Raw genomic sequence first — 60,948 nt, forward strand, 5'->3', positions numbered from 1 at the left:
GGGGTGATAAGAATAGGACCTCAGCCCTCTAGGCAAGCTTGTCGTAAAAGTCGACTAACCTAGAGCTCTCCTGTGTGAGCCCGGTGATTATAATAGGCTCACATCTTCTCGGTTGTGTGAGAGGCAACCGGGAAGCGACCTGTTTGCCGTGGGTTGCGACCCGTAATCTACGAGGACGGGATCCTGGTGGCTGAGGGTGGGTTGGTCTTGCGAGATCCTCACGCCCAACACGCCACTTTGGCCCTTACTTGGAGAGAGACGGGAGGTCGGATGGGCCCTGTCCGATCAATCGGCTTGGTCATGTCTTGCCTCTGCGTTGTCCCAGAATTTCTCCATAACACCACTCAATAAAGAATAAATGTTATTTCTGAAATTTCGTTTGCGGGACTACGTTTTGAGCCGGTGGCTCATGGGTCAATCGAGTAGATTGAATTTAACCTTTGGAATAAATCAATCTGTTCGAGTATACCTCATATGGAATCCTTGATGTCTTTCCTGCCGGGTATTCCCAGGTTCAGGCATCGCCCTTGTTGGCACTCCGTGGTGGGTGGGGAACATATGGGGTGAATTTTTAATACATATATAATGAGTTCCATAAACAACTCTTCTAATGGTTCAAATATATCTATCCGAACTTCCTCCCAGCCCATTTCAGGTGCTGATAAAAAGAGGAAGTTGGAAGTTTTATCTGATTCCCTTGATAATAGACAGGACAATTGGCCGGCCTTTATCGTTCTCTCCACTAGGAGTGAACAGAAGCCGGCCTCAAAAATTCATCCTTTTCTTTTAAAAAGGGCTTTAAAAGGCGCAGCAGGCACTTTAAAAACTGTGAAAAAACTACGATCCGGGGACATTCTCATCGAATGTTTCCGGAAACAACAATCCAAAAATTTGTTATCTCTGAAGAAAATCTCTGATATATCTGTTTTATACATCCCCTCACAATTCCCTGAACAGCTGTCAGGGAATAATACGTGATAGGGATGGTGATATCATTGATTTATCCGAAGAAGAAATTTGTTCTGAATTGAAACCACAGGGTGTTGCCAGAGTGAAGCGTTTCACAACAAAAAAAGCTGGCAACATCATCAAATTAAATACATACCTTTTGACCTTCAACAGTACGTCTCTGCCATCCTATATCTACATTGGCCCGTATAGGGTTAATGTCGATTTATATATCCCTAACCCTACACGGTGTTTTACTTGCCAGTGGGGTTTCCGGGGTGATAAGAACAGGACCTCAGCCCTCTAGGTAAGCTTGTCGTAAAAGTCGACTAACCTAGAGCTCTCCTGTGTGAGCCCGGTGAATATAATAGGCTCACATCTTCCCGGTTGTGTGAGAGGCAACCGGGGAGCGACCTGTTTGCCGTGGGTTGCGACCCGTAATCTCCGAGGACGGGATCCTGGTGGCTGAGGGCGGGTTGGTCTTGCGAGATCCTCACGCCCAACACGCCACTTTGGCCCTTACTTGGAGAGAGACGGGAGGTCGGATGGACCCGGTCCGATCAATCGGCTGGTCACGTCAAGCACTACACTTGATCCCGTTTGTTATTCTTTGTCTTACTGAGATGTCAAGTGTGCTCTTCTTCAGATGCACTTCCTTTGGGGTCAGTGCAGAAGGCGGTGGCTAAAGGGTCAATCGAGTAGATTGAATTTAACCTTTTGGTATAACTCAATCTGTTCGAGTATACCTTGCGTGGATTCCCTGTTTCTAATTTCTGCTGGACATCCGCAGAGGTAGATTCGCCCTTGTTGGCACTCCGTGGCGGGTGGGGGACACGTAAGGTGAATTCTTACTATATCAATTATGTCTTCCTCAAAAACCATTTCAAATGCTCCAGTAAACATCGCAAAAAACGTAAAAATGAGGAATTTCTGGAAATAGGCAATGGAGCGGACAGTTGGCCGGCTTTCATTGTTTTATCAACGAAAAACGACCAACGTCCTGCGTCTAAACTTGATCCATTCGCTCTAAAAAAAACAATAGAAGGTTCAGCTGGTACAGTTAAAAATGTTAAAAAATTAAGATCTGGCGATATCCTTATTGAATGTTTCCGAAAACAGCAGGCATTCAATTTATCATCATTGAATTCCGTTTTGGACGTGCCTGTTTTTGTATCGCCACATAAATCCCTAAGTAGCTGCAAGGGCATCATACGGGACAGGGATCGGGATCTGATTGACCTGTCTGAAGAACAAATTTGTGCTGAATTAAAGTCTGAGGGTGTTACCAATGTTAAACGTTTCGTTACGAAAAACTCTGGCAACATCATTAAACTCAGCACTTACGTATTAACATTCAACAGCACATCACTTCCGTCATCCATTTACATTGGCCCGTATAGGGTTCGCGTTGACCTGTACATTCCCAACCCGACAAGGTGTTTTACGTGCCAAAAATTTGGTCACGGCAAGGGCCAATGTATAAATAAATTGATTTGTTTCCGATGCGGGAAGGAAGGTCATGAGGGTTTCGACTGCAGTGACAGATTTAAATGTTGTAATTGTAGTGGAGATCATATGGCCTCCTCTAAAGACTGTCCATTATTCCTAAAAGAAAAACAGATAGTTACTTTAAAATTTAAAAATAACATCCCGTACCAGGAAGCACGCAAATTAGTGTGCAATATATCACAGGCTTTGTTTTCAAATGTGGTCAAGCGAGCTACAACATCTGTTGCTACTCAGACATCACTCACTTGGCCAATTGGAAACGATCAGCCCCAAACCATATCCGCTCAAACTTCTGTTAAACCTGCAGCCCAGCCTAAATATAGCTCTTGTTCTACACAAACTATATCAACAAGTTCCGAAACTCCCAAAAATATAGAACAACGTAAAACAGCTGAATCTAATAAATTCCCAGACAAAAAGCCAAGCAAAGGAACGAATAATATGAACAATAATAATAAACCTAGTGGTCCTGTGGAACGTTCTTCCAAGGCCACCAGGGACCCTATCCAAACTTTTAATAGGTTTGGATCGTTGGAGGATGTCGACCCTTCAACATCAGACGCGGAGGTGATGGATACATCACCCGCACCAGGGAGATCTTGCAGCCGATCTCCAAGGAAGGGTCGACCTCGGTCCAAGCATAAATCTCCTATACGCCTACCTCCATAATGTCTTCCTTAGATAAAATTATACAGTGGAATTGTCGAGGTCTTAACGCAAATTTTATTGAAATAACACAGCTAGTTCAATCTTTCAATCCAGTTGCCCTGTGTCTTCAGGAAACTCACCTGAAGACATCTGACAAAGATAAAATAACTCTTAAAAATTATTCCCTTTATAGCACATATTGTACTGAAGAAGAGCGAGCTGCAGGCGGCTTCTCGATCTTCATAAATAACAATATTATCCACAGCCCTGTAGCTCTGGATACAGAGCTTCAAGCTGTGGCCGTTCGTGTTTCATTATATGAAACAGTCACATTATGTTCGGTGTATATACCTCCGAACACCTCTTTGTCAGCTTTTCAGTTACACAATTTAAAAGAACAGTTACCTAAACCGTTTATAATACTGGGAGATTTTGATTCCCATAACCCCCTATGGGGCAGTAACAACATAAATAATAAGGGCAAGATAGTCGAAGACTTCTTATCGAATGATGAACTGTGTTATTTCAATGATGGCTCTAATGACGGCACTTATTCTGCTATCGATCTCACTATCACGGATCCATCACTTCTCCTTGATTTTTCTTGGAAGGTGCATGACGATCTTTGTGGTAGTGACCATTTTCCTATTATCCTAGAGCATATCACTTCTAATTCTTTAGAACGTGTAGCTAGGCGGAACTTCGATAAAGCAGATTGGATCGCATTTGAGATGTTCTGTGAGGCCGATATCACCCCAGAGACTCTCAATGCAGCAGATGATCCAATATTAAAATTTAACGAGCTTGTTTTACGAGCTGCCGATAGAACTATCCCTAAAACCTCGACAAATCCCAAATCCAAAAGTAAACCCTGGTATGATCAGGACTGTCGCAAAGCTATTAAGGACCGCAAAAAGGCCGAGCGAAATTTTAATATTTGTCCTACTGATAATAACTTAAACCAGGTTCGTATTTTTCGAGCTAAGGCTCGTCGATTACTCAAGTCCAAGAGACGATCTTGTTGGCGGAACTTTGTTTCGGGCATTACGTCAAAAACACCCATGCGTAAGGTCTGGAACATGGTTCAGAAACTTAAGGGCAAAAATAATAAAGCAAAAGTTCAGCATTTAAAAGATGGCGATACCCTATTAACATCGCCATCTGATATAGCCAATAAATTAGCTGAAACAATTTCCAACAAATCTTCTTCTGAGAATTACTCTAAAGAATTCCAACATATTAAAAACCAGAAGGAGAAAATTAAATTGCCCTTTTCTTCTAAGAATTTAGAAGATTATAATCATCCGTTTAATATCGAGGAACTTAGAACTGCATTAAAAAAGGCCCACGATACTGCTTGTGGTCCTGATAATGTATATTATAAGTTTACCACAAGCAACCATTTACCACCTGAGCCACTGGAGAATCTCTTGGACTTGATTAATGATATTTGGATAACTGGTAATTTTCCACCATCATGGAGGGAGGCGTGTATTATTCCGGTTCCCAAACCGGGTAAGGATCATACTGATCCAAATAATTACCGTCCCATAGCTCTTACCAGTTGTGTCTGTAAGACTATGGAACGGATGATTAATGATAGACTTGTTTGGTTTCTTGAAACCAACAAGCTTTTATCTAACATTCAATGTGGTTTTCGTCAAGGTCGATCTACTTTAGATCACCTTGTTCGATTTGAAACTTTTATATGTAATGGTTTTGTTAATAATGAACATGTGGTGTCCATATTTTTTGACCTTGAAAAGGCCTACGACACCACATGGAAATATGGTATTTTAAAAGACCTCACGGATATGGGTCTTAAAGGTCGCTTACCTATATTTATATCACAATTTTTATCCGATCGTCAGTTTAAGGTACGGGTTGGGTCCACTCTTTCTGACTCTTATGAGCAGGAAATGGGTGTACCCCAGGGCAGCATTCTATCACCAACTCTGTTCAGCATAAAAATAAATAGCCTAGCAAAAACATTAACATCTGGCACAGAGGGTTCTTTATACGTCGATGATTTCCTTATATGCTACCGAGCTAGGAATATGAATAATATCGAACGTCAGTTGCAGCTTTGTCTCAATAAGATCGAGAAATGGGCAACTGAAAACGGTTTTAGATTTTCAACGTCTAAAACCGTCGGTATGCATTTTTGTAACAAACGGAAATTTCATCTTGATCCCGAGCTTAATTTTTGTGGTTAACAGGTTAAAATTGTTGGAGAAACTAAATTTTTAGGTAGAATATTTGATAGTAAGCTATCTTTTATACCTCACATAAAAATGCTTAAAGCTAAATGTACAAAGGCTCTCGATATAATTAAGGTCGTGTCTAGTACCGATTGGGGTGCTGACCAATCAGTTTTACTTAATTTATATCGTTCTCTGGTGAGGTCTAAATTGGACTATGGATCCATCATTTACGGTTCCGCTAGGAAGTCGTATATTAAAATGTTGGATCCAGTTCATCACCAAGGTTTGAGGCTCAGCCTTGGTGCTTTTAGAACCTCACCAGTAGAAAGTTTATACGTGGAGGCTAATGAACCTTCTTTATATAACCGACGTATTAAACTTAGTCTTTAATATGCCACAAAGCTTAAAGCACATCCAACAAACCCTGCCTACGACTGTGTTTTCAATCCATTGTATGTAGACAAATATACTAAATGTCCTAACAAGATCCCTTCGTTCGGTCTTCGTATACGGGACCATATTGTGGGAGCTAACATCAAGCTGGAGGATATAGCTCCGGTGTCTTTTCCGGAGTCTCCTCCATGGCTTCTCCCACAACCTAAACTAATATTTGATCTACGTAAATATAATAAATCCAATATAAATCCTCTTATAATTCAGCAAGGTTAAAAATCCATCCTCTTCTTCAATATTCTCTGCCGAGGCCAGAGGTATACTCCTGGCCTTATCATATGTTTCTTCTGGGCATTCCCAGAGGGCAATGATATGCACTGACTCGTTGTCTTGCTTATTGGCAATACAGAATAATAAATTTAAAAATCCCTTGATCCTTTAAATTTTAGCTATACATAGGAAATTAATTAGAAGAGGTAAAGATATTATATTCTGCTGGATACCAAGTCATATTGGTATCCATGGAAACACAGTCGCAGACAGGGAGGCGAAAGCTGCCCTAAATAAACCCATATCTAAGATAAAAATCCCTTATACTGACTGGAAGTCCAATATTCTTAAATATATTCGTGGCCTTTGGCAGGGTGAATGGAACTTGCAGGCCCATAATAAACTGCATGCTATTCATCCGGTCATTGGCTATAATTCATATACACTTAATATGTCTCGTAGAGACCAAGTCGTTTTAACCAGATGCCGTATTGGACATTCTCATCTGACACACAATTTCATCTTGGATGGGAGCAGTGCTCCCGAGTGTGTTGGATGTGATGCTCAATATGGTCAACTCTATATATGATTTATTTGACAGCATCGCTGGCGATGTTGTCATAAATTATTTGAAGGCCATTGGCCTATATCATAAAATATAAATTTTAATTGTCATAAATATCTATATATAAACAGTTATATATATTTATAAATGTACTATAACCCTGGTTTTCGAGTTTTAAATCTTATTTTTCTTTTATTCGATTTTAATCACGTCTGTACTTTTTGTTTTACTTTTGGTGTTCATATTATCATATCGAAAACCTTAACCGTCTCTTGCTTTCACCTTGTTCTCGCCACGGTATGGCTGAAATATTGCCGATGTGGTGTTAAGCCATAATCATTCATTCATTCATTCATTCATTTGCTCCAAAACTGAACGTCAGCTTGCGAAGTTGGGTTAAGTAGCTCCATGTCGAGAGAAAACTGACCAATGGGTGAGCTCCATTCGCGCCAAAACTGACCAAGGAGGTGAACGTGCGGTTTTGGCGGCTGAATTTCGTTGACGTTCGCGCTGACGGGGTAAAAAAGAAGGTGTGTGAAGAGATATTAGTATTATACAGTATTATATTTTTGGGTAGGCTTGTGAAAAAAACAACATCACATCGGTCGCTGACATCGATTTGATAACAGGCATTTTCCTATGTAATATATTTTTTTGGCGGGACGAATTTCTTCACCCACCCTGTTTGCAGCCAGGGAAATCATGTGGTCTTTAGCTTCTGGATTTTTCTTAAAGAATAGCTTGTCACGTCACGCAATTATCTGTTGGTATCGGCAGTCATACCTTTTCATGTATGTGCAGAAGCGAATAGCGGCGGGCCATGACCTAGTATGTAGCGTTGTGCCGTCCAATGAGCAAGGAGTGGTGTCATTGAGTGCGCACTGACCCTGAGCGGGAAGAGAGCAAAACCATAGACCCGGACTTCCCGCCCAAGCGTGTCGTTCTCGACGCGAAGGATTGGGCTGTTGAAGGGACTGGCTGCGGATCTCTCCGAGGCGGCCTTGACGGTGCGTCAGCCGTTATCCGACGGTTGGTGTCTTTCCACTCTGACCATCCCTGACGGCGCCATGTTCGTCCACGTGAGAAAATGGAGAGCATATCTACCGGATGATCCGCTCTATCCCACGAAAGAAGGTGTCACTCTCAAATACCTAACCCAAAGCAAAAGCTGGTAGAAGCCATCCCCGACATCAACATGTTGCTGTTGGTAGCCGAGGAAGAAAAAGTCTGCCGGCCCCGGCTCTGGCTGTAATACCGACGGCGACCGCGGGGACGGTGAAGACAACGTGAATGCGGAACAGCCCGTGTCATTCAGTCTGGAGCAGCTGAACCCAGAGCTTGAGAACGCGCTGACTAGCTTGCTTTGGAATGCTTACGACGTGGCTCTCCAACCCCACCTCTTAAAGTTGCAGCGCAAAGCGAACGCTGCTACTAAACACCCGGCCTTGATCGACCCAACGACTTACCTTCCCTTCTTGGTGCAAGATCGAAAGCTGGCCTTGAGCATCGTGGACGAGGCCCCTACTCGTTACCTGAAAGAGGGAGTCGTGCTGGTCAATTTCATGCGGCAAGCTCGCAAGGCAGCATCACTATCGTGGGAGGCAGGGAAGGACGTGAAGCAGCAACTGCGTCAGTTTTTGAACAAGACGCCTATCAAGAAGTCTAACCCCGAATTTGCCCGGATGTACGTGGAGCGTATAACAGTTCCAGCACAAACTGACGATAGCATCACCAGTCCACTCGACTTTGATACACGTACGCTGGGGCTCTTAGTGGTCGGGTCGAGGTAACCATTTGTCCCGCTCCGCCTCGTATACCGCCTGCAACTCAGGTTTAACCCAGTCTGGATCAGACCAAGCCATGTACACGGAGGTGTAACGAATGGTCCTCTTGCTGCTCACCACTTCGAAGGTGTCGTCATAGATTTGGTCGACGGTACGGCACCGTACACTCTCCAGTAACTTGCGCGTCTTCGTCAGGTCACAGATTTTCACATCCACATGCCGGTCTGTCACCGTTTTGCCATAGCCGGAATTTCCCAACAACTTCATAGTTTCCCCGATAAGAGCCTTGGCAGGGTCGGAGTCCCCCTCTCGCAGGGCTTGGGTGACGGCGTCCGCGAATACTTGGAAGGCTCGCTCGGTCGTGTACGCCATTACTTGGTAGACGCGGGTCACTACCAGCCCGTGAGCGAGATACCACTGGAGCAAGGGTGTAGCCAACAGAATTTTAGTACCGAATATACTTCCGATCAGCATACGCCTGGAACCAGGCATGATGTCATTTACCTCCGCGAACTCCGAGGACATGGTGGGGCCAATGTCCTCCCGGCTCACATCGATGTTTTTAAATATGGGTGGACATTCCGCAAAGTTTGCTTTAAGATGGTCCGGCACGTGGGTGTCGCATTTAACGAAGCCAAACAACCCGCCTTGGACAACAGCCTCCACCAGCTGAGCCTGTGTCTTGGGCTGTCGCTGCGACGGGGGTAAGCCGTACCGCTGCAGGAAGGCGCGGGTGATTCCCATGGCAGCCGTGGTATTGGTAATAGCAACCGTGGAACTGGAAGACGGTGGGACGTCTGTGGATGTGGGCGAACCCGTCTACGGGGAGTTGCCGATCACCGACCCGCTTCTCGATGTGGTTCAGCCGGTGGCAGATGTGTAACCCCAGCTGGTGCGACTGCCAGTTCAGCCATTTTTCAGCCGGACGACTGGCGATGCCGGAGGGGACGAACGTCTCCCTATCACGTCGCCATCGGATGTTGTGACCCGCTGGCATGGGTGAAGCAAGGCAGGCCAATTCATTGGGATCGAGGTGCTCGTCTAACTCGTCTAGGATATAGGCATAACGCTCGTTGCGCTACTGGTCTTGCTGATGATATTGAGGTAAGCCGTCATCCGCTTGACGAGCAAGTGGGGATCGCCGGTAGAGATGAAGCACACGGGCTGTTCGTAGTCAGGTACATTGGAGTTCACGCTGACACTCATGAGGATGTGTTAGGACGTCCATGCCGTCATCGCTTCCTTCACAGGGGCCAAGTAAGCTTCGAAGTCGTAACATGCTCGGTAAGGGAATATTAAGGCCAAACAGCTAAATAAACATAAATAGTCGCTGTAAGGTCCATTATCCCCTCCCACCAACGTTTGCAGCCTCTTGTTCCCCGCCAGGTAAGGCGGTAACGTTATCCCGCCCTCACCGATCGATTGATGGGGAAGTTTGTGCACAAAAAATTTCGTTGAGGTCCGCGCTGCCGTCTTCCAATGAGCGAGGAGGTTGAGGGAGTCATGCTGAAGAAGGGAGCAAAATAACATTGTATAGTATATGTATAGCATTGTATAGTACAACATTATACAGTATAACATTGTATACGATAACCTTGGGATTGGGGAGGGGGTGGGGGAGGGATTGGCGTTGGTGGAATTGGATGTGGTGTCGTTGATTGCGCTTTGACCCTGAGTGCGTTGTATAGCATTTTATAGTATAACATTGTATAATATAACATTGTAACAGTGTGTTTAGTATTACATTACAGTATTATATCTTTGGGTAGGCTTGTAAAAAGAAAATCCCATGAGTCGCTGACATTGATTTGACAACAGGCATTTTCCTGTGTAATATTTTTTTTTCGGGACGAATTTCTGCACCCACCTTTTTTGCAACCAGGGAAATCACGTGGTCTCTAGCTTCTGGATTGTCTTATAGAATAGCTTGTCACGTCACATAATTTTCTGTTGGTATCGGCAGTCATACCTTTTCGTTTATGAGCAGAAGCGAATAGCTGCGGGTGATGACCTAGCGAGCATGGTGACAAGTGGGCTTAGATTAGCTATACAGGCCGCCTGGCCAGTTGGTCAAAAAAAAAAAAAAAAGAATAACGTCATCGGTAAGCCTCCCACGGACGCCAGCTGCGCATTTTTTTGAACTCCTGGAATTAGGATCATGTTAATGAGAATGTCATTATTTTGCTTAGTGTCGATGTTGTGATGCCCCCGTCTTGTGCGGACACATCGCCTCCAAAAAGGAATACGTGGAGGCAAATGAGCCTTCTTTATATAACCGACGTATAAAACTTAGCCTTCAATACGCTAGTAAACTTAAAGCTCATCCAACAAACCCTGCCTATGACTGTGTTTTCAACCCATTATATGTAGACAAATATATTGAATGTCCTAACAAGATCCCTTCGTTCGGTCTTCGCATACGGGACCATATTGTGGGAGCTAACATCAAGCTGGAGGATATACTTCCGGTGTCTTTTCCGGTGTCTCCTCCATGGCTTTTTCCACAAAGTAAACTAATATTTGATCTACGTAAATATAATAAATCGAATACAAATCCTCTTATAATTCAGCAAGGTTTTGCTGAAATCAAGGCTGATTATATGGATTATAAATTTATATACACTGACGGGTCAAAGGATGGGGACAGGGTTGCGGCTGCGGCTGTCTTAGAGCAGCGGGTCACTTCTCTTCGTCTGCCCCCTTCATCTTCTGTCTTTTCTGCAGAGGCCAGGGCTATACTCCTGGCCTTATCATATGTTTCCTCTGGGCATGTCCAAAGGGCAGTGATATGCAGCGACTCGCTGTCTTGCCTTTTGGCGATTCAGAATAATAAATTTAAAAATCCATTGATACTTGAGATAATATCCAAACACCGAAAACTAATCAAAAGAGGTAAAGATATTATAGTCTGTTGGATACCAAGTCACACTGGTATCCATGGAAACACAGTCGTAGACAGGGAAGCGAAAGCTGCCCTATATAAACCTGTATCTCGGGTTAAAATCCCTTATACTGACGTGAAATCTAATATTCTTAAATATATTCGTCGCCTTTGGCAGGGTGAATGGGACTTGCAGATCCATAATAAACTGCATGCCATTCATCCTGTCATTGGCTACAATGCCTATACTTGTCAAATGTCTCGCAGTAGTTAAAGTAGTTTTTAACGAGGTGTCGTATTGGGCATTCTCATCTGACACACAATTTCATCTTAGATGAGAGCAGTGCTCCCGAGTGTGTTGGATGTGATGCTGAATACGGCATCAAACATATTTTGGTTGACTGTGTAGACTTTGCCCATGTTCGGCAAAGGTTCTACACGGTCAACTCTATATATGATTTATTTGACAGCATCGCTGGCGATGTTGTCATAAATTATTTGAAGGCCATTGGCCTTTATCATAAAATATAAATTTTAATTGTCATAAATATCTATAGATAAACAGTTATATACATATATATTTATACATGTACTATAACCCTGGTTTTCGTGTTTTAACTCTTATTTTTCTTTTATACGATTTTAAACATGTCTGTACTTTTTGTTTTACTTTTGGTGTTCATATTATCATATCGAAAACCTTAACCGTCTTGCGTTTTTCACCTTGTTCTCGCCACGATATGGCTGAAATATTGCCGATGTGGCGTTAAGCCATAATCATTCATTCAAAAAAGGACTTTTTTCTCAGGTATACCCGAACACTCGCCGTAGTATAAACACATGCCGTATTTCGTACTGTGATTTTCGATACTTCAGATTTACTGGTGAACTGCATTCGAAGTGAGACAGCGAGAGTTACATAACCGTATGCTTCCAAGTTATCATCTTATTTCTCTTGGTCCGCAATTGTTTTGCTGTGTTGTTTGAATCTTAAAGCATTCATGACAAAGCTCAAACATGTCTGGTATTGAGCGAAACATTTCAGGACAGTTCTAACAAGGGGAATATATCTGGGATGTGTTATCATTGTATAATGAGATACTTCCCCTGAATTTTATAGAGCGAAACATATCGCCCACAACAATTCGCTTCTGCACATACACGAAAAAGTATGACTGCCGATTCCAAGACATATTTGTGACATGACAAGCTATTCTATAAGACAATCCAAAAGCTAGAGACAACATGAAGAAATTCGTCCAGCAAAAATATTACACAGGAATGTAAATGAACCTTTTGGATTTTATTCCAAAAGATTGTTAAGGAATTGTTTTTCAGTGTTGGCCTACATAGTTACACAAGGCTTAGTTCTACCTTCAGTTCAGTCCAGCTTATATTTAGCCGACGGGGATACCGAGACAAAAGAGGAAAAGAAAACCAAAAAAAAAAAAAAAAAATAATAGCATTTAAAAAATAAATGAATAAATACCAGGGGCTCTTTAATTTTCAACATTAATCATACCTTCATAAAACACCGTTTTATGTGCTTTGCAATGAAAATGCATATGGCCGCTTACCTGCCAAAGCATAGGTAAGATATCAGCTTTTAAAAACAGATCTAGCCCTGCACATCTTTTATGCATTAATTCATAACAATGTCAACGCTTTATGAATACATTATAGCCTGCAACGCTTGGATAGTTCCTAAGAACAACACTATTTAATACATAGGGTATTACATAAATTAACACGCGTGAATCCATAACCTCCAGATTTCAGGCACTTAACTATATAATATATATAAAGATAAACAGCAGAGAGCAAAACTAGAGCGCCAGACCATTCTATAGGACAATCCAAAAGCTAGAGACCACGTGATTTCCCCGGTTGCAAAGAGGGTGGGTCAAGAAATTCGTCCTGCCAAAAAAATATATTACATAGGATAATGCCTGTTAATTTTTTTAACAAGCCTACCCAAATATATAATACTATACAATACTAATGTAATACTATACACACTGTTACAATGTTATACTATACAATGTTATACTACACAATGCTATACAATGTTACACTATACAATGTTACAAATTGGTCAGTCGGCGCAAACATAAACGAAATTCAGGCGCCAAAACCGTGCGATCACCCCATTGGTCGGTTTTGGCTCGAATGGAGCTCACCCACTGGTCAGTTTTGGTGGCATACGGAGCTGACGGAGCTACTCAACCTAACTTTACAAGCCGACGTTCAGTTTTGGCGCGACAAATGGAGCTCACCCATTGCTCAGTCAACGCGAACGTCAACGAAATTCAGGCGCCTTAACCGCGCGATCTCCCCCGCCTTAAAACGGCACGTTTGCAACATTCTATACTGCTCATGTGATTTATTTATTTGAACGATGTTTTACGCCGCGCTCAAGAATATTTCACTTATTCAAAAATATTTCACGTATCGGCCAGAATTATGGTGAAAGAAAATCGCGCAGTGCCCGGGGGAAACCCACGACCATCCACAGGTTGCTGGAAAACCTTCCCAACTACGACCGGAGAGAAAACCAGCATGAGCTGGCTTTGAACTCGCATCCACCCCATTGGTGGGAGGCTTCTGAATCATTGCGCCGCGCTGGAGTGCTAAACGAAGCACCAGTTACGTGTGACTATTTTCAACTATCATACTGCAGCCACTGCGCTGGTTTTACTCTCTAGGCTCTAGTATTTGCGTATCGACTCTGTTGTGATTACCCATGGCAAAGTTTACCGTGACCGCATTGTGGGTATGTCAAGGTAGCATTCGGGGGGGCATGCGATAACGTTTGTGGTTTAACGTCGTACTTCAAAAACTTCCAGTCACATGATGACGAAAGATTCTTAGAGTACATGTAATGTGCTTCCTTATTGCAGGGCGGATTTCCAGTGAGACGCCTTACCGAAGGCAAGTAAGCTGCCCCGCCCGAGCAATTATACTGATACGGGTCAACCAGCGTTGCACTATCCCCTTCATGCTGAACGACAAACGAGAAAGAAGTACCTCTAAGGTCCTAGGCGTGACTGGACCCAGGATTGGTAGATCTACCGCTCCCGAAGCGGACTCTACCAACTGTGCTATTGGGGCCGTTCGATAACGACGGATGCTCTGATACAAAATCATTATAAAAGTCTTACAGATCAGACAGTAAAACCAGACATTAAATAAAATAACAATAAGCTATAAATGACACAGAGCATAGAGAGTACAACCAGAGTTCCGACTAAATTACCGTAGCTCTACATGTGTAACCCTCTAATACTCATCCATCGAACCTCTACTCGATTTGACTGGTTCAGATTCGTAATACATAATCTGCTCTTGTTTTTAGATTCCAGTATACGTGTACTCGATAACTCATTGCTACTGCCTTTACCTTGGCCGGATATCTATGTCTATGACCTGATCAAGATTATCATTCCAACCCCCATAGCCAGTTCACCGTCCTTTATACTATTCAAGGAGCGCGAAGGATGCAGTGACCTAATATGGGGCGGATTTTAGCGCCAAGTTGTCATTTAATCTGCGTAATGTATCAAACACTGACTCTGTATAGTATTTCGGTATTGTGACTCGTGTACAAGAGCTTTACAGTTTGTTCACTGCCTAATATGAAGTGGTATTCATATTTATTTATTTATTTGATTGGTGTTTTACGCCGTACTCAAGAATATTTCACTTATACGACGGCGGCCAGCATTATGGTGGGTGGAAACCGGGCACAGCCCGGGGGAAACCCACGACCATCCGCAGGTTGCTGGCAGACCTTCCCACTTGCGACAGGAAAGGAAGCCAGCATGAGCTGGACTTGAACTCACAGTGACCGCATTGGTGAGAGGCTCCTGGGTCATTACGCCGCGCTAGCGCGCTAACCAACTGAGCCACGGAGGCCCCCAGTGGTATTCATACGAACCCGGCATAAGCCTGTGATCAAAAGTGGTCTCCAGAGACACTGCATGATTTTTTTTTTATTATTATTATTTCTCATCTCTAAGACGCCTTCCCTTCACCACCTCAGTAGGCGCACTCTGGTTTCAGTAAAAAATACATAAATTGTACATTATCTATACTACCCATACTGCCTCACACTATCAATACTTTATTCTCACCTGTTGTTGTGTGCTCCATTTTTGCAAAAGATGACTGCTGGGAGAGTAAAACCACAAAGGTTTTGTATATGTCGCGTCTGCCGTTCGTTAGATGGTTCACGTGAATACAACCAGAATTACCACACTGAGATATTCGGCAAATGGTCATATGTAACGTTATACGTATGTAACATGTAATGAAATACGTTCTCTGGTCAGTTTTCCTCAGTCAGGGTTTTATTCACCTCATGTAGTTCGTACACAGTGTATAGAGTTTTGTTCACCTGACGTAGTTTGTACACAGTGTATAGAGTTTTGTTCACCTGACGTAGTTTGTACACAGTAAATAGAGTTTTATTCACCTGATGTAGTATGTACACAGTGTATAGAGTATACTATACCACCAAACATGGGAAGAAAATAGAGCCTGAACTTTGCAGCCAGTTGCTTTATTTACCCCAAGCGGGATGTGCACAGCGTAGAGGAGTGCCACGGTTCAATTATGTGTACACAGTATACGACGGTGGACTTCACCTACCCATGCTGAGAATGGACTGCTCCGTGAAATTCAAAGCCGTATTTGTATAACAATAATCAACTGCTGTCGTCATGGTACTCAGTGAAAATATATTGGCATAAGCTACACCTACCGGTATTAATTCTGTACTGTTGAATTACAGTAGCACGTTGTCATTGGTAACATCTTTACATTGTCTTATCCACTCTAAGCTGCTCAAGGGTCACAGTATTGACCTGATAACGACCTACATCTGGATGAGCTTTGACGAACGAGTAGTGCGGGCATTCATACTGTCGAAATAAAGACATCTCATGTCTCCGTTGTCTGGATATAGACATACATTGATATAATATGAGGCGGACTTTGACGGTGAGTTTACAATTTGTGCGCTATTTAGTGCGTAATATGAAATGGCATACTTGAAAAAGCGGCCATATTGGCGAGAGGCTCCAATCTCCTGGATCACGAAGCGATCTTAGGCTTAGGTCAAAACTTCAGTCATTAAATTTTATATGTTCCTTTCCGTTATTTGATCTGAAATTTGTTGTACGATAACTTGCCCAGAATTTATGTTGTCCAAAGAAATTTTGACGTTTTAACTTTAGAAACAACAGTTTTAATGTGATTTGAAATTTTGACATAAGCTTAAGACCACTTTATGACCCCGGGGCCAGAGACATTGCCTGATGTGTTTTTTTTATTTTTCTCTGCTCCATGTGTCCTTCACGCCTTTAATAGACGCCACACTGGTTTCGAAAAATTGTTACATAAATTGTACGTATGCCCGACGTATTTTTATGTATGTATTTTTAAGAAAACACAAACAGGTGCACAAAATTAAAGGCTGAAGATATTGGTAACCTGTAAACGTGGGCGTATGTATATAATAGTTTGGTATGTTTAAGGTTTTTAATACTTTCTATCTTACCAAAAACAAGAAAAATTTTCCATAAATCAATTTTGCCTTTATCTTTTTTTTTTATTTACAGTGGACACTACAAGCTTACCTTTTTAACGATTTTATTATTTAAAGTACCATGTCTATCATAAATGCCACAAATGCTCATGCATGTTTTTTTATTTAATTTATTTCGTTTATTTTATTGAAGTCCACGCCTTTCCAGTGTTAATGATCGCCGGTTTCCCTCGGACTATGCCCAGTTTCCTCAAACCCATAAGGGAAATATTACTGAGTATGGCATGAAACGCCAATCAAATAAATAAGTAAATAAATAAATAAATGTTTTATTCGCTAAAATGTTTATGTAGATAGTTTGTGCTCGGCGTACTTTTAGTGGCTGCCCGCGAAATATTGTATGGTTTTGTTTTACCGGCTGAGGGTAATGTTGAACACTCCGAGATTCCAGTCATAGTTTAGAGACTTTATATGATCCTACGTTGCACGTATTAATCAATTAGGTGGGGCACGAGTGTGATAGCCTAGGGCACGGACTTGACGGTGCCCATATATTCAATATTCAAAACTTTAACATATCATTGGAACGTGGATTAGGTTTAAAATTCACGGTTAACATTAAGGACTTCCATGTCACAGACGGTTCGCCAGCTTGACTGACAACTAGCCACAGTTTTGTTGATCCAGTGCGCAAGAGGACTGTGCCGAAGATAACAACGCCCACTAAAATCGAAGAGCATGGTCTTCACAGAAGATTTTTGGGCTAAAATCCATATTCGTCAATAAAATCAAATCTTCTGTATTTGCCAAGAAAAGGCAAAACTTATTGGCTATCAAGAAATACCAGACTCGTAGCAGTAGTGTTTACACTGTTTAAATGGCTCTGAAGTTTGAAAAAGTTATGGTACGATCGACTTGAATTTTGGATAAAGTTCTGCTTTCTGGTGAAAATCAGGAAAAAAAGGTAAATACCAGATACCATCCGTGTGGCCCATAAAGCTCACCATAATTATTAAATACTTGAATGCCTTTCAACACTCTTAAAAAATAAATGCAAGTGTTTTTACCTATAGTTTTCAGAGGGCGTATTTCATCGGTTACATGTGACCACTTGGCAGTTCTTTGCTCTGGTGTTACTCTTTATACTGTAAGACTTTTGTTATAGCTTTCCAGGTTTCTTCTGGGTAATGCAACTAAGCATCCATGAGGCCTGGTCTCTTTGCACATTTTTTGATGTTATTGCATGTTTAATGTGATGACAACATAGTATTTTGAGTAAATCTAGACCAGTGACATCACTGCCATTTTTTTTACCTAATTCTGCTTAAGCAATGGTGATCGGAGCGTGCAATTTGCACTTAACTAAGGCCACTTAACAACACAACGTATTTCACCGATTACAATTGATCATCTGTCAATTATGCCATTGTTGCCCTTGTCCTGACATTATTCTTAGTCTATATGCTGTAAGTCTTTGTGACCGTCTTCAAACAAAACGTGTGTTTTGGTTGACGGCTGGTATACGTTCGTCTGTCTGAGCGCATAGATCTCATTATATTATATTAATATGCACGGCGGCAAGCAGCTGCTGCATCAACTGACATTATCAAGGATAGGGTGTATAACGGTTAACATATATTTAGTGGGAAATCTCACCTGGTGAATATCGGTCAGGATGTGATAACGGCTGGAAAAACATTTGACATTTCTCTCTTTGATACAGATTTAAGGTTTATATTTCCATGTTATGGAAACGTAGACCATTGTGAGGAAATAAGTACATTTATTTTATGCATGTGATCGGTGGGCATCGGTGGGCAAGTGCCTGGGGAAAACCACTGACGTTTAGCAAATTATTGACTGAATTTCCTACATGTAACGAACAAATATGCACACCACATTGATGGAAAACGAGTAGTTCGCCGCTGGACTGCGACACGCGAGCATCTTCGACCGTTTATTGACTGAAAGTAATTTCTAATAACACGATAAGAACTTGACAGAACATTAAGCGAGGGTCCATACCCCTCCCCCCATGGCTTTTAAAAAGCACAGAGGTGTTTTCAAGCATATCTGGCTCCTTTCCATTTGGAAAAGTGAAGGAGGTTCAGACCCCTTTTCCCCTCCCCCAGATTCCGACGCCATTGTGCGGTAAATTCCCGAAAGGTTGTATTTCACTGGTAATTCATGTGGTCATTTGACAACTATCAGACTGGCGTCACTGCTCTTATGTTTTACCAGCATATTATTTGAGGTTTTGTTCGTGTGTCTAACCTACTACTGTCTATGTATGTGGGAAAACAAAGTAATGTCGATACTTTGAATAGTAAGTGTCAAACGTTATGATTCATCTCAATTCCACAGTGATGAAATTTTACAGAAGTATTCTGCAGTCAAGTCCATTATCGATTTAAACGATAGGTTTTTCACAATCACGTGTAAAACAAGCAGACACATAGACAGCCCCGTAAAATTCGCACACCTGTACGGCATAAGCAAGAAAACGACTTCGTGAGTCGCAGTCCAGGGTTGTCTTGCACAAAAGTGTCGTTGGTCGAATACATGAGTAAATTTTCTATGGCAGTAGTTTGCCCATATTCTTAACCATTAAATATGGAGGATTATTTTATGATTGTGGGCTGTGGCAGCTTAGGGCTGTTACCGTGGACAGAATACCAGCAAGTGGCCTTAAACTACATACTGAGTTTCAACACACTACACTTGACCTGTGTGCCCAGTTCACTTCTCACGCGGTGTTCGACGACAAGACATCACGTGTTACACTGCGGATTTTACATACATGTGTGGAAATATATATAACTTGAATTCAGAGACTTATAAATCAAACAAAGTTATCTAAAATAGATCAAGTTAAAAAGAATAATAAATAAACGTTTTACAGAGATAGATTTTTCTGTATAATGCCTACATGTGAACAAACTGAATTAAAACAGCAACGTCATTAGAAATAATCTATCTGACCGGCATATACGGAAATAAAACACGATCATATTATGTTATCTCGAAGGGAGATAAGCTAAATAAACATTTCGAAACCTGAGAGGAAATGACCTACATGCGTGCCTATATTGTAGGCTGTAAATGTACATATGTTTTACAAATTATTTTTTAAAACTTCAGTGAATTCAAACACAGTACCGTATCTGACATGTCAAAGCTCGCAGAACATCTCCCGCCGTCTAGACAAAAAGGTTAGGTTCACCCAGTCAAAAAAGTCAGTCTTCGGTCATTTTTCTAAATATAGTGACTTCAGTGAGCTGATGGTGGAAGAGAAACCCCAGATAAAACTGCAGAATCAAATGGCCACTTAAAGTAAGATACGTGTCCGTAAACACCTGAAAGACATCTCAACTTTATGTAGATGAGATCTTAAATATGAGCACATATTATTCGCCGTCGACAATATATCTTTTTACAAGAAGTAAATATGTTTTATTGTTTTGGATACGTATTCATAGTCATATTGATATATACATAGTTTGTCTCAAAGAGGTCAGAGCAGTGCTCCCGAGTGTGTTGGATGTGATGCTCAATATGGCATCAAACATATTCTGGTTGACTGTGTAGACTTTGCCCATGTTCGGCAGAGATTCTACACGGTCAACTCTATATATGATTTATTTGACAGCATCGCTGGCGATGTTGTCATAAATTATTTGAAGGCCATTGGCCTATATCATAAAATATCAATTTTAATTGTCATAAATATCTATAGATAAACAGTTATATATATTTATACATGTACTATAACCCTGGTTTTCGAGTTTTAAATCTTATTTTTCTTTTATTCGATTTTAATCACGTCTGTACTTTTTGTTTTACTTTTGGTGTTCATATTACCATATCGAAAACCTTAACCGTATCTTGCTTTCACCTTGTTCTCGCCACGATATGGCTGAAATATTGCCGATGTGGCGTTAAGCCATAATCATTCATTCATTCATTCATTCATTCATTCATTCATTCTCAAAGAGGTCACGTAGTCTTAACGAGGTGCCGTTTTCTGTATTCTAGTTTTACGCACAACTTTATTCTCCATGAAGGTATTGCTCTCGAGTGTGTTTGATGTGATACTCAGTAAGGCATCAAACATATTATTGTTGGCTGTGTAGATTTTGCCCATGTAAGACAAAGTGTCTACACAACGAACTTTATATTCGTTTTGTTTGACAGCATTGCTGGCGATGCTGTCATTAAATATTTAAAAACCATTGGCCTACATCACAAAATATGGTTCTTTATTATGTATACGTGTACATCATTAGATCATTTGACATGTTATGGCAATATGGCTGAAAAGGCCGATGTGACCTTTAGCCATCATCATTCATTCATATGGGCGTGGCTAAATAGCCCGTTAGCGCGGTTAACTTAAGCTGCCCCTTTGATCATTGAAAAGCACAATCGAGATACTGTTATACTTTTTTTTGCTTTTGAAGTATAGCAAGTTCGTGTGTACAATGCTAATATGGACCTTTCGTTGCTAAAACATAAAGTGCTGTGGACTAACCCATACTGTATGTGACTTATTACATAAAACACACGTATGTTTGCTAGACATTATGGAAACTGCTGACTTTAATCTTCCTCTGGGTAACTTTTTCCCGATATATTTTGTTGATATTTTTTACAGATTGGTTTTAGAGATGGTAATTTTATTACAGAAGAACAAAACAAAAATGATGACAAAATCAGATGAAAGAGCGTGAAGAACGTACTTGCAAAAATGGTCCTACTCATTTTTGTAGATCTTTTCTTTCAGGAGAAAATAGTGGTTATTGATATAAACATCGTCTCTGTGGAACAATGTTCAGAGTGAAGATGTGATACAATAAATTTATTTGAATCTGAATTTGTTGTTTAAATCCAAAGACATGCATTTAATCTAAATGAGAATATTAGTAATAAATGTATTGAAAGTAAAAATATGATCAAAATACAGGCTTGATGTATTTTTAGCTGAAAAGACAAAATTCGAGTGCAAATATATTTATTAAACTTGAAACGTCATCATTTATGATCTTAATACTCTAAGACAATATATACAGAGAATGAGAATATCCAAGAATGTAATGTCACTATGCAATTTATGCTTAGCTTTAACGAGGCGAAATAATGAGTAGTGTACGTTCAGATGGTAGCGTATCGTGTCTGATCATCAGAGTAAATTTGAATACATGAAGATCCAAGGGCGTATTTCAAGGCCTCGCATGTAGTCCTTAACAACGGAGGGATTCGGTTCGGTGTTAGTACAGACACAATAGAAAATCACACATCAGGACTAATCGTTTATACTTAACCAGTGTCGCAGTCAGAAAGCACATTTAGAACCTCCCGTTTAAAAGACTTATTAGTGACGATGGAGAAAAAAGTTAGAATAGACTGGCTTTTGTACAATAAAGCCAGGCTCCTTTGTAGCTGACGCCACCAACATTTCAGCTTAGTCTGCACGTAAATAGCGTACAGTGAAGCAAACAGCTCTCAGCAGAAAGCGACAGCGCACTCAGTTGATTTTTATGAAAATAATTGTATGCCTTTTCTAAAGACGATTATGGGATATCCAGTGACAAATACGCTTACAAATGTGTCAATATCTCTATATGTTATATTGAAGACGTGTACTAACATGTACATTTGTCACAGTCACATATGTACAATAATATCTTGATATAGAAGGAAAACATGGAGGCGTTAGACAAACACCAATGACATAAATAAATAAATAAATAAATTCTAACGTATGCACAAAATGAGTATCTTTGAATGTCAGAATCACTTAGCAATATTGAGTTATTGCACTAGTTAGAGTAGAATAGAAGTGTAGACAATAAAGATGAACCGTAACGGTGTCATGAATATGAATCATTATAAAATTGAAAAATAAAACATTTCTTTACTGATGTTATGCATTGAGTATTATAATAAAACCCAGACTGAGGTAAACTGACAAGAGGCCGTATTTCACCGGTTACGTGTGCCCATTTGCCCGCAATCACACTGTCCTCGTTGCTCTGGTTTTGCATCTGCATCACTTTTAATCATTCTTTCTAATAGGTGAGGTGTTATTAAGATATCGTGGGACCTAGAAGAAAGAAAGAATAAAACAGATATTACTAATTCTATTAATAATTACAGAGGTACAACATAGAGAATAAAACGAGAGCAGCGACGACAGTGTGATACCTGGCCGATGGCCACAGGTAACCGGTGAAATACGGCGTCTTGTCAGTTTATCTGTCATGCAAGGGTTTTATACTAATTGTTCATGTCATTGTATAAATGGTAGCAATTGACACGCCTCCTAGCCCCATGGCTTAAACAAAATTAGCTAAATTAAATAATATACATTGATGTTGATTGCAATTTACTAGACGTCACTGGTGTAGAATTACTCAAAATGCAGTGTTGTCATCACATTTAGCATACAATCACATGAAAACAATGCAACGGGATCAGGCCTCGGGGATGCTTAGTCTACCAGCTTGATCACGGTCGTCAAAACTTCATCTGATCTATTGCCTTAGTTTTAACAGGCTTTATTTACAAATGTTTATACTTTTGTAAATGTAGACATGTAATCTGCATGGACATAAGCACAATTTAACATTTATTGGTATCACGACTTCAGGCTGAATTTTATAAAGGTCGATGAAAACTTAACAAATGAGACATGAACAATCCTAAATACTAAAAAACACAATGCAAACTGTTGACGGTTTGAGGTCTCGAGGAGTTCTTATTGTACCAAAACCAGACAAATCCGACTTTCTACTTACCGCCAATGTTTGATAATGATGTTGTGATGTATTGACAAGTTTTTAAGTATTCTCCACGTTAGCAAGTAACGCACCACGTAAACTTTAGTGATCATCAGGAGAAAGACCTTTGAAAACTGTATCTGAAAGTACTTTTGTTTTCTCTGAATTTCTTTTTTTAAGCTTGAGTGATCAAGATTGGTTGTGAGCGCCGCTCAAAGTGCTAATCATTATTGATATGTGCAATGCAATTTTGGTGCAGTGCAGAAGGTTGCAGAATAATAAAACAATTGAGCTGCATAGAAAGTACAGCTTGGGGTGGGGCTAATAAATAGTATTGAGTCAAATGAAATTTTTTTTCGTACAGTAGTATTATAGTGTAGCAGATAATTCAAATAATGTACAAACATACTCCAATGAATATTTAAACAAATTATTCGTCATTTAGTTGTCTGCTGCCGTTCTTGATGCGAGTTCAGTATTTTCTCTGAATTATCTTTTGTTTAATGGGATGCAGGTAAATATTAAGATTGCATGTTGGATTTGAACAGACCACTGTGATATAAATATCTTGAGCTTTACTCGTGTAATATTTGCCTGTGCATGGAAATGCGACTTCGAGATTGAATACACCCCCGTGGGGTTTCCGGGGTGATAAGAATAGGACCTCAGCCCTCTAGGCAAGCTTGTCGTAAAAGTCGACTAACCTAGAGCTCTCCTGTGTGAGCCCGGTGAATATAATAGGCTCACATCTTCCCGGTTGTGTGAGAGGCAACCGGGGAGCGACCTGTTTGCCGTGGGTTGCGACCCGTAATCTACGAGGACGGGATCCTGGTGGCTGAGGGCGTGTTGGTCTTGCGAGATCCTCACGCCCAACACGCCACTTTGGCCCTTACTTGGAGAGAGACGGGAGGTCGGATGGGCCCGGTCCGATCAATCGGCTTGGTCATGTCTTGCCTCTGCGTGGTCCCAATTGCTTCAATAACAGCACATCATTTAGCGAACAAATGTTATTTCTGAAATATCGTTTGCGGGACTACGTTTTGAGGCGGTGGCTCATGGGTCAATCGAGTAGATTGAATTTAACCTTTGGTATAAATCAATCTGTTCGAGTATACCTCATATGGAATCCTTGGTGTCTTTCCTGCCGGGTATTCCCAGGTTCAGGCATCGCCCTTGTTGGCACTCCGTGGTGGGTGGGGAACATATGGGGTGAAATTTATATCTATATGTCATGTCTACATTAAAACCTACTTTAAATATTTCGAATATAGCTAATAAATCTTCCTCTCAGCCGACTTTGTTTTTAAGTGCTGATAAAAAGAGGAAGTTGTCTGACTCACTGGATAACGAACAGAGCAGTTGGCCGGCTTTCATTGTTCTCTCAACTAAGAGTGAACAAAAGCCGGCTTCAAAAATTCACCCGTTTCTTTTGCAGAGGGCTCTCCAGGGCACAGCTGGAACTTTAAAAAACGTTAAAAAACTTAGATCCGGAGACATTCTCATTGAATGTTTCCGGCAACAACAGTCAAAAAATTTACTTAAATTAAATAAAATATCTGACATATCTGTTTTCACATCCCTGAACAGCTGTCAGGGAATCATTCGTGACAGGGATGGTGATATAGCTGACCTGACTGAGGAAGAAATCTGCCAAGAACTAAATTCACAGGGTGTTACCAGAGTGAAACGCTTCGTTACGAAGAAATCTGGTAACCTCTTTAAACTTAATACATACCTGCTTACCTTTAACACTACCTCCCTTCCATCTCATATCTACGTTGGCCCGTATAGGGTTAATGTGGATTTATATATCCCCAATCCTACACGTTGTTTTAATTGCCAACGATTTGGTCATGGCAAGGGACAATGCAAGAACAAACTCATTTGCTTCAGATGCGGCAGTGACGGCCATGAGGGTTTCGACTGCAGCAACACAGTTAAGTGTTGCAACTGCAGTGGAGATCACATGGCCTCCTCCAGGGACTGTCCGCTTTTCGTTAAGGAAAAGCAAATTATCAACTTAAAAATTAAAAACAATATCTCCTATCAGGACGCCCGGAAATTAGCCTCACTTTCTAATACTTCTCTACCGACTTCGTTTGCCAATGTGGTCAAGCGAGTAGCAACTGTTGCTACTCAAACCTCTTGGACTTGGCCCATTGGAAACGACAAACCTAGTTATGTTTCTGTGCAACTTCCATCTCAACCTTCATTTAGTTCTTCCTCAACTCAAACTCCTTCAAAAGAACAAATAAAAACAGTAAATAGTATAGAACACCCTGGTAAACCAGCTGAGCCCAATTGCCCTAAAAATGACAAAAATAAGTCCAAAAGTCAATCACAAAATAATAATAAAATAACTAATAAACCTAGTGGCCCCACAGAGCGTCCCTCTAAGGCCACTAGGGATCCTATACAAACTTTTAATAAGTTTGGTTCGTTGGAGGACGTTGGTCCTTCAACATCAGATGCGGAGGTGATGGATATATCACCCGCATCAGGGAGATCTTCCAGCCGATCTCCACGAAAGGGTCGTCCTCGATCAAAACATAAAGCAAAATCTCCTATACGTCTCCCTCCATAATGGCGATATACGACAAAATTATACAGTGGAATTGTCGAGGCCTGAAGGTAAATTTTATTGAAATAACACAGCTTGTTCAATCATTAAATCCTATTGCCCTGTGTCTTCAGGAAACTCACCTGAAGACATCTGACAAAATAACTCTTAAAAATTACTCATTATACAGTACGTACTCGAATGAAGAAGATCGAGCTGCAGGCGGCTCCTCTATCTTCGTCAATAACAATATTATTCACAGCCCTGTTGCTCTGGATACAGAGCTTCAGGCTGTGGCCGTTCGTGTTTCACTATGTGAAACAATCACATTATGTTCAGTGTATATTCCCCCGAACATTTCTTTGTCAGCTTTGCAGTTAAATAATTTAAAAGAACAGTTGCCAACACCTTTTATACTTATGGGAGATTTTAATTCCCATAACCCCCTATGGGGCAGTAACAACATAAATGATAAGGGCAAGATAGTAGAAAACTTCTTATCTAACGAAGAACTGTGTTATTTCAATGATGGTTCTAATACCTATTTACATCCAGGTAACGGCGCTTATTCTGCTATCGATCTCACTATTACAGATCCATCACTTTTCCTTGATTTTTCTTGGAGGGTGCATGACGATCTTTGTGGTAGTGACCATTTTCCTATAATCCTAGAACATATCACTTCTAATTCTTTAGAACGTGTAGCTAGGTGGAAATTCGATAAAGCAGATTGGATCGCATTTGAGATGTTCTGTGAGGCTGACATCACTCCAGAGAATCTCAATGCTGCAGAAGATCCTCTTTTAAAATTTAATGAACTTATATTAACAGCAGCTGATAGAACCATACCTAAGACCTCGACAAATCCCAAATCCAAAAGTAAACCCTGGTACGACGATGACTGTCGCAAAGCCATAAAGGATCGCAAAAAGGCCGAGCGCAGATTTAATCATTGTCCTGATAATAATAATTTAAACCAGGTCCGTATATTCGGAGCTAAGGCTCGCCGATTAATTAAGTCTAAGAGACGTTCTTGTTGGCGGAACTTTGTTTCGGGCATTACGTCAAAAACACCCATGCGTAAGGTCTGGAACATGGTTCAGAAGCTTAAGGGCAAAAACAACAAAGCCAAAATTCAGCATTTAAAAGATGGCGATACCCTATTAACATCGCCATCTGAAATAGCGAATAAAATAGCTGAAACAATATCTCAGAAATCTTCTTCTGAGAATTACACTTCTGAGTTTCGACGTATTAAAAAACATAAGGAGAAATTTAAATTGCCTTTTTCTTCTAAGAATTTAGAAGATTATAATCGTCGTTTTTCAATTGAGGAACTTAAAACTTCTCTTAAAAAGGCACACGATACTGCGTGTGGCCCTGATAATATATATTATAAGCTTCTGAATCATTTACCATCTGAGCCACTTGAGACTCTCTTAGATTTACTTAATGACATTTGGCAAACTGGTAATTTTCCGCCGACTTGGAGGGAGGCGTGTATTATCCCAGTCCCTAAACTGGGTAAGGATCATACTGATCCAAATAATTACCGTCCCATAGCTCTTACCAGCTGCGTCTGTAAGACTATGAAACGGATGGTAAATGATAGGCTTGTTTGGTTTCTTGAAACCAACAAGTTACTATCTAATATACAATGTGGTTTTCGTCAAGGTCGATCTACTTTAGATCACCTTGTCCGTTTCGAAACTTTTATTCGTGACGGTTTTATTAATAATGAACATGTGGTGTCGATATTTTTTGACCTTGAGAAGGCCTACGACACCACATGGAAATATGGTATTTTAAAGGACCTTTCTGATATGGGTCTTAAAGGCCGCTTACCATCATTTATATCCGAATTTCTATCTGATCGTTAGTTTAAGGTACGGGTGGGGCCCACTCTTTCTGATTCGCATGAGCAGGAGATGGGTGTTCCCCAGGGCAGTATTCTTTCGCCAACACTGTTCAGCATAAAAATTAATAGCTTAGCTAAAACGTTGACATCTGGCACTGAGGGTTCTTTATACGTAGATGATTTCCTGATATGCTACCGTGCTAAAAATATGAATAACATCGAGCGGCAACTGCAGCTTTGTCTCAATAAGATCGAGAAATGGGCAGTTGCCAATGGTTTTAGATTTTCAACATCTAAAACCGTCGGTATGCATTTTTGTAATAAACGGAAATTCCATCTTGACCCTGAACTTAATTTTTGTGGTAAACCAGTAAAAATTGTTGGAGAAAATAAATTTTTAGGGGTTATATTCGATAGAAAATTATCATTTATACCTCATATTAAAATGCTTAAAGCTAAATGTACAAAGGCTCTCGATATAATTAAGGTCGTGTCTAGTACCGATTGGGGTGCTGACCGATCAGTTTTACTTAATTTATATCGTTCTCTGGTGAGGTCTAAATTGGACTATGGATCCATCATTTATGGTTCCGCTAGGAAGTCGTATACTAAAATGTTGGATCCGGTCCATCATCAAGGTTTGAGGCTCAGCCTTGGTGCTTTTAGAACCTCACCAGTAGAAAGTTTATACGTAGAGGCTAATGAGCCTTCTTTACATCACAGGCGTGTAAAACTGAGCCTTCAATATGCTGCAAAGCTTAAAGCTTATCCAACAAACCCTGCCTACGACTGTGTTTTCAATCCATCATATGTAGACAAATATAATAAGTGTTCTAACAAGATCCCTTCGTTCGGTGTTCGTGTTAGGGACCATATTGTGGAAGCCAACATTAAACTTGGGGACATAGCTCAGGTGTCTTTTCCGGAGTCCCCACCATGGCTTTTTCCACAACCTAAATTTATATTTGATCTACGTAAATATAATAAATCAAATACAAATCCTCTTATAATTCAACAAGGTTTTGCTGAAATTAAGGCTAAATATTCGGATTATAAATTTATATATACTGATGGGTCAAAGGATGGGGACAGGGTTGCAGCTGCAGCTGTCTTAGAGCAGCGAGTTGCTTCTTTTCGTCTTCCATCCTCGTCTTCAATCTTTTCTGCAGAGGCCAGGGCTATACTCCTGGCCTTATCATATGTCTCTTCTGGGCATGCTCAGAGGGCTGTGATATGCACTGACTCGCTTTCCAGCCTTTTGGCAATACAGAATAATAAATTTAAAAATCCGTTGATCTTCGAAATATTAGCCATACACCGAAAACTAATTAAAAGAGGTAAAGATATTGTATTCTGTTGGATACCAAGTCATGTTGGTATCCATGGAAACACAGTCGTGGACAGGGAGGCCAAAGCTGCCCTTACTAAACCTTTGTCGAAAGTTAAAATACCATATAATGATTTTAAGTCTAATATTCTTAAATATATTCGTCGCCTTTGGCAGGGTGAATGGGATCTGCAGGTTTACAATAAACTGCATGTCATTCATCCGGTCATTGGCTTTAATTCATATACACTTGATATGTCTCGTAGAGACCAAGTCGTTTTAACCAGATGCCGTATTGGACATTCTCGTCTAACACACAATTTCATCTTGGATGGGAGCAGTGCTCCCGAGTGTGTTGGATGTGATGCTCAATATGGCATCAAACATATTCTGGTTGACTGTGTAGACTTTGCCCATGTTCGGCAAAGGTTCTACACAGTCAATTCTATATATGATTTATTTGACAGCATCGCTGGCGATGTTGTCATAAATTTTTTGAAGGCCATTGGCCTATATCATAAAATATAAATTTTAATTGTCATAAATATCTATATAGAAACATTTATATACATATAGATTGATACATGTAATATATAAGCCTGGTTTTCGAGTTTTAACTCTTATTTTTTCTTTTATGCGATTTTAAACATGTCTGTACTTTTTATTTTACTTTTGATGTTCATATTATCATATCGAAAACCTTAACCGTCTCTTGTTTTCACCTTGTTCTCGCCACGATATGGCTGAAATATTGCCGATGTGGCGTTAAGCCATAATCATTCATTCATTCATTCGAGATTGAATACAGCCGAGGCTTACAGTAAAAATGAGCAGATTATCAGCCCGCTAGTAGAGGTTTCTAGTAAAAAATGAAAGATCCGGCTAGGCCTACAAACCATGCCAGTCGGGCGAAAATGTGCAACATAGGTGTCATATTAGTGCCCATGGGAATTTTAAAATAATGTATGAATTTTTGAATTTTAAGTATGAAAGTATGAATTTTAATACCGCATGTACGTGGCCCGTCCATGAACCTCACGCTGGCCTAGATGTGGCAAGTTTTTCAATAAAGTGTGTATAACATAAAGTGTATACCGGTACATAACACGACGGGCATATTGAAAATTGATGACAGAGCGACATTGACGGCAGATGGACTCTCCTCATACCACGATTGTATGGCACTGAGGTAGGATATAGGTTACAGAGCATATTCTCAGGTCCTGAGATTGCATACTAAAAATAGGGCCTCCGTGACTCAGTTGGTTAGCGCGCTAGCACAGCGTAATGACTCAGAAGCCTCTCACCAATGCGGTACCTGTGAGTTCAAGTCCAGCTCATGCTGGCTTCCTCTCCGGCTGTACGTGGGAAGGTCCCTTCAGCAACCTGCGGATGGTCGTGGGTTTCCCCCGGGCTCTGCTCGGTTTTCTCCCACCATAATGCTGGTCGCCGTCGTATAAGTAAATATTCTTGAGTACGGCATAAAACACCAATCAGATAAATAAATAAATCAGTAAATACATACTGAAAATAAGTGTTTTGTTCTAAACACATTTCTGTTACAGTTAGGAAACGCCTCTTGGTGTTTATTCCTAAAAAAAACAGAGTTTGGTAAAGAGAAGTGTTTATGACAGTGCACATGCCAGAAGTCTACATGGTTATGAGCTGGGTGTTTTCAATAAACACACATTCCAGTTACTAATATCCTTTGTTACTGAACATACTTTTGTATAATTTGAACACCAGGGCGCGTTTCCAAACTGTAGCAGAAATGTGTTTGGATCCAAACATTTTTAGTGTGTACATATTAGAAAGTAGCCTATGTATTCACGCAACATGTGTAGGGGGGGGGGATTGTTGAGTCCGACCTCACACAATACGCCACACCATGACTGATTGAATGAATGATTATGCCCTAACGCCACATCGGCAATATTTCAGCCATATCGCGGCGAGAACAAGGTGAAAACACGAGGTGGTTTGATTTGATTTGATTTATTCACCAGAAAGAAAGTAGAAAAGGAAGAACATCTCAATACCTCTCTGTACCTAAACCTCTTGTATCCGCATGGTTATATATAAATATATATACACACACACATACACACATACATATACATACATATACATACACACCCGCAAACACACAGGCACACGCATATGTATGTACATGTACGTATATTCATACAAATACATCTTAAATATTATCGTAATGTGCACAGTATAAGTAGGCCTATATAATAATGGTTTTTCTTAATCAAGGTTAATACAAACAGGTATATACACACACACATAATTACATATGTACGGATACATCAGTTTGTCAACATAACACAACTTATAGCACTCTGGCGGGAGCAGAAACCCCAAAGGGCCTATTGTATCCCATAACATGTTTAAATTTAATTGACAAGAGATGCTAACTGGTTAATACTCATATGTTGGAATGAAGCACTTGCACATACGTACACGTGTACCTAATTATGCATACACATAGTAGTTACTACTGTAGCACCCACTCCTAAATGTAAGGATATACAGACAGTAAAGAGAATTTACATTCGTACATATGTGTACAAATATGCACACGCACACATGTGCACTTATGTATTAATATTCATATCAATCAAGGCGACAACAATATACTATCAAGAGAAAACGTTAAGCAAGCAACTACGTGTCGCAACTGAGTTAATTCAAAACGTATGTACAATTGTGGATGACTTGGTGTAGTAATGATTATAGCTATATGCTTCATCAGCTGTATATTTTTCTCAGGAGTAAAGTTTTCAAAGACGATTTAAATAATGATAAAGAGGTGATTTCTTTTAAATTGAAGGGCAGTTTATTCCATTCGATCGATCCTTTTATTTTACAAGTGTGTAGGGATAGATTGCTTCTATGAAATGGTCGGTGTAAGTTAAAATATGATGTTCTAGTTGGATAGCAGTGAATATCAGACTGTTTTGTAAAGTAAGTACGGGTGTATAATGGAGTAATGCTAGGATTGTAGAAGGATTTGTGAACTAACTGAAGTGTCTGAAAGGTGTTAACCGCGGTAACAGGTAAGATATTATACTCAGTAAAAATAGGCGCGGTGTGTTCGTATTTATGAGAGGAGGTAATAATGCGTAATGCTCGTTTTTGAAGACGGATCAGGGGAAGAAGATGTGTTTCATAAGTATTTCCCCACACAGCATTGCAGTACGTAATATATGGGTTAATAAGTGCATAGTACAGGATGAACAGAGTATTTTTCTTTAGGGCATATTTAATATGATTTATCACCCCTAAATTACGGGATATTTTTTTGCAGATATTATTTATGTGGTTTGTCCACGTTAATCTTTCATTGAAAGTTATACCTAAGAAATTGAAGGTCTTGATTTTTTCGATATTTACGCCTGCTATAGCCAGGAAAGGAGTAGCATAATTATTTATTCTGCGATTGGGAGCGATGTACATAAATTTGGTTTTCTTAATATTAAGAGACAGTTTATTGCAACATAGCCAATCGTAATTTTTTTCAATTTCACGATTAAAAGTTTCCAGGAGGCGTGCTGGATCATCATTGCAAAGGACAGCACTAGTATCATCAGCAAACAATATGATATCAAGTAGAGATGAAACATCTTTAATGTCATTAATGTATATTAAAAAGAGAAGGGGTCCTAGGATTGAGCCCTGAGGAACACCAATATTCATGTATTTAGTAGTTGATCGGCAATCGTTGTATAAAAGGCAATGTGATCTGTTTTTCAGATAATCATTAAACCATATATTACTAAGACCTTTGCCACCGTAATGGTCGAGTTTTTTCAACAATATATTGTGGTCTACAGTATCAAAAGCCTTTGCAAGGTCTAGAAAAAGAGTGATGCTGTACTTATTTGTTTCTTTAGCAGTTACTAGTTTATCATATAGAGCAATTATTGCATGTGTAGTAGAGTGATGCGATCTGAAACCGAACTGTTGACTGTATATAATATCGTTCATTTCGAGGAACGTCGTCAGACAGTTAACCACCAGTTTTTCGATGATTTTGCTGAAACACGGTAAGACAGATATTGGTCGGTAATTTTTAAACTCCTTCATTTCACCCGATTTATACACTGGTGTGAGTTTAGCACTTTTCATTTTATCAGGGAATATTCCAGTTTGAAACGATAAGTTTATTATATGGGTCAGCGGTTTCGCTATTGCTGTGGCACAATACTTTACAACTGAAACACGAATCTCATCTAGGCCAGGAGAGCTATTCTTCAGTCCCATGATAACATCTACAACTTCTGCTGAGGTACAGGGATCGAGACTGAAATTTGGTACTGATGGTGTTTTGAGAAATGTTTCAAAATTTTGCCCCATCTGCGGTATCTCCCCAGCAATAACACTTGGGGCTGTGTTAAAGTAACCATTAAAATTGTCTGCTATGCTCTGAGGATCACTGTCTTCAATATCATTTATATAAAAAGATTTGGGTAGTACATTATTACGTATTATTATTAAGTTCATTTATTATTTTCCATGTGCCCTTTATGTTATTGTTGACCAGATTAAATTGATTGTCATAATAAGATTTTCTGGAAATACGAAGTGTGTGATTTAATTTATTTCTATATGTTCTGTATTGCTTACTTATCGTGCTGTCATTATGCTTCAGGTGTAGTTTATACAATTTATTCTTTTCTTTGCATGAATTTAAAATGGCTGAGCTTATCCAAGGTTTTGTTTTTTTATTGCTATGTTTAAATTAAATCAGTGGAAAGCACTGATCATAAATGGATTTAAATTGCTCTAGAAAAGAGTCATATGCGACATTGGTATCGCTTTCATTAAACACGTGATTCCATTTATAATTATTCAAACATGCTTTAAAGTTAAGCTTATTATTTTCAGAAAAAAGACGTTTATAGATTGGGATAGGTTTGCTTTCGTTCATATCATATAATGGCTGACTGCTAAAATGGAAAATGGGAATATGATCGGTTATATCAGTCAAGAGAATGTTGTCGATCAAAGTTGCAGTCCTATCGGTTATTCTTGTGGGCTTTGTAATTTTGGGGAAAAAATGGAACGATTTAAGGTTTTCTAAGAAATACTTTGACGGTAGGTGTGTGTCTGCTTTGAATAAATCAATGTTGAAATCACCAAATATTGTACAGAGTTTGTGTTCAGGCTTGATGGTCTCCAAAATTGAGGACAGTTGATCGTTGAAACAATCAACACTTTTACCCGGGGGCCTATAAAAGATACCTATGATTTGTTTATCTTGTTTTTGAGTACTTTCTATGAACAAAATCTCATATTCGCCATCATCAACAAGACTGAGATCTTCTCTAATAAAACATTCACCCAGGCTGGTATGGACAAAAAGAACTAGGCCTCCCCCTTTTCTTTTAGAGCGAGATGATAAGAACGATTTATAATTAGGGATATCATAAAGGTGTTCTGTTCCTGGGTTGAGCCAGCTCTCAGACATTCCTATGATTGAAAAAGGATAATCTAGACTTATGATGTAGGGCAAAATCTCAGAGTAGTGTTTTTTTAAACTTCTTGCATTTAAGTGTAACACAGAAAATGGTTTGTTTTTGCTATCTAAGAAAGGTCTTGACAAAGTCTTAAAAGACTCAAGAAAATAATTAGCCTGGTGATCGTGGATCTCTCTCCAGTAATCTTGTTCCTCGGAGGAATCGTCAGTTATATACTGGGCGCCATCGATTACATTTATATGTATTGGGTTAAAACAAAGATTGTCAAGGTCTAAAACTGCAGAGGTCGATTTTATCACTGGGTTTACAGGATTGTTATGCACAGTGGAGTCAGTAAAATCTATGCAATCATAAAAAGGTAACTGTTCAAGAGTCGATGTGCCATCATCGTTGTTATTATCAGCCATAATATTGCAAGACAGATTTCAATGATACGGCTGATGAGAGGCATACATCCTGTAGGCCATGTGCAGGGATAAGATTTTAAGAGGAATAAAAAAGGAATGAAACAGGAATAAGTAAACAAAACAAAAATATAATAATTGATTACTGGAGTTTAGATTTTCTAAGACATAAAAGGCAGAATTACTACAGTATGGCAGATCAGACATTCAAGTCTAACATATTTAGAAGTTTGAGATCCAATTTACAGTACTTGTGTTACACACAAACTGACACTCTGATCAAAGGGAGATTAACGTATCACATGGTATTAATAAGAGTAATTCGGATGAATACTATCAGAACAGGTTTTCTCATTGTTGGTCAAGTACCAAGATATTGAAATGCAAGATCTGTACGTCATGGTCAAGCAGGGTGTACGTGCAAATACATAAAGGCAGTGGCATTTAATATATGATATTTATCTAATTAATTGTAATAGTTGTCACTCACAGGTGGTCAAAGGGAGATAAATGTAATGCAACAAGGAAATGCAATACACGCCATGTAAATGATATGAGTTAAGTATCATCATTATTAAGTACATAAATGTGGAACTGAGATAAACGTCTGCGTGACACTGTTCAGTGGTGGGTGAAAGGATGTGTTCAATTACCACATGTACAAGGAGCAAAATGATCTGATTTGTTTGTCAACTGAACTCACTTTGTCCCTGGCACCTGACAGATGACCTAACAATGCACAGCGGCAGATTGAGGGGTGCAGTTTTCAGATGGTTCAGCCTCTCATTATTTTCCATGGACCAATGCCGTTCATAGGCCTAGTTTCCAGGATAACATCAGTATCAACCACTCTAATTCGTGTCTGTTTATTTTCAGTTGACCTAATTTTGTAGGCAACGTTAGCCAATCTTCCTCGTTCTCTTTTCAGTTCTGGTGGAAGATCAGTTCTAACTGACATTTTCTTTCCTCGCAAAATGGACGTCGCCTATAAAATCTTGTCCCTGTCACTTGTGTGCACCAATTGCAATATTATGGGCTGATATGGGTTGGTATTACTTGGATGACTTGATTTTGGTAATCGATGAACATTGCCGATTTGCAGTTTTTGTGCCCATTCTGCATCTAGCCCCATTTCGGTTGATAAAAATGTCCTGATAAACTGATGGGTATTTTCGGTTTCACTCGTTTTAGGAATGCCATAAAAGAGAAGGTTGTTTTTCTATTATGTATCTCCAGGCGAAGTAATTTTTTCTCCAATTCTGCGACGTAATTCATTAGTTTTTGTTCTGTGGTTGAGGTTTCCGATGTGGTGGTGAGCACATCAAAAATGAAACATAAATGTTCGGACATGTTTAAAATCAGATAAGAACCACCAAAAAAAAGTTAAAACTTGAAAATCCGCACATTTTAATAATAGTGTATCAAGAAATCTATATGTATATATACATCTTTATCTATAAATATTTATGACAATTAAAATTTATATCTTATGATAAAGGCCAACAGCCTTCAAATAATTTAAGACAACATCGCCAGCGATGCTGTCAAACAAATCATATATAGAGTTGACTGTGTAGAATCTTTGCCGAACATGGGCAAAGTCTACACAGTCAACCAAAATATGTTTGATGCCATATTGAGCATCACATCCAACACACTCGGGAGCACTGCTCCCATCCAGTATGAGCTTTGACCCATAGTCCAATTTAGACCTCACCAGAGAACGATATAAATTAAGTAAAACAGATCGGTCAGCACCCCAATTGGCGTTAGACACGACCTTAATTATATCGAGAGCCTTTGTACATTTAGCTTGAAGCATTTTAAATTGAGGTATAAAAGAAAATATAACCCCTAAAAATTTATTTCCTCCATCAATTTTCACTGGTTCACCATAAAAATTCAGCTCAGGATCTAGATGAAATTTCCGTTTGTTACAAAAATGCATACCGACAGTTTTAGACGTAAAAATCTAAAACCATTGGCAACTGCCCATTTCTCGATCTTATTGAGACAAAGCTGCAGTTGCCGCTCGATGTTATTCATATTTTTAGCACGGTAGCATATAAGAAAATCATCTACATATAATAAACCCTCAATGTCAGATGTCAATGTTTTAGCCAAACTGTTAATTTTTATGCTAAACAGGGTCGGTGATAGGACACTGCCCTGAGGTACACCCATCTCCTGCTCGGATAGAGTGGACCCCACACGTACTTTAAAATTACGATCAGATAAAAACTGATATATAAATAAAGGTAAGCGTCCTTTTAATCTCATATGTAAAAGGTCTTCCAAAATACTATGTTTCCATGTGGTGTCGTAGGCCTTTTCAATGTCGAAAAATATCATTATTAATAAAACCATTCGAATTTCGAATAAAACTTTCAACTCGAACAAGGTGATCTAAAGTAGATCGACCTTGACGAAAACCACATTGAATATTAGATTAAAGCTTGTTGGCTTCAAGAAACCTTATAAGTCTATCGTTTATCATCCGTTCCATAGTCTTACAGACGCAGCTGGTCCATGGTCAGAGGAAGTGGAGTACATGGAAGTACTTAGCCTTAATGAAAAGCCAAGCTCTGACTTATACAAAATTTGTTGTATAAGTAACGTTGGAATGTTATTGCAGCAGATCATTCTGTTAAATATAGCACATGTATTCCATCAATTCAATATTTTAATAATATAATAATCTATAGTCTATATAATATAATAGTCTATAATATAATAGTCTATAATATAATTATAAATTATATTATAGACTAACAAGGTACTATGTAACAGAATACATTCCAACGTCACTCATGAAAGTCATTTTTTACCAAATTTATCAGATTAGTCTTTGGAGTGTAACTAGTTTGGAACACGCTACCAGGTGGAGTGGAATCACGTGAGTGGAATCACGTGTGTGGAGCACATGCTTATACATGTAACTTGATCTCATGTAATTCATTCCTGTTTATTCCAGATATCCTAAGCAAACGATATCGTTAATATGGAGCTGACAAAGCTAAATTGGACTGTATACATAACTATTATTTTTTCTTCCCGACTTTCTATTCAAGCAAAACTGCAGAACCATAAGTGCTGAATTCCATCAAAGACATCAAATACTGTAGCAAAGATTTTGCCCACTATGTCTGTAATGCTACAAACAAAGTTGGACAGACAGGATTTATTTTGGGTAATTTTAATTCAATGTGTAGCCATCAATGCCATTTTTCATTTGTGTTTCAGAGGGGATGGATTTTAACGTTTGTGCTTTCCGGGGGATTTTTGATATTGTATTTGCCAAATTTGGTAAACTGGAAATACTCAAGGATGAGCCCCCATGTCCCTGAGGAAGTCCAGCACATAGAGAGAGAAATCAGAGGATCATCGCTCGATGGCATTCACGTAGTAATGGTTTTCCCACTGATTGTATCAGACGTGTGGAACGGACTGGGTTACAACGACAGCTCTCTGGAACTCCGGAAAAGGCGCCAACAAGAGTATGTGGACTGCTTACGTGCAAACCTAAACATACGCACTGTGGCCCGGATTCATTTGTTTTCGAACCAGCCTGATTTGCTAAGGATAAAAGTGGTGACGAAATACAAATTAAATGCCACTAAAATTCATATTCACAAAAGCAATTTAAATCCAACGTACCGTGACATCTTTAAGTATGTCTCCGACTTCCTGCAAAACAAATTGGTGTTTATTCTCAACGCGGATAATTTCATGGGCGAGAGCTTTAACAGTGTGTCCCTAGACTGGTGGGGGAAGTCCGGAAAGATGATGTACGCTCTGACTCGTCACAGGTTAAAACCTCGACCAGCGGACTGTCAGATATCAGCCGACGGATATTGTGATCCAGAAGGAAGTTACTTGGGTTCTCATGACGGTTTTATGTTTTACATGAAAGGTACCTTTCCAGAGGACTTTTTATCCGAGCTTTCATTTTCAAGCCACGCATATGGTTCTGAGAATGTGGTCATCTGGGCTTTCGAGAGGAAGTTAAATTTCTCTGTAAAAAACCCTTGTCGTCGACTAGCTGTCTACCATAATCACTGCACCGATGTGCGAGCCACCATGGAGTATAGGACTAGAGTAAATGTTGGTGGGAAAAGTGGAGTCGCGCCTTTCTCCGACTGACGGAAAACATTTGATGAAATGGTGTATGTTTTGGCAAACCAGGAGAATCATTTTCACATATGGACTAAATGAAGTGCTATATTTACTGTTAGAATGCATATTTAAACATTGGGAAATCGTGGATGATTTTGATTTATTTTTTTATAAATTTCTCTCCAAGTTGCTAATGTTCTGTGCATATATTATTCATTGCATGTCATATTGAATCATTTTCACATATGGACTAAATGAAGTGCTATATTTACTGTTAGAATGCATATTTAAACATTGGGAAATGGTTGATGATTTTGATTTATTTTTTTATAAATTTTTCCCCAAGTTGCTAATGTTCATTGCATATACTATTCATTGCATATATTATTCATTGCATGTCATTGTAGCCCAAACAGACGAGGTCAAATGCTTTGTGTGAGACCCGGGTGATTTTATGAAGTGTTACACTGGGATATCCCGTCACAGAAACGCGTTACTGAAAACACGTCAGTGAGATATGTCACTGAAATACGTGACTGAAGTCCGTCACTGTAACACGTCACTGAGGTATGTCACTGAAGCGCGTTACTGAAAAACGTCACACTGAATGCATGGGTCGAAGTAGATTTGTATACCAGTCGGCAATAAGTTCAAGACCAATTCCCAAAACTACGTTTACCACAAACCACCAAAAAACTAAAAAAGTATATGAAGTACTAAAACTGGACGGAGTCATGCGAAGGGAAACTTTCAAAGGGTTTCTATGATGTTGGAAAGGTGTAAGGAATGTTCTTCCAGAACGAGTACCGTATTTATTTATATGATTAGTGATCCCCGTACTCGGGAATATTCAATACATATGAGTATAAGAGGCGGCCGATATTATGGTGGAAGGAACCCTGGCAGAGTCCGGGGGGAATCCACGACCATCCACAGGTTGCTACAAGACCTTCCCACGTACGGCAGGGTAGGATACCAGCATGCGAATGAATACAATCCATATTCAAATCGTGTACCATGCTAGTATATAAGACATCCAACGTGGCGATCTCATTCAACATGATGAATAAAATACAGCAGCTAGCCCCGGCTGAAGCCTGTTGAAAGAAAATTACCAACCTCTATGAATAATGTCACCGAAACACTTCACTGAAACTCTTCTTCAGTAAAACACTTCACTGAAGCATGTATCTGAAACACGTCACCCCAAACACTTCACTGAAACTCTTCTTCAATAAAACACTTCACTGAAGCACATATCTGATACGCTTCATCCCAAACAGTTTACTGAAACTCTTCATCAATAAAACATGTCACTGAAGCAAGTCATCCAAACACTTAACTCTTCTTCAGTATAGTGTGTCACTGAAGCACGTTACTAAAAACACCGCATCACGTTGGTCACTGAAGCATTTCACTGAAATTCTTCTTTCTTAAGACGTCACGAAACGCCTAACAGAAACTTAGTACGTCAACGCTACCAAGATACTGGAAACCAGTTTAAAACCTTGGACAATACATACTGATCACTGATAAGTTAGGATAAATGAAGAGATGTGAATATAATATAGGTCCGATTTCCAACATTGACTAAAACCAATTGTGAGGATTAATTTAGTCCCAAGATTAAATTGCCTAGTAGGCAACGAATTAGAATATTGCACAACGCTACACTCCCGTGGCCTCTTTAACACACTTTATACATATTTCCGTGGCTCAGTCGGTTAGCGCGCTAGCGCAGCGTAATGACCCAGGAGCCTCTCACCAATGCAGTCGCTGTGAGTTCAAGTCCAGCTCATGCTGGATTCCTCTCCGGCCAGAAGTGGGAAGGTCTGCAAGCAACCTGCGGACGGTCGTGGGTTCCCCCCGGGCTCTGTCCTGTTTCCACCCACCATAATGCTGGCCGCCGTCGTATAAGTGAAATGTTCTTGAGTACGGCGTAAAACACCAATCAAATAAATAAATAAATAAATCATACATATTTCTCCAGAAGGGTTTCACTTGTAGTTTTTCGCCTTATAGGACATGACGGTATATCCGCTTAATACGAGGACACAGTTATAAAACTATGGCATCCTCTGTTGATCTGGTGGTCAACCCGGCATCAAAGGTATCCTAGTTGACCATGTGAGCTAAGCGCATAGTCGGACGAGATTCTACAGAGTCGACACTATATCCGAATTATTTGACAGATTGACCAACCATGCTGTCATCGATATTTTTTCGGGCCATTGTACTTTATGATAAAATGCATGTATGTATACACGTACATTTTTATGCAAATTTCTGGCCTACATAATTTAATAGTATTGTGGTTTTCGAATTTTAACGAAGGTTTGGTTCTTTCAACTGGTTTTAAACATGTTCGTCTATTTTCGTTTTTATTGTTCATGTTCTCATTATCGTATCGAAAAGCACTCATCATCTCCAGTTTCAAAGATTTCCTCCACACGATTTGCTTGAAATCCTGCATAATCATTCATTTATCCATTCTATTGGTCAAGTACGTATGTCATCTCGCAGGAACGCGGTCTCTACAGTAAAGAGGCGCCATCCTTTTTTGAGGTGGCTGAAGAGGTTAGAAACTCCTGTGTACCTGCATCTAATGAGAATTACAGGTAATGAACAAATATGTGAGAGGTGTCTACTAAGGTGTGAACAATCCATTATATAATCATATTTCGTATGATATACGTGTTTATTTCTAGTTTTTACGTAAGTTAATGAAAACATTACATCCATACTTAGAGGAATCCACAAAAAGAAAGAACGTCGTGTAATGGAGAAACCTTCCCGCCTGAATTTATTGATTTATACGCCGCACTCGGGGGCCTCCGTGGCTCAGTTGGTTAGCGCGCTAGCGCAGCGTCATGACCCAGAAGCTTCTCACCAATGCGCTCGCTATCAGTTCAAGTCCAGCTCATGCTGGCTTCCTTTCCGGCCGTACGTGGGAAGGTTTTCCAGCAACCTGCGGATGGTCATGGGTTTCCCCCGGGCTCTGCCTGGTTTCCACCCACCATATTCTTGAGTGTGGCATATTTATTTTATTTATCTGATTGGTGTTTTACTCCATACTCAAGAATATTTCACTTATACGAAGGTGGCAAGCGTTATGGTGGAACAGAACCGGACAGAGGCTTGGGAAACTCACGAGCATTTGCAGGTTGTCGGACTAAACTTACCACGTATGACCGAAGAGGAAGCCAGCATGAGCCGGATATGAATTCACCGCGATGGGAATCTCCAGAGGCATTATGCTGTGCAAGCACACTAACCCCTCGGCCACAAGACACCGTTTCCCCATGAAGTAGTTCGAATCTAAGATTTGTAGTCCATTGTTCATTCATAATTTGCGATGGCATTTAGGTAGACAAACTGGTAAAGTGTTACTCATACATGACACGAAAAGTATGGTCCATTCAGCTTAGAGCCGTAGGTTTATCTCCATTGCCTGGGAAAAGATATTCATCCCATACATCGTCCAGCTTGTGATATAAGGTGCAACAAAGGTAGTAGATTTGTATTTTGCACTTTTAGATAATATATCAATACTTAGTTAGCACTTACAGTGTTCATGTATCCACGTATCTGTAACCAAAATATGTGTTTGCTAGATCAGGGGACGTAACCCAACTTTGATAACGTGAAACAATCAAAAATACTTTCATTGCAAATTTCAATCGATAGCATTACAGAAGGGGTATACTCTTATATATTATTCGCCTGTATCTTAGAGCTGTATCGTAGGTGGGGTCACACGTAAGACCTTAAAAGAGGAAGCTGTAGCTTCCCCGCTTGGCGTTCATCATTAAGGAGATGGTGCAACAACTGGTTGACCCGTATCAGTATAATGGCTCGGGTGGGGTAGATTACTTGCCTTGGGTAAGTCTTAGTGTATCAGCACTAGGTGAAAGAGCGATGGAAATCCGTCCTGCAACAAGGAGGCACTTTACACGTACAAGCACTCAGGACTCCTTTGCCGTCATATGACTGAAAAATTGTTCAGTTCGACGTTAAACACCTAGCGCTCAATCACTCACCCAAATATGAAAGGTCTTAATTTCCTCGATGGCACCACTCTTCAGAGAACTAATGCTATTTCTCAAACTTATTCATTGTGTGGGAGACGGAGGAGCTCGTAGCGGGGATGCCCGTAGCGACTAACCTAGAGCTCTCCCGTGTGGGCCCGGTGAATAGAACAGGTTCACATCTTCTCGGTTGTGTGAGAGGCAACCGGCAAGCCTTGCGAGATCCACATGTCCAACACGTTACTTTGGCCTTTACTTCTCTTCAGACTGACCGGCCTGGATAGCACAGTTGGTAGAGCGTCCGCTTCGGGACCGGTAGATCCAGGATCAATCCTTGATCGAGTCACACCCAAGACTTTAAAAGAGGAAATTGTAACTTCCTCGCTTGGCGTTCAGCATGAAGGGGATAGTGCAACGACTGGTTGACCCGTATGAGTATAATGGCTCAGGCGGGGCGGCTTACTTGCCTTCGATAAGTCGTCTCAGTGAATCGGTGGAAATCCGTCCTGCAACAAGGAGGCACATTACACCTACATGCACCCAAAGGATTCCTTCGTCGTCATATGACTGAAAAATTGTTGAGTACCGGTACGACGTTAAACCCCAAGCACTCAATCACGCACTCTCTTCAGACTGGCTGTCGGAGGGCCCGCTTCGATCAACCGGCTGCTCACGTCGGTCCAGTTGTTCGAGAGTCAGTTCGAGAGCCACTCCGGGAAGGTTGAGGGACACGGCGCTGCGAAATCTCTAAAATTCTATATTTTGTCTTCCACAAAATCACCTACAATTCTCCAAAAAATACCTTTAAAAAGCGTAAAGCTGAAGATCTCCTTGAAATGGACAATGGACAAGAGAGTTTTAATTGTTTGATTCTTTCATTGTTTTATCCACGCGAGATCTCCGGGTAAAAAGAATAGGAACACGGCCCTCTAGGCAAGCCAGTCATAGCAGGCGGCTAACCTAGAGCTCTCCCGTGTGGGCCATAATAGGCTCACACCTTGTGTGTGAGTTGTGTGAGAGGCAACCGGGCAGCGACCTGTTTGTCGTGGGATGCAACCCGTAATCTCTGAGGACGGGATCCTGGTGGCTGAGGGCGGATGGGCGCGGTCCGACCAATCGGCGTGGTCACGTCTTGTCTATGTGTGGTCCCAATTTCTCCATAACATCACTCCTTAGAGAATAAATGTTGTTTCCCAAATTTCGCTTGCGGGACTACGTGTGAGGCGGTGGCTCATGTCAATTAGTACGTGTCTAATGCTTGACATTATTCATTGGGTGGGAGACGGAGGAGCCCGTGGTGGGGAATTAAAGGAGAAGAAAACATTTTAAATATTGACATTATAGGCTGAAAAGAGCACATTTTTTTTCTATCTGGTGGTGTCTGCTTCATAATTTTGCGATTTTTCCTCGCAATACACGTAAAGACTGAAAACGGCAAAGCTGGCATAAATCGCTGAGTCCATCGCGTCCATCATCTTTAACACCCTGTAATATATGCTGGGTGTGTGTTGCCTTTCAGTCAATGAGAGCCCTTAAAATGCCGACTAGCTCTTGTAAACTCGGAATCTACGTCCAACGTTCCAGTTTCCCGATCGTCAAGCGGAAAACGAACTGTACTGTTTACTACCAGTGGTGGAAGATGAGTTCTACCGAAAATGTACGAACTGCACTTCGGCGGTTTCCGACGGCAATTCTCCTCCTAACACGGAAGACTTCAGGACTAGTTCTCAAGCAAAATGGAGTCGCCCACATCGGATTTTGGCGCTGACTTAATTTATGATTTATCAACTTGAGGTACATATTATAATTTCTAAGGCATGCACCTGCGAGGAAATGGGTACTCTTTTCAATGAAATTTGTTTGATATTTAAATTTTCTCCTCCTTTAAGGCCATCTGGTCAAGTATACCTTATGTGGAGTCCTTGACGTATTTCCTGTTAGGTATCCCCAGGTTCAGGCATCGCCCTTGATGGCACTCTGTGGTGGGTGAGGAACACGTGGTGGGAATTGTTATTATATATCTATTATGTCTTCCCTAAACTTCCCTTGGTCTAATGTCTGTAAAGTATCTAATGTATCCATCAGGTCTTCCTCTCAAACGACGTCAAGTGCTAATAAAAAAACAAGTTGGAGGTCTTGTCGGACTTGCATGATAATAAACCACACAGTTAGCCGGCTTTCATAGTTCTCTTAACAAAGAGTAAATAAAAGCCGGCCTCAAAAATTCATCCCTATCTTTTGAAAACGGCCCTTTAGGTGCGTAAAAAAACTTAGATCCGGAGACATTCTCATTGAATGTTTCCGGCAACGACAATCAAAAATGTAGTTACATTCAGTAAAATGTCCGATATATCTGTTTTCACATCCCGTCACCATTCCCTGAACAGCCTGTCAGGGAATAATTCGTGATATGAATGACGATATAATTGACCTAAGCGATGAAGAAATCTGCAGAAAACTTAATTCGCAGGATGTTACCAGAGTTGAACGCCTCACTACGAAGAAATCGGTTAACATCCTTAAATACATCTCTTTTGACCTTCAACGCTCCTTGTCGTTGTATATCAACATTGGCCGGTATAGGGTTAATGTGGATATATATATATATATATCCCTAATCCGACAAGTTGTTTTAAATGGCAAAAATTTGGTCAGGGCATGGGTCAATGTAAGATAAACTGGTTTGTTCCAGATGCGGAAGTGAAGGTCATGATGGTTTCGACTGCAGCAACACAGTTCAGTGTTGCGACTGCGATGGGGATCACATGGCCTCCTCTAGGGAATATTGGCCAGAAATTGGTCTCACTCTTTACTACCTCTCTACAGACTTCGTTTGCCAATGTGGTCAAACGAGTAGCATCTGTTGTTACTCAAACCTCTTTGACTTTGCCCATTGGAAACGACAAACCTAGTTCTATTTCTCTGCTTTCGGCTCAACCAGGACTATTTCAACACAACCAAAAAAAAAAAAATAACATTAAATAATACAGATCAACCTGATAAATCTGGATAAACGCAATCTCCCTAAAAATGACAAAAACAAACTTCAAAGTAATAAAAATAAAACTAATAAACCTAGTGGACCCACAAAGCGTCCGTATAACGCTAATAAGGGCCCTATCCAAACTTTTAATAAGTTAAATCAGATGCGGATGCAATGAATACACCACCCGCACCTGTAAGATCTTCCAGCCGATCTCCAATGAACGGTCGTCCCCGGTTCAAACATAAAGACAAATTGCCTATACGCCTCCCTCCTTAATGTCTGTATGCGACAAAATCATACAATGCAACTGTGGAGGTCTTAAGGTAAATTTTATTGAAATAACACAGCTAGTTCAGTCATTAAATCCCCTTGCCCTCTGTCTTCATGAATCTCACCTGAAGACATCTGACAAAGACAAATTTAATCTTAAAAATTATACACTTTATAGAACTTATTCAAATGAGGAAGAGCGAGCTTCTGGCGGTTCCTCTATTTTCGTAAATAATAATACAATTCACAGCCTTGTTGATCTCGTTACTGAGCTTCAGGCTGTGGCCGTTCGTGTTTTTTTGTCGGACAAAGCTACTTTATGTTCGGTATATATTTCTCCTCATTCATCTTTGTCAGTCTCTAAATAACATAACTTAAAAGAACAACTTCCAACCCCTTTTATAATTGCGGGGAATTTTAATTCTCATAAACCCTTATGGGACAGTAATAATATGAATAATTAGGGGAAACATTGGAAGCATTCTTATCGAAAGACGAACTGTGTTATTTCAGTGATGGTTCTAATACCCATTTACATCCGGGTAATGGTTCATATTCTGATCTGAGATGTACTGTGAGGCTGATATCACTTCAGAGACTCTCAATGCAGCAGATGATCCTATATTAAAATTTAATGAGCTTGTTTTACGAGCTGCTTATAAAAATAGCCCCAAAACCTCGACCCCCGTGGGGTTTCCGGGGTGATAAGAATAGGACCTCAGCCCTCTAGGCAAGCTTGTCGTAAAAGTCGACTAACCTAGAGCTCTCCTGTGTGAGCCCGGTGATTATAATAGGCTCACATCTTCTCGGTTGTGTGAGAGCCAACCGGGAAGCGACCTGTTTGCCGTGGGTTGCGACCCGTAATCTACGAGGACGGGATCCTGGTGGCTGAGGGTGGGTTGGTCTTGCGAGATCCTCACGCCCAACACGGCACTTTGGCCCTTACTTGGAGAGAGACGGGAGGTCGGATGGGCCCGGTCCGATCAATCGGCTTGGTCATGTCTTGCCTCTACGTGGTCCCAATTGCCTCAATAACAGCATATCGTTTGGCGAACAAATATTATTTCTGAAATACCGTTTGTAGGACTACGTTTTGAGGCGGTGGCTCATGGGTCAATCGAGTAGATTGAATTTAACCTTTTGGTATAAATCAATCTGTTCGAGTATACCTCATATGGAATCCTTGGTGTCTTTCCTGCTGGGTATCCCCAGGTTCAGACATCGCCCTTGTTGGCACTCCGTGGTGGGTGGGGAACATATGGGGTGAACTTCATACATATAAACCATGTCTACATTAAAAATTTCTGCAAATGTTTCCAATTTATCTAACCGAACTTCCTCTCAGCCGACTTTGTTGCCGTGTGTTGATAAAAAGAGGAAGCTATCTGACTCAATCGATAATGAACAGGACAGCTGGCCGGCTTTCATTGTTCTCTCAACAAAGAGTGAACAAAAGCCGGCCTCCAAAATTCATCCGTTCCTTTTGAAAAGAGCTCTCCAGGGTGCAGCTGGTACTCTTAAAAATGTTAAAAAGCTGAGATCCGGAGACATTCTCATTGAATGTTTCGGGAGGCAACAATCTAAAAATCTGCTGTCACTAAATAAAATTTCCGATATACCTGTTTTCGTATCCCCTCACAATTCCCTGAACAGCTGTCAGGGAATAATTCGTGATAGGGATGCTGATATTATTGACTTAACCGAAGAGGAAATCTGCGAGGAGTTAAAATCACAAGGTGTTGCCAGAGTAAAACGCTTCACTATGAAGAAATCTGGCAATGTCATTAAATTAAATACATATCTTTTAACATTCAATACTACATCTCTTCCGTCATATATCTATATTGGCCCGTATAGGGTTAATGTGGCTTTATATATCCCTAACCCTACACGCTGCTTCACTTGCCAAAAATTTGGCCATGGCAAGGGCCAATGTAGAAATAAACTGGTTTGTTTCCGGTGCGGCAGTGGGGGTCATGATGGTTTCGATTGCAACAGCATAGTTAAGTGCTGCAATTGCGGTGGAGATCACATGGCCTCTTCTAGAGACTGTCCACTGTTCGTAAAAGAAAAGCAGATAATCAACCTCAAATTTAAAAACAACATATCTTATCAGGAAGCCCGCAGATTGGCCTTACCTTCTAATTTCTCTCTGCATACTTCGTTCGCCAATGTGGTCAAGCGAGTAGTATCTGTTGCTACTCAGACTTCATTGACTTGGCCCATTGAAAACGACAAACCTAGTACCACTTCTGTCAAACTTTCGGCTCAACCTGCGCAAAACACTTGCTCAACCCAGACTACTTCAGCAGAACAAATAAAAACAGTAAACATTATCGAAAACTCTGATAAACCTGAACCTAATGACAGCATCAAATCAAAAAACAAACCTCACAGTAATAACAATAAAACTAATAAACCTAGTGGCCCCACGGAGCGTCCCTCTAAGGCCACTAGGGACCCTGTCCAAACTTTTAACAAGTTTGGGTTGTTGGAGGACGTTGGTCCTTCAGCCTCAGATGCGGAGGTGATGGATACATCACCCGCACCAGGGAGATCTAACAGCCGATCTCCACGGAAGGGTCGTCCGCGGTCCAAACATAAAGAGAAATCCCCCATACGCCTCCCTCCATAATGTCTTACTTAGACAAAATTATACAGTGGAATTGTCGAGGTCTTAAGGCAAATTTTATTGAAATAACACAGCTAGTTCAATCTTTCAATCCAGTTGCCCTCTGTCTTCAGGAAACTCACCTGAAGACACCTGACAAAGATAAAATAACACTTAAAAATTATTCATTATATAGTACTTATTCAAATGAAGAAGAGCGAGCTGCAGGCGGCTCCTCGATATTCATAAATAACAACATTATCCACAGCCCTGTTGCTCTGAATACAGAGCTTCAGGCTGTGGCCGTTCGTGTTTCATTGTCTAAAACAGTCACATTATGTTCGGTGTATATACCGCCGAACACTTCTTTGTCAGCCAATGAGTTACATAATCTGACACAACAATTACCCAAACCGTTTATAATACTGGGAGATTTAAATTCCCATAACCCCCTTTGGGGAAGTAATAACATAAATAATAAGGGCAAGATAGTCGAAAACTTCTTATGTAAGGAAGAACTGTGTTATTTCAATGATAGTTCTAATACCTATTTACATCCAGGTAATGGCGCTTATTCTGCTATCGATCTCACTATCACAGATCCATCACTTCTCCCAGATTTTTCTTGGAAGGTGCATGACGATCTTTGTGGTAGTGACCATTTTCCTATAATCCTAGAACATATCACTTCTAATTCTTTAGAACGTGTAGCTAGGTGGAAATTCGATAAAGCAGATTGGATCGCATTTGAGATGTTCTGTGAGGCTGATATCACCCCAGAGACTCTCAAAACAGCAGATGATCCAATATTAAAATTTAACGAGCTTGTATTACGAGCTGCCGATAGAACTATCCCTAAAACCTCGACAAATCCACAATCCAAAAGTAAACCCTGGTATGATCAGGACTGTCGCAAAGCCATAAAGGACCGCAAAAAGGCCGAGCGAAATTTTAATATATGTCCTACTGATAATAACTTAAACCAGGTTCGTATTTTTCGAGCTAAGGCACGTCGATTACTCAAGTCCAAGAGGCGATCTTGTTGGCGGAACTTTGTTTCAGGCATTACGTCAAAAACACCCATGCGTAAGGTCTGGAACATGGTTCAGAAACTTAAGGGCAAAAATAATAAAGCAAAAGTTCAGCATTTAAAAGATGGCGATAATACATTAACATCTCCATCTGATATAGCAAATAAACTAGCTGAGACAATTTCAAACAAATCTTCTTCTGAGAACTATACTAAAAAATTCCAACATATTAAAAACCAGAAGGAGAAAACCAAATTGCCCTTTTCTTCTAAGAATTTAGAAGATTATAATAATCCGTTTAATATCGAGGAACTTAGAACTGCATTAAAAGAGGCCCACGATACTGCTTGTGGTCCTGATAATGTATATTATAAGTTTCTGAACCATTTACCACCTGAGCCACTGGAGACTCTCTTGGACTTGATTAATGATATTTGGATAACTGGTAATTTTCCAGCCTCATGGAGGGAGGCGTGTATTATCCCGGTTCCCAAACCGGGTAAGGATCATAATGATCCAAATAATTACCGTCCCATAGCTTTTACCAGCTGTGTCTGTAAGACTATGGAACGGATGATTAATGATAGACTTGTTTGGTTTCTTGAAACCAACAAGCTTTTATCTAATATTCAATGTGGTTTTCGGCAAGGTAGATCTACCATGGATCACCTTGTTCGATTTGAAACTTTTATTCGCGATGGCTTCATCAATAATGAACATGTGGTGTCCATATTTTTTGACCTTGAAAAGGCCTACGACACCACATGGAAATATGGTATTTTAAAAGACCTCGCGAACATGGGTCTTAAAGGTCGATTACCTATATTTATATCCCAATTTTTATCCGATCGTCAGTTTAAGGTACGGGTTGGGTCCACTCTTTCTGACTCTTATGAGCAGGAAATGGGTGTACCCCAGGGCAGCATTCTATCACCAACTCTGTTTAGCATAAAAATAAATAGCCTAGCAAAAACATTAACATCTGGCACAGAGGGTTCTTTATACGTCGATGATTTCCTTATATGCTACCCAGCTAAGAATATGAATAATATCGAACGTCAGTTGCAGCTTTGTCTCAATAAGATCGAGAAATGGGCAACTGAAAACGGTTTTAGATTTTCAACGTCTAAAACCGTCGGTATGCATTTTTGTAATAAACGGAAACTTCATCTTGATCCCGAGCTTACTTTTTGTGGTAAACAGATTAAAATTGTTGGAGAAACAAAATTTTTAGGTATAATATTTGATAGTAAGCTATCTTTTATACCTCACATAAAAATGCTTAAAGCTAAATGTACAAAGGCTCTCGATATAATTAAGGTCGTGTCTAGCACCGATTGGGGTGCTGATCGATCAGTTTTACTTAATTTATATCGTTCTCTGGTGAGGTCTAAATTGGACTATGGATCCATCATTTACGGTTCCGCTAGGAAGTCGTACATTAAAATGTTGGATCCTGTTCATCACCAAGGTTTGAGGCTCAGCCTTGGTGCTTTTAGAACCTCACCAGTAGAAAGTTTATACGTGGAGGCAAATGAACTTTCTTTATATCACCGACGTATAAAACTTAGCCTTCAATATAGTACAAAGCTTAAAGCTCATCCAACAAACCCTGCCTACGACTGTGTTTTCAATCCATTGTATGTAGACAAATATACTAAATGTCCTAACAAGATCCCTTCGTTCGGTCTTCGTATACAGGACCATATTGTGGGAGCTAACATCAAGCTGGATGATATAGCTCCGGTGTCTTTTCCGGAGTCTCCTCCATGGCTTCTCCCACAACCTAAACTAATATTTGATCTACGTAAATATAATAAATCGAATACAAATCCTCTTATAATTCAGTAAGGTTTTGCTGAAATTAAAGCTAATTATACGGATTATAAATTTATATATACTGACGGGTCGAAGGATGGGGACAGGGTTGCGACTGCGGCTGTCTTAGAGCAGCGGGTCTCTTCCTTTCGTCTTCCATCCTCTTCTTCAATATTCTCTGCCGAGGCCAGAGCTATACTCCTGGCCTTATCATATGTTTCTTCTGGGTGTGCCCAGAGGGCAATGATATGCACTGACTCGTTGTCTTGCCTATTGGCAATACAGAATAATAAATTTAAAAATCCCTTGATCCTTCAAATTTTAGCTATACATAGGAAATTAATTAGAAGAGGTAAAGATATTATATTCTGCTGGATACCAAGTCATATTGGTATCCATGGAAACACAGTCGCAGACAGGGAGGCGAAAGCTGCCCTAAATAAACCCATATCTAAGATAAAAATCCCTTATACTGACATGAAGTCGAATATTCTTAAATATATTCGTGGCCTTTGGCAGGGTGAATGGAACTTGCAGGTCCATAATAAACTGCATGCCATTCATCCGGTCATTGGCTATAATTCATATACATTTGATATGTCTCGTAGAGACCAAGTCGTTTTAACGAGATGCCGTATTGGACATTCTCATCTGACACACAATTTCATCTTGGATGGGAGCAGTGCTCCCGTGTGTGTTGGATGTGATGCTCAATATGGCATCAAACATATTCTGGTTGACTGTGTAGACTTTGCCCATGTTCGGCAGAGATTCTACACAGTCAACTCTATATATGATTTGTTTGACAGCATCGCTGGCGATGTTGTCATAAATTATTTAAAGGCCATTGGCCTATATCATAAAATATAAATTTTAATTGTCATGGATATCTATAGATAAACAGTTATATATATTTATACATGTACTCTAACCCTGGTTTTCGAGTTTTAAATCTTATTTTTCTTTTATTCGATTTTAATCACGTCTGTACTTTTTGTTTTACTTTTGGTGTTCATATTGTCATATCGAAAACCTTAATCGTCTCTTGCTTTCACCTTGTTCTCGCCACGGTATGGCTGAAATATTGCCGATGTGGCGTTAAGCCATAATCATTCATTCATTCATTCATTCCAAAACCTCGACAAATCCAAAATCCACAAGTAAACCCTGGTACGACAATGACTGTTGTAAAGCCATAAAGGACCGGAGAAAGGGTGAACACAGAGTTAATCATTGTCCCACTGACAATAATTTAAACCATGTTCGTATTTTTAGAGCCAAGGCTCGTCAATTAATCAAGTCCAAGAGACGATCTTGTTGGCGGAACTTTGTTTCAGGCATTACGTCACAAACACCTATGTGGGAGATCTGGAACACGGTTTAGAAGATTATAATCGTCCTTTTACTATCGATGAACTTAAAATTACATTAAAAAGGCCCACGAATACTGCATGTGGTGCTGACAACGTATATTTTAAGTTTCTGAACCATTTACCACCTGAGACTCTCTTGGACTTGCTTAATGATATGTGGATAACTGGTGATTTTCCACCATCATGGAGGGAGGCGGTTCACAAACCGGGTAAGGAATCATACACATCCAAATAACTACCGTCCCATAGCTCTTACCAGCTGTGTCTGTAAGACTATGAAACGGATGATAAATGATAGGTTCGTTTGGTTTCTTGAAACAAACAAGCTTTTATCTAATATACGATGTGGTTTTCGTCAAGGTCGATCTGCTTTAAATCACCTTGTTCGATGTGAAACTTTTATTCGTGATGGTTTTATTAATGATGAACATACGACACCTACCAGGCCCACGACACCACATGGAGTGAGTGCTTGGGGTTTAACGTCGTACTCAACAATTTTTCAGTCATGACGACGAAGGAATCTTTATGGTGTATGCACGTGTAATGTGCCTCCTTGACGCATTTCCACCTAGATTTATCTAGTGCTGCTTCACTGAGACGACTTACCGAAGGTAAATAAGCCGCCCCGCCCGAGCCATTATACTGATACGGGTCAACCAGTCGTTGCACTATCCTCTTCATGCTGAACGCCAAGCGAGGCTGTTACAATTTCCTCTTTTAAAGTCTTGGGTGTGACTCGACCCAGGATTGATCCTGGCCCCGAAGCGGACGCTCTACCAACTGTGGTATCTGGGCCGGTCAACGCAACATGGAAATATGGTATTTTAAAAGACCCTATTTTAAAAGAGGGTCGCTTACCTCTATTTATACCCGAATTTTTATCTGATCGTCAATTCAAGGTAAGTGTGGGGCCCACCCCCTCTGACTCTCTTGAGCAGGAGATGGGTGTGACCCAGGGCAGCATTCTATCAACTCTGTTCAGTATAAAAATAAATAGCCTAGCAAAAAGATTAACATCTGGCATAGAGGGTTCCTTATACGTGGATAATTTCCTTATATGCTACCGAGCTAAAAATATGAATAACATCGAAGGTCAGTTGCAGCTTTGTCTCGATAAGATGGAGAAATGGGCAACTGAAAACGGTTTGAGATTTTCAACGTCTGAAACCGTTGGTATGCATTTTTGTAATTAACGGAAACTTCATCTTGACCCCGAGCTTAATTTTTGTGGTGAACAGGTTAAAATTGTTGGAGAACCCAAATGTTTAGGTATAATAATTAATCAATATAATCAATATCAATATAATTTGATAGTAAGCTTTCTTTTATACCTCACATAAAGATGCTTAATTCTAAATGTACAAAAGCTCTCGATATAATTAATTTCGTGTCTAGCACGGATTGGAGTGCTGACCGATCTGTTTTATTAAATTTATATCGTTCTCTGGTGAGGTCTAAATTGGACTATGGGTCCACCACTTATGGTTCCGCTAGAAAATGATATTTTAAAATGTTGGATTCGGCTATCACCGACGTCTGAGGCTCAGCCTTGGTGCTTTTAGAACTTTGCCAGTAGAAAGTTTATACGTCGAATGTAATGAGCCTTCTTTACATAACATTGAGCCTTCAATATGCTACAAAGCTTAAAGCACATCCAACAAACCCTGCTTACGACTGTGTTTTTTATCCATTATATGTAGACAAATATAATAAATGTCCCATCAAGATCCCCTCGTTTGGTGTCCATGTTCGAGACCATATTGTGGAAGCCAGTATAAAGCCTGAGGACATAGCTCCGGTATCTTTTCCGGACTTTCCTCCATGCACATCCTAAATTAATATTTGATGTCTGTCGACATAATAAATTAGATACAAACCCTCTGACAATTCAGCAAAGTTTTGTTGAAATTAAGGCTAATTATTCGGGTTATAAGTTTATATATACTGACGGATCGAAGGATGGGGACAAGATTGCTGCTGCAGCTGTCTTAGAACAGCGAGCCACCTCCCTTCGTCTTCCATCGTCATCTTGAATCTTTTCTGCAGAGGCCAGAGGTATGCTCCTGGCCTTATCATATGTTTCTTCTGGGCATGCCCAGAGAGCTGTGATATGCAGTGACTCGCTGTCTTGCCTTCTCCATGGAAACACAGTCGCAGACAGGGAGACGTAAGCTGTCGTCAACAAAGCCATATCTAGGATTAAAATTTCTTATACTGATTTTAAGTCCAATATTCTTAAATATATTCGTTTCCTTTGGCAGGGTGAGTGGGATTTGCAGGCTCATAACAAACTGCATGCTATTCACCCTGTCATTGGCTGCAATTCTTATACTCTTGGCATGTCTCGTAGAGACCAAGTAGTTTTAACAAGATGCCGTGATGGGCATTCACGTCTAACACAACATGTTAGCCTGGATGGGAGCAGTTCTCCCGAGTGTGTTGGGTGTAGTGCCTAATATGGCATCAAACATATTCTTGTTGACTGTGTAGACTTTGCCCATATTCGGCAAAGATTCTACACGGTCAACTCTATATGTGACCTATTTGACAGCGTCGCTGGCGAAGCTGTCATTGGTTACCTAAAATATATAGCTTTATATTATAAGATATAACTCCTTTTACATTATTTCTTTTTTATATATACACATTAAAATTTTAAAAATGATTTGCGGTTTTCAAGTTTTAACGGAGGGATAGTCGTTTTAACGGGTTTTAAAGACGTCTGTCTTTTCATTCGATTTATATGTTCACATTCTCGTCTTGAAAACCCTATACTGATTTATAGTTTAAGCATGTTCTGGCCACGATATGGCTGAAAAACTGCCGATGTGGCGTAAAACCCATAATCATTCATTCATTCATTCAAACTGAAAAACTTTCTTCTTCCTCACCCGATTGGTCATTAGACTGAAATGTTGATTTATTTTGACCAACCCCAGTTGGACACATGTGATGCCTCTATGGGCTGCTGTACATTTCCTTACTTTAGACGTGGATGACCTAAACATTCGTGTTTTCAATATATTACATTTCCATCATCTGTTGTTTTGTGTTATTACAAATTTGGGCCATTAAATGTATGGTTAAGTTTCTTTTGTGTGTCAGTTTATGTAGATGATTTCCTTATATGCTGTCGTGCTAAAAATATGAATAACATCGAGGGCAACTGCAGCTTTGTCTCAATAAGATCGAGAAATGGGCAGTTGCCAATGGTTTTAGATTTTTACGTCTAAAACCGTCGGTATGCATTTTTGTAATACACGGAAATTCCATCTAGACCCCGAGCTTAAATTTTATGGTAAAAATTGTTGGAGAAAATAAATTTTAGGGGTTATATTTGATAAGAAATTTTCTTTTATACCTCGTATAAAAATGCTTAAAGCTAACTGTACAAAGGCTCTTGATATAATTAAGGTTGTGTTGTGTTCGACTGTGTTTTCAATCCATTATATGTAGACAAATATACTAAATCTCCTAACAAGATCCCTTCGTTTGGTGTTTAATATATCAAATACAAATCCTCTTATAATTCAGCAAGGACAAACTAAAACTTTAGGACTGATATTTGATAGTGAGTTGTCCTTTATACCTCATATAAAAATGCTTAAAACTAAATGCACAAAGGCTGTAGATATAATTAATGTCGTGTCTAGTATCGATTGGGGTGTTGACCGATCTATTTTGTTAAACCTATACCGTTCTCTGGTTAGGTCTTTACTGGACTATGTGTCCATCATTTAAGCTTCCGCAAGAGAGTCGTACATGAAAATGTTGGATCCTGTCCACCACTAAGGTTTAGGGCTCAGCCTTGGTGCTTTTAGAACCTCGGCAGTAGAGAGTTCATGCGTGGAGGCTAATGAGCCTTCTTTATATAACCGACGTATAAAACTGAGCCTTCGATGTTATGGAAGCCAATATCAAGCTAGCGGAAATAGCTCCGGTATCTTTGCCAGAGTCACCTCCCTGGATTCTTGCACAACCTAAACTGATGTTTGATCTACATAAATATGATAAATTCAATCGTCTTATAATTCAGCAAGGTTTTGCTAAAATTAAGGCTAACTATGCTAAAACATCATATGTATAAATGGTTTTTAAATATATGTATATAAATCAGCTATATTTTATGATAAAGACCAATAGTCTTTAAATATTTAACGACAGCATCGCCAGCAATGCTGTCAAACAAATCATATATATTGTTGACTGTGTAGAATCTTGGCCGAACATGGGCAAAGTCTACACAGTCAACCAAGATATGTTTGATGCCATATTGATTTTTTTTTTTTTGATTGGTGTTTTACGCCGTACTCAAGAATATTTCACTTATACGACGGCGGCCAGCATTATGGTGGGTGGAAACCGGGCACAGCCCGGGGGAAACCCACGACCATCCGCAGGTTGCTGGCAGACCTTCCCACTTACGGCCGTAGAGGAAGCCAGCATGAGCTGGACTTGAACTCACAGCGACCGCATTGGTGAGAGGCTTCTGGGTCATTACGCTGCGGTAGCGCGCTAACCGACTGAGCCAAGGAGGCCCCTGATGCCGTATTGAGCATCACATCCAACACACTCGAGAGCAGAGCTACCATCGAGAATATAAATGTGTGCTAAATGAGAATTCCCAATACGGCACGTCGCTAAAACTACTTGGTCTCTTCGAGACATACCATGATTGTAAAAATTATAGCCAATGACAGGGTTAATTTCATGCAGTTTATTATGGACCTGAAGGTCCCATTCACCCTACCAAAGGCGACGAATATATTTAAGAATATTTGGACGAAAGTCAGCCTATGGGAGTTTATTTTGGGATATGGGTTTATTAAGGGCAGCATTTGCCTCCCTGTCTACGACTGTGTTTCTATTGTTACAGATATAGCTTGGCATCCAACAGAATATAATATCTTTACCTCTTTTAATTAGTTCCACATGGAGGGCTAGAATTTCAAGAAATTGTGGTTTTTAAATTTATCGCTCTGCATTGTCAAAGGCCAGGCGAACGAGTCGCTAATATCACTGCTTTCCGGTAAGGACTGAGTTGTTTGATGTAACAGCAGGTAACAGCATACCGTGAATTGTCTCACATAACACGAGAAAGCCGTCAACTGTGACATCTGATTCAACACCAGGAAGCCGCAGACTGTGAGTTGTCTAATGATCAGCGGAAGTAGCAAACTGAGTTAGGCTGATGTAAAACACAACGAAGCCGCAGATTGTGAGTTGTCTGATGAACACGAGGTAGCTACAGACTGTTAGTTAGACTGTTGCATACCCACCCTGAAGTAGCAGATTATGAGTTGTCTGCTGTAACACAGATGGCCGCATATTGTAGGTTATCGGATAGCACCAGAAGACCGCAGACCGTGAATTGTCTGATGTTGCACCAAAAGGCTGCAGACTGTGAGTTGTCTCCTCTAACACGGGTGGGTTACATATTGTGGGTTAGCAATAATTTCTTGTTTGGTCCAGTAAGTCAGGCAACATAATTTCATGTTTATGAATGTCTAGCAATAAATATTCTGTACCAGAGGCTAAAAGGCCGAGAATTTATTCTTTACCAATTTTCCCTTTTTTTTTAAATCTATATTTTTGATCTATGTTTGTGGTAACTAGTTTTGCCTGTAGGGCCAGATAGTAACTTTATGCGTACAGAGTATAAATTTATTGATTTGTTATGGTCTCTATAGACCATATACTATTATCTCGTCAGTATGAAAATGTAATTCCGTACACATATAACAGATGTAACTCGAACTTCGTTCAGCGGTTTCAGCTCACTTTGTACCCATGCAAGTTACTTCCGTCTCCGTTACCTTGTGCCATAGTTATATCTTACCATTCTGGATATAAAAAATACTGAAGGTAAATGTTTATTTATTTTATTGGTGTTTTTACGCCGTACTCAAGATTATTATATGAACTTATATGATGACGGCCAGCATTAAGGTGGGAGGAAATCCGGGAAAGCCTTGTGGAAACCGACGATAATATTTAAACATATTTGCTACTGATATAAGTCAATATTTTCTACTTGCATCAGTTATATGCCTACTAAATATTTTGACTTTTAAAACACACATGCCTCCAAATTTTAATGACGTTAAGCATTATTTATTAGTTTTAATAGCTGGACTAATCACTGGGTATGTGCTCAAAGATTTATTTCCATCATTTGTTTTCTATTTTTCTTTTCTTTCTATTTTCCTATATATATATTTAAAATTACCTTTTGTTTTATTTTCTTGTTCTCTTATTTTAATCACTGTAATTATTGTCCAGTGCCTCTTTAAATTAAGGTATTTTAGTGCACTGAAATAAAATAATGGAAAATGCAAAAACCAAAGACCAAATAAAATAATGTATATATTTTACACAAACAGTAATTAATTTCTATTTAAAAATGATTGATACTTTGGTCTTGCTTTATATATTTTAGAAGATAAAGACATTTGGATAACAACGCAATGAGAGACATTGATTCATAACAGCTTTCCTTATTTACGTAACACTACTCGGTTAACATTTCAAGAGTTTTATAAAGTTTCATAAATTATTCAGTGTATAATTACTGTATACAGCATAGGTTTGGGGTAAATTTTGTTAGATAGGATTACGGTATACAAGATCACTATGGTACGAAGTATATATATATATATATATATATATATATATATATATATATATATATATACACACACAAACACACACACATACACACACACGTCTTATATCGAAATATATACATCTCGATGAGTGGTGACCTCCCCCTTGATCATGACTTGCACGAAGCTGATCCACAGGGCCATTTGCCCTGAGAGGCCGCTGTTATATGTCCCGTAAGCACTGTGCTGAATGGATGGTTAGAAATAATTTAAATGCCCCGTCAGCGCTACACTAAATACGTTTACCAAATACCCCTAAAGTGCCAGTTTAAATAGACATCGAGACCAATACCAAATACCCCATAAGTTCTATAATGAATTGACGCACCTACGAGGAGTGTCCCAAAAGTTTCCAGCCTGAACAAGACAAGAGACAGATAGAATTCTGATCTTTACTGTATTTCAACATAATTCAACTGGAGTTCAATGCATTTTTTTCCATCGATGCTCCAGCAGGATCAGTCCTTCCCAGAACCAGGTTTGATCACACCCCTCAAGGAAGGCATCTGCAGCATGTATCACGTCTTTATCAGTATCAAAATGTTGACCACGCAGTTCATGTTTCAGTCTGAGGCACAAAAAGAGGTCTGATGGGGCCAAATCGGGTGAATAGGGAGGGTGAGGGAGGTATCCACAGTCGCCTGCAGTTCTCACTGAAACTGTGCTGCGTGAGCAGGGGCATTATCCTGCAACAAACAAACACCATGGCCAAGTTTCCCGCGACGTTTCTTCTAGATTTCTTATCGTAACTTCCGTAGTTTATTGTTCTAATACTCACCATTTATTGTTGTACCCTTCTGCAAGTAGTCAACCATAATTACTCCTGCAGCATCCCAAAACACAGGCGCCATGACTTTGCTACTGGACAGAACAGTCTTGA

The 60,948-nt window shown here is 40.0% G+C and overlaps 1 protein-coding gene across 2 annotated transcripts; it reads left to right on the forward strand.

The window, feature by feature from the left end:
• Positions 1 to 15,952: 15,952 nt before the first annotated feature.
• LOC135477986 (uncharacterized) lies at positions 15,953 to 39,577 on the forward strand. Of its 2 annotated transcripts, XM_064758223.1 has the most exons (4): positions 15,953 to 16,203; positions 37,316 to 37,425; positions 38,142 to 38,181; positions 38,409 to 39,577. In XM_064758223.1, the coding sequence occupies exons 3-4, from the start codon at positions 38,169 to 38,171 to the stop codon at positions 39,308 to 39,310; spliced, it is 915 nt and encodes a 304-aa protein (XP_064614293.1). In that variant the 5' UTR covers positions 15,953 to 16,203; positions 37,316 to 37,425; positions 38,142 to 38,168; the 3' UTR covers positions 39,311 to 39,577. The 2 variants fall into 2 exon arrangements, with proteins under 2 accessions (XP_064614293.1, XP_064614292.1); XM_064758222.1 differs by lacking the exons at positions 37,316 to 37,425; positions 38,142 to 38,181 and having other exon boundaries at positions 38,411 to 39,577.
• Positions 39,578 to 60,948: the final 21,371 nt, after the last annotated feature.

This window comes from Liolophura sinensis, chromosome 11 (genome assembly GCF_032854445.1).
Source record: "Liolophura sinensis isolate JHLJ2023 chromosome 11, CUHK_Ljap_v2, whole genome shotgun sequence".
NCBI classification, from domain to species: domain Eukaryota; kingdom Metazoa; phylum Mollusca; class Polyplacophora; order Chitonida; family Chitonidae; genus Liolophura; species Liolophura sinensis.